At 46.3% G+C, this 72,089-nt stretch overlaps 5 non-coding genes across 5 annotated transcripts; all 5 read left to right on the forward strand.

Moving 5' to 3' along the window:
* Nucleotides 1-18,951: 18,951 nt before the first annotated feature.
* On the forward strand, nucleotides 18,952-19,023 carry TRNAH-GUG (transfer RNA histidin (anticodon GUG)). Its single transcript has one exon. It is a non-coding gene; the product is annotated as a tRNA-His (tRNA).
* A 9,904-nt stretch (nucleotides 19,024-28,927) lies between these two features.
* On the forward strand, nucleotides 28,928-28,999 carry TRNAH-GUG (transfer RNA histidin (anticodon GUG)). Its single transcript has one exon. It is a non-coding gene; the product is annotated as a tRNA-His (tRNA).
* A 2,517-nt stretch (nucleotides 29,000-31,516) lies between these two features.
* On the forward strand, nucleotides 31,517-31,588 carry TRNAH-GUG (transfer RNA histidin (anticodon GUG)). Its single transcript has one exon. It is a non-coding gene; the product is annotated as a tRNA-His (tRNA).
* Nucleotides 31,589-36,577: 4,989 nt separating this feature from the next.
* TRNAH-GUG (transfer RNA histidin (anticodon GUG)) lies at nucleotides 36,578-36,664 on the forward strand. The gene is given in 2 exon segments: nucleotides 36,578-36,614; nucleotides 36,630-36,664. It is a non-coding gene; the product is annotated as a tRNA-His (tRNA).
* Nucleotides 36,665-56,212: 19,548 nt separating this feature from the next.
* Nucleotides 56,213-56,284, forward strand: TRNAH-GUG (transfer RNA histidin (anticodon GUG)). The gene has a single exon. It is a non-coding gene; the product is annotated as a tRNA-His (tRNA).
* The last annotated feature ends 15,805 nt before the right edge of the window (nucleotides 56,285-72,089 follow it).

Genomic DNA, 72,089 nt, shown 5'->3' on the forward strand with positions numbered 1-72,089 from the left:
TAGGCACTGGCGTATCTTTTAGTGGAATGAGAGGCATTCTGTAGTCGCGTGAAAGGACCTTTCAAGTCAATCTGATCTGTATTGTCCTGTGAAAAAAAGCGTTCTTAGACACAGTGAGGAGTTTTTGGGGATAATGGGAAAATCATTTCCAACTAAATGACAGGAATTTCTTAGTCCAATCATGAGGTGTGCTAGGCTTTTTTATACTGTGGCGGAAAGAGAGAGAGTATAACAGTCATTATAAATAAAGGGCCAAGGAAGTGACAGTTTATGGAAGGAACAATTTGCACATAGTTTTAGAATGTGGTCAGGAGGAGGACAATGTGCTTACACATATGAAACATTAGAAGGTAGACATTATGGAAGCACATATATTTCTTTATTTTTATTGTATTTGTGGAGAGGGGGTTAATATAGCACGTCCAATGTGGAAAAGTGCTTTCCATAGCACCTTGCAGGTGGGCGACATCTAGAGCTGTGCAGTAGCCACCCATGTCCCAGACGTCAAAGAGATCAAGAAGTTACACATGTTGGAAGTGAGGGTGAGACATTGAGGAGATATGATCCCCGTATGAAGCCGAGAGAAGGAGGAGGCGTGAACGTGCATCCATGTTTGCAGGCGAGAAGGGAAGGAGCATTGGTCATGCATCCCTGCATGAGGGTGAGACAGGGAGGAGATATGATCCCCGTATGAAGCCGAGAGAAGGAGGAGGCGTGAACGTGCATCCATGTATGCGGGCGAGACAGGAAAAGCATTGGTCATGCATCCCTGCATGAGGGTGAGACAGGGAGGAGATATGATCCCCGTATGAAGCCGAGAGAAGGAGGAGGCGTGAACGTGCATCCATGTATGCAGGCGAGAAGGGAAGGAGCATTGGTCATGCATCCCTGCATGAGGGTGAGACAGGGAGGAGATATGATCCCCGTATGAAGCCGAGAGAAGGAGGAGGCGTGAACGTGCATCCATGTATGCGGGCGAGACAGGAAGGAGCATTGGTCATGCATCCCTGCATGAGGGTGAGACAGGGAGGAGATATGATCCCCGTATGAAGCCGATAGAAGGAGGAGGCGTGAACGTGCATCCATGTATGCGGGCGAGACGGGAAGGAGCATTGGTCATGCATCCCTTCCTGAGGGTGAGACAGGGAGGAGATAAAATCCCCGTATGAAGCCGAGAGAACGAGGAGACATGAACGTGCATCCATGTATGCGGGCGAGAAGGGAAGGAGCATTGGTCATGCATCCCTGCATGAGGGTGAGACAGGGAGGAGATAAAATCCCTGTATGAAGCCAAGAGAACGAGGCGGCATGAACATGCATCCTTGTATGCAGGTGTGACATGGAGTCATCATGAACATGCATCCCTTTATAAGGACATAACATGGAGGACGCATGAACATGAATGCCTGAATTTTATGGTGGTGGCCTTCGGGTGATTTGGCACGTGCAATTGGTGAAGAGAACTTCTCCTGCGCAAAAAAATAAATTTACTATTAGCACCCCAGAGGCAGCCTCTGCACTTCTTATAGGGAGAAAACTCTGCAATGGAAGGGGACAGGGTCAATAACAGCTGTAAACTCTCACAAGACCATCACTGCTCTCACACTTTCCTGCTCTCAGGCTGGCGGGCCATTATCGGCCCTGGCTGCCGCACCATTGCCAGGTTTGTGTAACTATATTATTTCTAATTGGCTCCACTTTGATGACTTTCATTTGGATTCTGACTTGATTATTGAGATCTTAAATAAGTGACTGGGGATCAGGTGTCCACTTATTCTCATGGATAACATCACAACCAACCTTTAATTCAAATATGAGTCATGACATCACAGATGGAGTACAGCTTATGATAGAGGTGGAACGTCACATTGTAGCAGCCCAAGTAGCTCGCCGTGATCGTATAGGGGTTAGTACTCTGCGTTGTGGCCGCAGTAACCTCGGTTCAAATCCGAATCACGGCATTGCGGTGAGGCAATGTCACGGCAGTTGGGCAGATATTTTAGAATTTCCATTAATACATTGGCAATCTCTGTGGAGGCTGAAACAATTCGATATGTCCTGTTACTGTTATGAACCTTTTGTTTCTTTAATGCTCTCTGCACACTTTTTCATGGGTGACTGTAATGTATTTCAACCAAATCTAATTAAGAGCGCATTATGTGGTGACATTTGCAGTACATGAAACATTATAACACTGCCATTTACGTCAATAACCACTAGCTTGATTAAGACATATGTATTGCAGCGACAGTATTTCCCAGTTACAAATGGGAATAAAAACAACATCCGCGAGGGATTGAACCAACGAGATTTAACTGATGTTGCCAATGGAGCGCGTTACAGAGAGCGCGAGGTCCCGCCTTTACAGTCACACGCTGATGATAATACAGATGTTTAAATAAACAGGCATATCTGTGGACTTGTGGTCTTTCTACATTGGGACTCATAGTCTAGTCCTAGGCTATTGTAGGCACTGGCGTATCTTTTAGTGGAATGAGAGGCATTCTGTAGTCGCGTGAAAGGACCTTTCAAGTCAATCTGATCTGTATTGTCCTGTGAAAAAAAGCGTTCTTAGACACAGTGAGGAGTTTTTGGGGATAATGGGAAAATCATTTCCAACTAAATGACAGGAATTTCTTAGTCCAATCATGAGGTGTGCTAGGCTTTTTTATACTGTGGCGGAAAGAGAGAGAGTATAACAGTCATTATAAATAAAGGGCCAAGGAAGTGACAGTTTATGGAAGGAACAATTTGCACATAGTTTTAGAATGTGGTCAGGAGGAGGACAATGTGCTTACACATATGAAACATTAGAAGGTAGACATTATGGAAGCACATATATTTCTTTATTTTTATTGTATTTGGGGAGAGGGGGTTAATATAGCACGTCCAATGTGGAAAAGTGCTTTCCATAGCACCTTGCAGGTGGGCGACATCTAGAGCTGTGCAGTAGCCACCCATGCCCCAGACGTCAAAGAGAAAAAGAAGTTACACATGTTGGAAGTGAGGGTGAGACATTGAGGAGATATGATCCCCGCATGAAGCCGAGAGAAGGAGGAGGCGTGAACGTGCATCCATGTATGCGGGCGAGACAGGAAGGAGAATTGGTCATGCATCCCTGCATGAGGGTGAGACAGGGAGGAGATATGATCCCCGTATGAAGCCGAGAGAAGGAGGAGGCGTGAACGTGCATCCAACTATGCAGGCGAGAAGGGAAGGAGCATTGGTCATGCATCCCTGCATGAGGGTGAGACAGGGAGGAGATATGATCCCCGTATGAAGCCGAGAGAAGGAGGAGGCGTGAACGTGCATCCATGTATGCGGGCGAGACAGGAAGGAGCATTGGTCATGCATCCCTGCATGAGGGTGAGACAGGGAGGAGATATGATCCCCGTATGAAGCCGAGAGAAGGAGGAGGCGTGAACGTGCATCCATGTATGCGGGTGAGACGGGAAGGAGCATTGGTCATGCATCCCTTCCTGAGGGTGAGACAGGGAGGAGATAAAATCCCCGTATGAAGCCGAGAGAACGAGGAGACATGAACGTGCATCCATGTATGCAGGTGTGACATGGAGTCATCATGAACATGCATCCCTTTATAAGGACATAACATGGAGGACGCATGAACATGAATGCCTGAATTTTATGGTGGTGGCCTTCGGGTGATTTGGCACGTGCAATTGGTGAAGAGCACTTCTCCTGCGCAAAAAAATAAATTTACTATTAGCACCCCGGAGGCAGCCTCTGCACTTCTTATAGGGAGAAAACTCTGCAATGGAAGGGGACAGGGTCAATAACAGCTGTAAACTCTCACAAGACCATCACTGCTCTCACACTTTCCTGCTCTCAGGCTGGCGGGCCATTAATGGCCCTGGCTGCCGCACCATTGCCAGGTTTGTGTAACTATATTATTTCTAATTGGCTCCACTTTGATGACTTTCATTTGGATTCTGACTTGATTATTGAGATCTTAAATAAGTGACTGGGGATCAGGTGTCCACTTATTCTCATGGATAACATCACAACCAACCTTTAATTCAAACATGAGTCATGACATCACAGATGGAGTACAGCTTATGATAGAGGTGGAACGTCACATTGTAGCAGCCCAAGTAGCTCGCCGTGATCATATAGTGGTTAGTACTCTGCGTTGTGGCCGCAGCAACCTCGGTTCGAATCCGAGTCACGGCATTGCGGTGAGGCAATGTCACTGCAGTTGGGCAGATATTTTAGAATTTCCATTAATACATTGGCAATCTCTGTGGAGGACTGAAACAATTCGATATGTCCTGTTACTGTTATGAACCTTTTGTTTCTTTAATGCTCTTTGCACACTTTTTCATCGGGTGACTGTAATGTATTTCAACCAAATCTAATTAAGAGCGCATTATGTGGTGACATTTGCAGTACATGAAACATTATAACACTGCCATTTACGTCAATAACCACTAGCTTGATTAAGACATATGTATTGCAGCGACAGTATTTCCCAGTTACAAATGGGAATAAAAACAACATCCGGGAGGGATTGAACCAACGACATTTAACTGATGTTGCCAATGGAGCGCGTTACAGAGAGCGCGAGGTCCCGCCTTTACAGTCACACGCTGATGATAATACAGATGTTTAAATAAACAGGCATATCTGTGGACTTGTGGTCTTTCTACATTGAGACTCATAGTCTAGTCCTAGGCTATTGTAGGCACTGGCGTATCTTTTAGTGGAATGAGAGGCATTCTGTAGTCGCGTGAAAGGACCTTTCAAGTCAATCTGATCTGTATTGTCCTGTGAAAAAAAGCGTTCTTAGACACAGTGAGGAGTTTTTGGGGATAATGGGAAAATCATTTCCAACTAAATGACAGGAATTTCTTAGTCCAATCATGAGGTGTGCTAGGCTTTTTTATACTGTGGCGGAAAGAGAGACAGTATAACAGTCATTATAAATAAAGGGCCAAGGAAGTGACAGTTTATGGAAGGAACAATTTGCACATAGTTTTAGAATGTGGTCAGGAGGAGGACAATGTGCTTACACATATGAAACATTAGAAGGTAGACATTATGGAAGCACATATATTTCTTTATTTTTTATTGTATTTGGGGAGAGGGGGTTAATATAGCACGTCCAATGTGGAAAAGTGCTTTCCATAGCACCTTGCAGGTGGGCGACATCTAGAGCTGTGCAGTAGCCACCCATGCCCCAGACGTCAAAGAGAACAAGAAGTTACACATGTTGGAAGTGAGGGTGAGACATTGAGGAGATATGATCCCCGTATGAAGCCGAGAGACGGAGGAGGCGTGAACGTGCATCCATGTATGCAGGCGAGAAGGGAAGGAGCATTGGTCATGCATCCCTGCATGAGGGTGAGACAGAGAGGAGATATGATCCCCGTATGAAGCCGAGAGAAGGAGGAGGCGTGAACGTGCATCCATGTATGCGGGCGAGACAGGAAGGAGCGTTGGTCATGCATCCCTGCATGAGGGTGAGACAGGGAGGAGATATGATCCCCGTATGAAGCCGAGAGAAGGAGGAGGCGTGAACGTGCATCCATGTATGCAGGCAAGAAGGGAAGGAGCATTGGTCATGCATCCCTGCATGAGGGTGAGACAGGGAGGAGATATGATCCCCGTATGAAGCCGAGAGAAGGAGGAGGCGTGAACGTGCATCCATGTATGCGGGCGAGACAGGAAGGAGCATTGGTCATGCATCTCTGCATGAGGGTGAGACAGGGAGGAGATATGATACCCGTATGAAGCCGAGAGAAGGAGGAGGCGTGAACGTGCATCCATGTATGCGGGCGAGACGGGAAGGAGCATTGGTCATGCATCCCTTCCTGAGGGTGAGACAGGGAGGAGATAAAATCCCAGTATGAAGCCGAGAGAACGAGGAGACATGAACGTGCATCCATGTATGCGGGCGAGAAGGGAAGGAGCATTGGTCATGCATCCCTGCATGAGGGTGAGACAGGGAGGAGATAAAATCCCTGTATGAAGCCAAGAGAACGAGGTGGCATGAACATGCATCCTTGTATGCAGGTGTGACATGGAGTCATCATGAACATGCATCCCTTTATAAGGACATAACATGGAGGACGCATGAACATGAATGCCTGAATTTTATGGTGGTGGCCTTCGAGTGATTTGGCACGTGCAATTGGTGAAGAGCACTTCTCCTGCGCAAAAAAATAAATGTACTATTAGCACCCCGGAGGGAGCCTCTGCACTTCTTATAGGGAGAAAACTCTGCAATGGAAGGGGACAGGGTCAATAACAGCTGTAAACTCTCACAAGACCATCACTGCTCTCACACTTTCCTGCTCTCAGGCTGGCGGGCCATTATCGGCCCTGGCTGCCGCACCATTTCCAGGTTTGTGTAACTATTTTATTTCTAATTGGCTCCACTTTGATGACTTTCATTTGGATTCTGACTTGATTATTGAGATCTTAAATAAGTGACTGGGGATCAGGTGTCCACTTATTCTCATGGATAAAATCACAACCAACCTTTAATTCAAACATGAGTCATGGACATCACAGATGGAGTACAGCTTATGATAGAGGTGGAACGTCACATTGTAGCAGCCCAAGTAGCTCGCCGTGATCGTATAGTGGTTAGTATTCTGCGTTGTGGCCGCAGCAACCTCGGTTCGAATCCGAGTCACCGCATTGCGGTGAGGCAATGTCACGGCAGTTGGGCAGATATTTTAGAATTTCCATTAATACATTGGCAATCTCTGTGGAGGACTGAAACAATTCGATATGTCCTGTTACTGTTATGAACCTTTTGTTTCTTTAATGCTCTTTGCACACTTTTTCATCGGGTGACTGTAATGTATTTCAACCAAATCTAATTAAGAGCGCATTATGTGGTGACATTTTCAGTACATGAAACATTATAACACTGCCATTTACGTCAATAACCACTAGCTTGATTAAGACATATGTATTGCAGCGACAGTATTTCCCAGTTACAAATGAGAATAAAAACAACATCCGCGAGGGATTGAACCAACGACATTTAACTGATGTTGCCAATGGAGCGCGTTACAGAGAGCGCGAGGTCCCGCCTTTACAGTCACACGCTGATGATAATACAGATGTTTAAATAAACAGGCAAATCTGTGGACTTGTGGTCTTTCTACATTGGGACTCATAGTCTAGTCCTGGGGTGCACAACATACGGCCCGCGGGCCATATGCGGCCCGCGGTATTGTGCTTTGCGGCCCCCTGAAGAACAGGACTTTCATAATGAAGTGCGGCCCACTTCAAGCAAAAGAAAACAAAGCTGGCCGCACTTCATTATGAAAGTCTTTGAATCCTGACATGTTGCTGGCATAGGCGAGGCGTCCCAGGAGGGGGGTAATTGCCTTTCTAATTGATGGCCTGTTCCCCTCCTCCCAGACCTCCGGCAAAGTTCTCTTTGCAAGGGCCTTAAAGGTGCTCCTTAGTCCAGCCATCATTCGCGCCAAGCAGGCTCCATTTGCACTGCCTGTGTTCTTTCATCTGGCCTGAAAGGGACACCACGGGAAGCAATGGGCCATGAATATCACTGGGGTGGGGGCTATCACTGATAAAAGCAGGCTATATACATGGTGGGCACACTTTAGTTTACCAAATGTGCAACTTACACTGGTAAAAAAAAAACAACAAAAGACATTTCCAAACTGAAACATGCTTCTGGAATTTACATTCATTTGTGTCCTTTGAAATGTGTTTCTTTTTTTTTGTCTGTCACAAATACCCTGTTGTTTTTTGTCCTTTCCTTTGTGTTTTTTCACAGGATACATTTCTAAAGCTGCTTGTCAAGCTGCGTAATCCCAAATAAATGCTTCTTTTGCACTGACAGCAGTTATCAGGAAATGAAACTGTGGGTTCATGGGTGCCAATTTTTGATTTTCACTGCGTGAGCAAAAATTCCCCCACCCTCACCCTGAATATAAGCAAGCTAGCAGCCCAACATATCCCCTGGCCACATATATTTTATAGCACTTATTTTTATAAGGAATTGCAAAGTCATAGGATTTGCAGCCAGTTTTAAATATATAACATATTAGCAACAGTCACTCAACCTGCTGAGCTACCCTGGTAGCTTTCTTCTGTAGCACCTGTCTATGAGTCATTAATGTATTCAAAAATCACTATTACCAACAGTGCAGTTCATGTCCATGACTTCAAAGTCAACAGTATTTCATCTCCATCCACACCGACTCTGTGCATACATTCTTTGACGGTGCACCAGTGGCACTTCTCCATAATGGGCAAGGTTGCACCAACACACGGTTCTAGACAGAGAGGAAGGGAGAGGCTGTTCCAGAGTAGGGAGCCAGCCGAGGAAAGAGATCGGCCACCAGCTTGCTGTTTAGAGAAGCGCTTGACACGCAGAGAGTTGGCACTGGAGCAGCATAGAGATCTGGAGGGAGAGTATTTGGTGAGAGCCTATTGTAGATACCGTGGTCCCCAGCCCCAGAAAGCCTTATGGATGATGCAGAGGGATTTGAATGTAATCCTTGCAGCAACCAGGAGCCAGTGGAGACATTTTAGGGCTGGAGAGATTTGGTCCCCGGGGTTGAGGCCAAGGATAAGTCTTGCAGCTCATTGGATTTTATCCAGTGAGCCATGTAAAAAAAGGGGCATTTTGCTTCCCCAACCTTGCATGGCCCATTGGGGATGCTGGCTGATGAACTGCATGTGTGTATGTATGAGGGAGGGGCTCCTGCGCCTACTACCACATACAAAGGGAGATGGGCTCTTAGTTATCAGCGCTCCAGCTCTTGGGTTCATGTGCACGAACCAGGAAGCGCTCTTTGCTTCTTTTTTATGCTACGCAGGAGCTGTAGCACTGGGAGTAAACATCAGGACCAGGGCAGAAGGTACTTTAATTTAAATGATGTATGTCATTGTGTGTGCTTGCATTTTAAAATTATTCCCGGGGTGGTGGTGGGGGAAGACCCCCTGCTACCCACAACACCTCTTGATTGGTTTGGGCTTCCTTGCCACGCTCCATCACACTGGCATATTTGGAGGAAATATTTACACCCCTCCAATTTAGTACACGATTTTATCAACACTAGTGCTATAAAGCATGGTAATAAGCAGTATAGAAAAAAAACTATATTGGTAATATTTTCTTTCCATGACCTGTACACACCACCTTTGTATGATGCTTCAAATAAAAGTATTGTAAAGAGAACATTCATTTACTGCCCCTGTGACAAAGCAATGTTGATAGTGGGTATTGAAGTCTTTTGTGGCAGTACTTCTGAAAGCAGAGGTGTTTTGTGGTGGCGGGTGGAGTCATGTAGTCAACGTGGGCAGATCACTCATCAGCCACATCTGCACATCTCTTTATCACCTGCAGGACAGCCAGTTCTGTTAGGTTATTGCTGCTGGGCGTGCGGGGATGATTTTGTTCTCACACTATTGATAACATGTTGAAGCCCAGGGCCAATTCAGTTTTTCTTCTGGCTTGTTAATAACGTGTACTACAGAATTGAAAGCACAAATAGAAATAAAGACAAGAAGTACACCTCAAAATGCCCATTTGTTCCCCCACATACTTACTATAAATGTCTGAGGGGGGGTTGTAAATTCACCACATGCCCCGCCCGGCTACCCCACACAAACAATCAGGCCCCGGGTAGATAGCTTGTAAGGTACATTTGGCCCTCTGGCAAAACTAGTTGTGCACCCCTGGTCTAGTCCTAGGCTATTGTAGGCACTGGCATATCTTTTAGTGGAATGAGAGGCATTCTGAAGTCGCGTGAAAGGACCTTTCAAGTCAATCTGATCTGTATTGTCCTGTGAAAAAAAGCGTTCTTAGACACAGTGAGGAGTTTTTGGGGATAATGGGAAAATCATTTCCAACTAAATGACAGGAATTTCTTAGTCCAATCATGAGGTGTGCTAGGCTTTTTTATACTGTGGCGGAAAGAGAGAGAGTATAACAGTCATTATAAATAAAGGGCCAAGGAAGTGACAGTTTATGGAAGGAACAATTTGCACATAGTTTTAGAATGTGGTCAGGAGGAGGACAATGTGCTTACACATATGAAACATTAGAAGGTAGACATTATGGAAGCACATATATTTCTTTATTTTTATTGTATTTGGGGAGAGGGGGTTAATATAGCACGTCCAATGTGGAAAAGTGCTTTCCATAGCACCTTGCAGGTGGGCGACATCTAGAGCTGTGCAGTAGCCACCCATGCCCCAGACGTCAAAGAGAACAAGAAGTTACACATGTTGGAAGTGAGGGTGAGACATTGAGGAGATATGATCCCCGTATGAAGCCGAGAGAAGGAGGAGGCGTGAACGTGCATCCATGTATGCAGGCGAGAAGGGAAGGAGCGTTGGTCATGCATCCCTGCATGAGGGTGAGACAGGGAGGAGATATGATCCCCGAATGAAGCCGAGAGAAGGAGGAGGCGTGAACGTGCATCCATGTTTGCAGGCGAGAAGGGAAGGAGCATTGGTCATGCATCCCTGCATGAGGGTGAGACAGGGAGGAGATATGATCCCCGTATGAAGCCGAGAGAAGGAGGAGGCGTGAACGTGCATCCATGTATGCGGGCGAGACAGGAAGGAGCATTGGTCATGCATCCCTGCATGAGGGTGAGACAGGGAGGAGATATGATCCCCGTATGAAGCCGAGAGAAGGAGGAGGCGTGAACGTGCATCCATGTATGCAGGCGAGAAGGGAAGGAGCATTGGTCATGCATCCCTGCATGAGGGTGAGACAGGGAGGAGATATGATCCCTGTATGAAGCCGAGAGAAGGAGGAGGCTTGAACGTGCATCCATGTATGCGGGCGAGACAGGAAGGAGCATTGGTCATGCATCCCTGCATGAGGGTGAGACAGGGAGGAGATATGATCCCCGTATGAAGCCGAGAGAAGGAGGAGGCGTGAACGTGCATCCATGTATGCGGGCGAGACGGGAAGGAGCATTGGTCATGCATCCCTTCCTGAGGGTGAGACAGGGAGGAGATAAAATCCCCGTATGAAGCCGAGAGAACGAGGAGACATGAACGTGCATCCATGTATGCGGGCGAGAAGGGAAGGAGCATTGGTCATGCATCCCTGCATGAGGGTGAGACAGGGAGGAGATAAAATCCCTGTATGAAGCCAAGAGAACGAGGCGGCATGAACATGCATCCTTGTATGCAGGTGTGACATGGAGTCATCATGAACATGCATCCCTTTATAAGGACATAACATGGAGGACGCATGAACATGAATGCCTGAATTTTATGGTGGTGTCCTTCGGGTGATTTGGCACGTGCAATTGGTGAAGAGCACTTCTCCTGCGCAAAAAAATAAATGTACTATTAGCACCCCGGAGGGAGCCTCTGCACTTCTTATAGGGAGAAAACTCTGCAATGGAAGGGGACAGGGTCAATAACAGCTGTAAACTCTCACAAGACCATCACTGCTCTCACACTTTCCTGCTCTCAGGCTGGCGGGCCATTATCGGCCCTGGCTGCCGCACCATTTCCAGGTTTGTGTAACTATTTTATTTCTAATTGGCTCCACTTTGATGACTTTCATTTGGATTCTGACTTGATTATTGAGATCTTAAATAAGTGACTGGGGATCAGGTGTCCACTTATTCTCATGGATAACATCACAACCAACCTTTAATTCAAACATGAGTCATGACATCACAGATGGAGTACAGCTTATGATAGAGGTGGAACGTCACATTGTAGCAGCCCAAGTAGCTCGCCGTGATCGGATAGTGGTTAGTACTCTGCGTTGTGGCCGCAGCAACCTCGGTTTGAATCCGAGTCACCGCATTGCGGTGAGGCAATGTCACGGCAGTTGGGCAGATATTTTAGAATTTCCATTAATACATTGGCAATCTCTGTGGAGGACTGAAACAATTCGATATGTCCTGTTACTGTTATGAACCTTTTGTTTCTTTAATGCTCTTTGCACACTTTTTCATCGGGTGACTGTAATGTATTTCTAATTAAGAGCGCATTATGTGGTGACATTTGCAGTACATGAAACATTATAACACTGCCATTTACGTCAATAACCACTAGCTTCATTAAGACATATGTATTGCAGCGACAGTATTTCCCAGTTACAAATGGGAATAAAAACAACATCCGCGAGGGATTGAACCAACGACATTTAACTGATGTTGCCAATGGAGCGCGTTACAGAGAGCGCGAGGTCCCGCCTTTACAGTCACACGCTGATGATAATACAGATGTTTAAATAAACAGGCATATCTGTGGACTTGTGGTCTTTCTACATTGGGACTCATAGTCTAGTCCTAGGCTATTGTAGGCACTGGCGTATCTTTTAGTGGAATGAGAGGCATTCTGTAGTCGCGTGAAAGGACCTTCCAAGTCAATCTGATCTGTATTGTCCTGTGAAAAAAAGCGTTCTTAGACACAGTGAGGAGTTTTTGGGGATAATGGGAAAATCATTTCCAACTAAATGACAGGAATTTCTTAGTCCAATCATGAGGTGTGCTAGGCTTTTTTATACTGTGGCGGAAAGAGAGAGAGTATAACAGTCATTATAAATAAAGGGCCAAGGAAGTGACAGCTTATGGAAGGAACAATTTGCACATAGTTTTAGAATGTGGTCAGGAGGAGGACAATGTGCTTACACATATGAAACATTAGAAGGTAGACATTATGGAAGCACATATATTTCTTTATTTTTTATTGTATTTGGGGAGAGGGGGTTAATATAGCACGTCCAATGTGGAAAAGTGCTTTCCATAGCACCTTGCAGGTGGGCGACATCTAGAGCTGTGCAGTAGCCACCCATGCCCCAGACGTCAAAGAGAACAAGAAGTTACACATGTTGGAAGTGAGGGTGAGACATTGAGGAGATATGATCCCCGTATGAAGCCGAGAGACGGAGGAGGCGTGAACGTGCATCCATGTATGCAGGCGAGAAGGGAAGGAGCATTGGTCATGCATCCCTGCATGAGGGTGAGACAGAGAGGAGATATGATCCCCGTATGAAGCCGAGAGAAGGAGGAGGCGTGAACGTGCATCCATGTATGCGGGCGAGACAGGAAGGAGCGTTGGTCATGCATCCCTGCATGAGGGTGAGACAGGGAGGAGATATGATCCCCGTATGAAGCCGAGAGAAGGAGGAGGCGTGAACGTGCATCCATGTATGCAGGCAAGAAGGGAAGGAGCATTGGTCATGCATCCCTGCATGAGGGTGAGACAGGGAGGAGATATGATCCCCGTATGAAGCCGAGAGAAGGAGGAGGCGTGAACGTGCATCCATGTATGCGGGCGAGACAGGAAGGAGCATTGGTCATGCATCCCTGCATGAGGGTGAGACAGGGAGGAGATATGATACCCGTATGAAGCCGAGAGAAGGAGGAGGCGTGAACGTGCATCCATGTATGCGGGCGAGACGGGAAGGAGCATTGGTCATGCATCCCTTCCTGAGGGTGAGACAGGGAGGAGATAAAATCCCAGTATGAAGCCGAGAGAACGAGGAGACATGAACGTGCATCCATGTATGCGGGCGAGAAGGGAAGGAGCATTGGTCATGCATCCCTGCATGAGGGTGAGACAGGGAGGAGATAAAATCCCTGTATGAAGCCAAGAGAACGAGGTGGCATGAACATGCATCCTTGTATGCAGGTGTGACATGGAGTCATCATGAACATGCATCCCTTTATAAGGACATAACATGGAGGACGCATGAACATGAATGCCTGAATTTTATGGTGGTGGCCTTCGAGTGATTTGGCACGTGCAATTGGTGAAGAGCACTTCTCCTGCGCAAAAAAATAAATGTACTATTAGCACCCCGGAGGGAGCCTCTGCACTTCTTATAGGGAGAAAACTCTGCAATGGAAGGGGACAGGGTCAATAACAGCTGTAAACTCTCACAAGACCATCACTGCTCTCACACTTTCCTGCTCTCAGGCTGGCGGGCCATTATCGGCCCTGGCTGCCGCACCATTTCCAGGTTTGTGTAACTATTTTATTTCTAATTGGCTCCACTTTGATGACTTTCATTTGGATTCTGACTTGATTATTGAGATCTTAAATAAGTGACTGGGGATCAGGTGTCCACTTATTCTCATGGATAAAATCACAACCAACCTTTAATTCAAACATGAGTCATGGACATCACAGATGGAGTACAGCTTATGATAGAGGTGGAACGTCACATTGTAGCAGCCCAAGTAGCTCGCCGTGATCGTATAGTGGTTAGTATTCTGCGTTGTGGCCGCAGCAACCTCGGTTCGAATCCGAGTCACCGCATTGCGGTGAGGCAATGTCACGGCAGCTGGGCAGATATTTTAGAATTTCCATTAATACATTGGCAATCTCTGTGGAGGACTGAAACAATTCGATATGTCCTGTTACTGTTATGAACCTTTTGTTTCTTTAATGCTCTTTGCACACTTTTTCATCGGGTGACTGTAATGTATTTCAACCAAATCTAATTAAGAGCGCATTATGTGGTGACATTTGCAGTACATGAAACATTATAACACTGCCATTTACGTCAATAACCACTAGCTTGATTAAGACATATGTATTGCAGCGACAGTATTTCCCAGTTACAAATGAGAATAAAAACAACATCCGCGAGGGATTGAACCAACGACATTTAACTGATGTTGCCAATGGAGCGCGTTACAGAGAGCGCGAGGTCCCGCCTTTACAGTCACACGCTGATGATAATACAGATGTTTAAATAAACAGGCATATCTGTGGACTTGTGGTCTTTCTACATTGGGACTCATAGTCTAGTCCTGGGGTGCACAACATACGGCCCGCGGGCCATATGCGGCCCGCGGTATTGTGCTTTGCGGCCCCCTGAAGAACAGGACTTTCATAATGAAGTGCGGCCCACTTCAAGCAAAAGAAAACAAAGCTGGCCGCACTTCATTATGAAAGTCTTTGAATCCTGACATGTTGCTGGCATAGGCGAGGCGTCCCAGGAGGGGGGTAATTGCCTTTCTAATTGATGGCCTGTTCCCCTCCTCCCAGACCTCCGGCAAAGTTCTCTTTGCAAGGGCCTTAAAGGTGCTCCTTAGTCCAGCCATCATTCGCGCCAAGCAGGCTCCATTTGCACTGCCTGTGTTCTTTCATCTGGCCTGAAAGGGACACCACGGGAAGCAATGGGCCATGAATATCACTGGGGTGGGGGCTATCACTGATAAAAGCAGGCTATGTACATGGTGGGCACACTTTAGTTTACCAAATGTGCAACTTACACTGGTAAAAAAAAAACAACAAAAGACATTTCCAAACTGAAACATGCTTCTGGAATTTACATTCATTTGTGTCCTTTGAAATGTGTTTCTTTTTTTTTGTCTGTCACAAATACCCTGTTGTTTTTTGTCCTTTCCTTTGTGTTTTTTCACAGGATACATTTCTAAAGCTGCTTGTCAAGCTGCGTAATCCCAAATAAATGCTTCTTTTGCACTGACAGCAGTTATCAGGAAATGAAACTGTGGGTTCATGGGTGCCAATTTTTGATTTTCACTGCGTGAGCAAAAATTCCCCCACCCTCACCCTGAATATAAGCAAGCTAGCAGCCCAACATATCCCCTGGCCACATATATTTTATAGCACTTATTTTTATAAGGAATTGCAAAGTCATAGGATTTGCAGCCAGTTTTAAATATATAACATATTAGCAACAGTCACTCAACCTGCTGAGCTACCCTGGTAGCTTTCTTCTGTAGCACCTGTCTATGAGTCATTAATGTATTCAAAAATCACTATTACCAACAGTGCAGTTCATGTCCATGACTTCAAAGTCAACAGTATTTCATCTCCATCCACACCGACTCTGTGCATACATTCTTTGACGGTGCACCAGTGGCACTTCTCCATAATGGGCAAGGTTGCACCAACACACGGTTCTAGACAGAGAGGAAGGGAGAGGCTGTTCCAGAGTAGGGAGCCAGCCGAGGAAAGAGATCGGCCACCAGCTTGCTGTTTAGAGAAGCGCTTGACACGCAGAGAGTTGGCACTGGAGCAGCATAGAGATCTGGAGGGAGAGTATTTGGTGAGAGCCTATTGTAAATACCGTGGTCCCCAGCCCCAGAAAGCCTTATGGATGATGCAGAGGGATTTGAATGTAATCCTTGCAGCAACCAGGAGCCAGTGGAGACATTTTAGGGCTGGAGAGATTTGGTCCCCGGGGTTGAGGCCAAGGATAAGTCTTGCAGCTCATTGGATTTTATCCAGTGAGCCATGTAAAAAAAGGGGCATTTTGCTTCCCCAACCTTGCATGGCCCATTGGGGATGCTGGCTGATGAACTGCATGTGTGTATGTATGAGGGAGGGGCTCCTGCGCCTACTACCACATACAAAGGGAGATGGGCTCTTAGTTATCAGCGCTCCAGCTCTTGGGTTCATGTGCACGAACCAGGAAGCGCTCTTTGCTTCTTTTTTATGCTACGCAGGAGCTGTAGCACTGGGAGGAAACATCAGGACCAGGGCAGAAGGTACTTTAATTTAAATGATGTATGTCATTGTGTGTGCTTGCATTTTAAAATTATTCCCGGGGTGGTGGTGGGGGAAGACCCCCTGCTACCCCCAACACCTCTTGATTGGTTTGGGCTTCCTTGCCACGCTCCATCACACTGGCATATTTGGAGGAAATATTTACACCCCTCCAATTTAGTACACGATTTTATCAACACTAGTGCTATAAAGCATGGTAATAAGCAGTATAGAAAAAAAACTATATTGGTAATATTTTCTTTCCATGACCTGTACACACCACCTTTGTATGATGCTTCAAATAAAAGTATTGTAATGAGAACATTCATTTACTGCCCCTGTGACAAAGCAATGTTGATAGTGGGTATTGAAGTCTTTTGTGGCAGTACTTCTGAAAGCAGAGGTGTTTTGTGGTGGCGGGTGGAGTCATGTAGTCAACGTGGGCAGATCACTCATCAGCCACATCTGCACATCTCTTTTTCACCTGCAGGACAGCCAGTTCTGTTAGGTTATTGCTGCTGGGCGTGCGGGGATGATTTTGTTCTCACACTATTGATAACATGTTGAAGCCCAGGGCCAATTCAGTTTTTCTTCTGGCTTGTTAATAACGTGTACTACAGAATTGAAAGCACAAATAGAAATAAAGACAAGAAGTACACCTCAAAATGCCCATTTGTTCCCCCACATACTTACTATAAATGTCTGAGGGGGGGTCGTAAATTCACCACATGCCCCGCCCGGCTACCCCACACAAACAATCAGGCCCCGGGTAGATAGCTTGTAAGGTACATTTGGCCCTCTGGCAAAACTAGTTGTGCACCCCTGGTCTAGTCCTAGGCTATTGTAGGCACTGGCATATCTTTTAGTGGAATGAGAGGCATTCTGAAGTCGCGTGAAAGGACCTTTCAAGTCAATCTGATCTGTATTGTCCTGTGAAAAAAAGCGTTCTTAGACACAGTGAGGAGTTTTTGGGGATAATGGGAAAATCATTTCCAACTAAATGACAGGAATTTCTTAGTCCAATCATGAGGTGTGCTAGGCTTTTTTATACTGTGGCGGAAAGAGAGAGAGTATAACAGTCATTATAAATAAAGGGCCAAGGAAGTGACAGTTTATGGAAGGAACAATTTGCACATAGTTTTAGAATGTGGTCAGGAGGAGGACAATGTGCTTACACATATGAAACATTAGAAGGTAGACATTATGGAAGCACATATATTTCTTTATTTTTATTGTATTTGGGGAGAGGCGGTTAATATAGCACGTCCAATGTGGAAAAGTGCTTTCCATAGCACCTTGCAGGTGGGCGACATCTAGAGCTGTGCAGTAGCCACCCATGGTCCAGATGTCAAAGAGAACAAGAAGTTACACATGTTGGAAGTGAGGGTGAGACATTGAGGAGATATGATCCCCGTATGAAGCCGAGAGAAGGAGGAGGCGTGAACGTGCATCCATGTATGCAGGCGAGAAGGGAAGGAGCATTGGTCATGCATCCCTGCATGAGGGTGAGACAGGGAGGAGATATGATCCCCGTATGAAGCCGAGAGAAGGAGGAGGCGTGAACGTGCATCCATGTATGCGGGCGAGACAGGAAGGAGCATTGGTCATGCATCCCTGCATGAGGGTGAGACAGGGAGGAGATATGATCCCCGTATGAAGCCGAGAGAAGGAGGAGGCGTGAACGTGCATCCATGTACGCGGACGAGACGGGAAGGAGCATTGGTCATGCATCCCTTCCTGAGGGTGAGACAGGGAGGAGATAAAATGCCCGTATGAAGCCGAGAGAACGAGGAGACATGAACGTGCATCCATGTATGCGGGCGAGAAGGGAAGGAGCATTGGTCATGCATCCATGCATGAGGGTGAGACAGGGAGGAGATAAAATCCCTGTATGAAGCCAAGAGAACGAGGCGGCATGAACATGCATCCTTGTATGCAGGTGTGACATGGAGTCATCATGAACATGCATCCCTTTATAAGGACATAACATGGAGGACGCATGAACATGAATGCCTGAATTTTATGGTGGTGGCCTTCGGGTGATTTGGCACGTGCAATTGGTGAAGAGCACTTCTCCTGCGCAAAAAAATAAATGTACTATTAGCACCCCGGAGGGAGCCTCTGCACTTCTTATAGGGAGAAAACTCTGCAATGGAAGGGGACAGGGTCAATAACAGCTGTAAACTCTCACAAGACCATCACTGCTCTCACACTTTCCTGCTCTCAGGCTGGCGGGCCATTATCGGCCCTGGCTGCCGCACCATTGCCAGGTTTGTGTAACTATATTATTTCTAATTGGCTCCACTTTGATGACTTTCATTTGGATTCTGACTTGATTATTGAGATCTTAAACAAGTGACTGGGGATCAGGTGTCCACTTATTCTCATGGATAACATCACAACCAACCTTTAATTCAAACATGAGTCATGACATCACAGATGGAGTACAGCTTATGATAGAGGTGGAACGTCACATTGTAGCAGCCCAAGTAGCTCGCCGTGATCGTATAGTGGTTAGTACTCTGCGTTGTGGCCGCAGCAACCTCGGTTCGAATCCGAGTCACGGCATTGCGGTGAGGCAATGTCACGGCAGTTGGGCAGATATTTTAGAATTTCCATTAATACATTGGCAATCTCTGTGGAGGACTGAAACAATTCGATATGTCCTGTTACTGTTATGAACCTTTTGTTTCTTTAATGCTATTTGCACACTTTTTCATCGGGTGACTGTAATGTATTTCAACCAAATCTAATTAAGAGCGCATTATGTGGTGACATTTGCAGTACATGAAATATTATAACACTGCCATTTACGTCAATAACCACTAGCTTGATTAAGACATATGTATTGCAGCGACAGTATTTCCCAGTTGCAAATGGGAATAAAAACAACATCCGCGAGGGATTGAACCAACGACATTTAACTGATGTTGCCAATGGAGCGCGTTACAGAGAGCGCGAGGTCCCGCCTTTACAGTCACACGCTGATGATAATACAGATGTTTAAATAAACAGGCATATCTGTGGACTTGTGGTCTTTCTACATTGGGACTCATAGTCTAGTCCTAGGCTATTGTAGGCACTGGCGTATCTTTTAGTGGAATGAGAGGCATTCTGTAGTCGCGTGAAAGGACCTTTCAAGTCAATCTGATCTGTATTGTCCTGTGAAAAAAAGCGTTCTTAGACACAGTGAGGAGTTTTTGGGGATAATGGGAAAATCATTTCCAACTAAATGACAGGAATTTCTTAGTCCAATCATGAGGTGTGCTAGGCTTTTTTATACTGTGGCGGAAAGAGAGAGAGTATAACAGTCATTATAAATAAAGGGCCAAGGAAGTGACAGTTTATGGAAGGAACAATTTGCACATAGTTTTAGAATGTGGTCAGGAGGAGGACAATGTGCTTACACATATGAAACATTAGAAGGTAGACATTATGGAAGCACATATATTTCTTTATTTTTATTGTATTTGGGGAGAGGGGGTTAATATAGCACGTCCAATGTGGAAAATTGCTTTCCATAGCACCTTCCAGGTGGGCGACATCTAGAGCTGTGCAGTAGCCACCCATGCCCCAGACGTCAAAGAGAACAAGAAGTTACACATGTTGGAAGTGAGGGTGAGACATTGAGGAGATATGATCCCCGTATGAAGCCGAGAGAAGGAGGAGGCGTGAACGTGCATCCATGTATGCAGGCGAGAAGGGAAGGAGCATTGGTCATGCATCCCTGCATGAGGGTGAGACAGGGAGGAGATATGATCCCCGTATGAAGCCGAGAGAAGGAGGAGGCGTGAACGTGCATCCATGTATGCGGGCGAGACAGGAAGGAGCATTGGTCATGCATCCCTGCATGAGGGTGAGACAGGGAGGAGATATGATCCCCGTATGAAGCCGAGAGAAGGAGGAGGCGTGAACGTGCATCCATGTATGCAGGCGAGAAGGGAAGGAGCATTGGTCATGCATCCCTGCATGAGGGTGAGACAGGGAGGAGATATGATCCCCGTATGAAGCCGAGAGAAGGAGGAGGCGTGAACGTGCATCCATGTATGCAGGCGAGAAGGGAAGGAGCATTGGTCATGCATCCCTGCATGAGGGTGAGACAGGGAGGAGATATGATCCCCGTATGAAGCCGAGAGAAGGAGGAGGCGTGAACGTGCATCCATGTATGCAGGCGAGAAGGGAAGGAGCATTGGTCATGCATCCCTGCATGAGGGTGAGACAGGGAGGAGATATGATCCCCATATGAAGCCGAGAGAAGGAGGAGGCGTGAATGTGCATCCATGTATGCGGGCGAGACGGGAAGGAGCATTGGTCATGCATCCCTTCCTGAGGGTGAGACAGGGAGGAGATAAAATCCCCGTATGAAGCAGAGAGAACGAGGAGACATGAACGTGCATCCATGTATGCGGGCGAGAAGGGAAGGAGCATTGGTCATGCATCCCTGCATGAGGGTGAGACAGGGAGGAGATAAAATCCCTGTATGAAGCCAAGAGAACGAGGCGGCATGAACATGCATCCTTGTATGCAGGTGTGACATGGAGTCATCATGAACATGCATCCCTTTATAAGGACATAACATGGAGGACGCATGAACATGAATGCCTGAATTTTATGGTGGTGGCCTTCGGGTGATTTGGCACGTGCAATTGGTGAAGAGCACTTCTCCTGTGCAACAAAAATAAATGTACTATTAGCACCCCGGAGGGAGCCTCTGCACTTCTTATAGGGAGAAAACTCTGCAATGGAAGGGGACAGGGTCAATAACAGCTGTAAACTCTCACAAGACCATCACTGCTCTCACACTTTCCTGCTCCCAGGCTGGTGGGCCATTATCGGCCCTGGCTGCCGCACCATTGCCAGGTTTGTGTAACTATATTATTTCTAATTGGCTCCACTTTGATGACTTTCATTTGGATTCTGACTTGATTATTGAGATCTTAAATAAGTGACTGGGGATCAGGTGTCCACTTATTCTCATGGATAACATCACAACCAACCTTTAATTCAAACATGAGTCATGACATCACAGATGGAGTACAGCTTATGATAGAGGTGGAACGTCGCATTGTAGCAGCCCAAGTAGCTCGCTGTGATCGTATAGTGGTTAGTACTCTGCGTTGTGGCCGCAGCAACCTCTGTTCGAATCCGAGTCACAGCATTGCGGTGAGGCAATGTCACGGCAGTTGGGCAGATATTTTAGAATTTCCATTAATACATTGGCAATCTCTGTGGAGGACTGAAACAATTCGATATGTCCTGTTACTGTTATGAACCGTTTGTTTCTTTAATGCTCTTTGCACACTTTTTCATCGGGTGACTGTAATGTATTTCAACCAAATCTAATTAAGAGCGCATTATGTGGTGACATTTGCAGTACATGAAACATTATAACACTGCCATTTACGTCAATAACCACTAGCTTGATTAAGACATATGTATTGCAGCGACAGTATTTCCCAGTTACAAATGGGAACAAAAACAACATCCGCGAGGGATTGAACCAACGACATTTAACTGATGTTGCCAATGGAGCGCGTTACAGAGAGCGCGAGGTCCCGCCTTTACAGTCACACGCTGATGATAATACAGATGTTTAAATAAACAGGCATATCTGTGGACTTGTGGTCTTTCTACATTGGGACTCATAGTCTAGTCCTAGGCTATTGTAGGCACTGACGTATCTTTTAGTGGAATGAGAGGCATTCTGTAGTCGCGTGAAAGGACCTTTCAAGTCAATCTGATCTGTATTGTCCTGTGAAAAAAAGCGTTCTTAGACACAGTGAGGAGTTTTTGGGGATAATGGGAAAATCATTTCCAACTAAATGACAGGAATTTCTTAGTCCAATCATGAGGTGTGCTAGGCTTTTTTATACTGTGGCGGAAAGAGAGAGAGTATAACAGTCATTATAAATAAAAGGCCAAGGAAGTGACAGTTTATGGAAGGAACAATTTGCACATAGTTTTAGAATGTGGTCAGGAGGAGGACAATGTGCTTACACATATGAAACATTAGAAGGTAGACATTATGGAAGCACATATATTTCTTTATTTTTATTGTATTTGGGGAGAGGGGGTTAATATAGCACGTCCAATGTGGAAAAGTGCTTTCCATAGCACCTTGCAGGTGGGCGACATCTAGAGCTGTGCAGTAGCCACCCATGCCCCAGACGTCAAAGAGAACAAGAAGTTACACATGTTGGAAGTGAGGGTGAGACATTGAGGAGATATGATCCCCGTATGAAGCCGAGAGAAGGAGGAGGCGTGAACGTGCATCCATGTATGCACGCGAGAAGGGAAGGAGCATTGGTCATGCATCCCTGCATGAGGGTGAGACAGGGAGGAGATATGATCCCCGTATGAAGCCGAGAGAAGGAGGAGGCGTGAACGTGCATCCATGTATGCGGGCGAGACAGGAAGGAGCATTGGTCATGCATCCCTGCATGAGGGTGAGACGGGGAGGAGATATGATCCCCGTATGAAGCCGAGAGAAGGAGGAGGCGTGAACGTGCATCCATGTATGCAGGCGAGAAGGGAAGGAGCATTGGTCATGCATCCCTGCATGAGGGTGAGACAGGGAGGAGATATGATCCCCGTATGAAGCCGAGAGAAGGAGGAGGCGTGAACGTGCATCTTTGTATGTGGGCGAGACAGGAAGGAGCATTGGTCATGCATCCCTGCATGAGGGTGAGACAGGGAGGAGATATGATCCCCGTATGAAGCCGAGAGAAGGAGGAGGCGTGAACGTGCATCCATGTATGCGGACGAGACGGGAAGGAGCATTGGTCATGCATCCCTTCCTGAGGGTGAGACAGGGAGGAGATAAAATCCCCGTATGAAGCCGAGAGAACGAGGAGACATGAACGTGCATCCATGTATGCGGGCGAGAAGGGAAGGAGCATTGGTCATGCATCCCTGCATGAGGGTGAGACAGGGAGGAGATAAAATCCCTGTATGAAGCCAAGAGAACGAGGCGGCATGAACATGCATCCTTGTATGCAGGTGTGACATGGAGTCATCATGAACATGCATCCCTTTATAAGGACATAACATGGAGGACGCATGAACATGAATGCCTGAATTTTATGGTGGTGGCCTTCGGGTGATTTGGCACGTGCAATTGGTGAAGAGCACTTCTCCTGGGCAAAAAAATAAATGTACTATTAGCACCCCGGAGGGAGCCTCTGCACTTCTTATAGGGAGAAAACTCTGCAATGGAAGGGGACAGGGTCAATAACAGCTGTGAACTCTCACAAGACCATCACTGCTCTCACACTTTCCTGCTCTCAGGCTGGCGGGCCATTATCGGCCCTGGCTGCCGCACCATTGCCAGGTTTGTGTAACTATATTATTTCTAATTGGCTCCACTTTGATGACTTTCATTTGGATTCTGACTTGATTATTGAGATCTTAAATAAGTGACTGGGGATCAGGTGTCCACTTATTCTCATGGATAACATCACAACCAACCTTTAATTCAAACATGAGTCATGACATCACAGATGGAGTACAGCTTATGATAGAGGTGGAACGTCACAATGTAGCAGCCCAAGTAGCTCGCTGTGATCGTATAGTGGTTAGTACTCTGCGTTGTGGCCGCAGCAACCTCGGTTCGAATCTGAGTCACGGCATTGCGGTGAGGCAATGTCACGGCAGTTGGGCAGATATTTTAGAATTTCCATTAATACATTGGCAATCTCTGTGGAGGACTGATACAATTCGATATGTCCTGTTACTGTTATGAACCTTTTGTTTCTTTAATGCTCTTTGCACACTTTTTCATCGGGTGACTGTAATGTATTTCAACCAAATCTAATTAAGAGCGTATTATGTGGTGACATTTGCAGTACATGAAACATTATAACACTGCCATTTACGTCAATAACCACTAGCTTGATTAAGACATATGTATTGCAGCGACAGTATTTCCCAGTTACAAATGGGAATAAAAACAACATCCGCGAGGGATTGAACCAACGACATTGAACTGATGTTGCCAATGGAGCGCGAGGTCCCGCCTTTACAGTCACACGCTGATGATAATACAGATATTTAAATAAACAGGCATATCTGTGGACTTGTGGTCTTTCTACATTGGGACTTATAGTCTAGTCCTAGGCTATTGTAGGCACTGGCGTATCTTTTAGTGGAATGAGAGGCATTCTGTAGTCGCGTGAAAGGACCTTTCAAGTCAATCTGATCTGTATTGTCCTGTGAAAAAAAGCGTTCTTAGACACAGTGAGGAGTTTTTGGGGATAATGGGAAAATCATTTCCAACTAAATGACAGGAATTTCTTAGTCCAATCATGAGGTGTGCTAGGCTTTTTTATACTGTGGCGGAAAGAGAGAGAGTATAACAGTCATTATAAATAAAGGGCCAAGGAAGTGACAGTTTATGGAAGGAACAATTTGCACATAGTTTTAGAATGTGGTCAGGAGGAGGACAATGTGCTTACACATATGAAACATTAGAAGGTAGACATTATGGAAGCACATATATTTCTTTATTTTTATTGTATTTGGGGAGAGGGGGTTAATATAGCACGTCCAATGTGGAAAAGTGCTTTCCATAGCACCTTGCAGGTGGGCGACATCTAGAGCTGTGCAGTAGCCACCCATGCCCCAGACGTCAAAGAGAACAAGAAGTTACACATGTTGGAAGTGAGGGTGAGACATTGAGGAGATATGATCCCCGTATGAAGCCGAGAGAAGGAGGAGGCGTGAACGTGCATCCATGTATGCAGGCGAGAAGGGAAGGAGCATTGGTCATGCATCCCTGCATGAGGGTGAGACAGGGAGGAGATATGATCCCCGTATGAAGCCGAGAGAAGGAGGAGGCGTGAACGTGCATCCATGTATGCGGGCGAGACAGGAAGGAGCATTGGTCATGCATCCCTGCATGAGGGTGAGACAGGGAGGAGATATGATCCCCGTATGAAGCCGAGAAGGGAGGAGGCGTGAACGTGCATCGATGTATGCAGGCGAGAAGGGAAGGAGCATTGGTCATGCATCCCTGCATGAGGGTGAGACAGGGAGGAGATATGATCCCCGTATGAAGCCGAGAGAAGGAGGAGGCTTGAACGTGCATCCATGTATGCGGGCGAGACAGGAAGGAGCATTGGTCATGCATCCCTGCATGAGGGTGAGACAGGGAGGAGATATGATCCCCGTATGAAGCCGAGAGAAGGAGGAGGCGTGAACGTGCATCCATGTATGCGGGCGAGACGGGAAGGAGCATTGGTCATGCATCCCTTCCTGAGGGTGAGACAGGGAGGAGATAAAATCCCCGTATGAAGCCGAGAGAACGAGGAGACATGAACGTGCATCCATGTATGCGGGCGAGAAGGGAAGGAGCATTGGTCATGCATCCCTGCATGAGGGTGAGACAGGGAGGAGATAAAATCCCTGTATGAAGCCAAGAGAACGAGGCGGCATGAACATGCATCCTTGTATGCAGGTGTGACATGGAGTCATCATGAACATGCATCCCTTTATAAGGACATAACATGGAGGACGCATGAACATGAATGCCTGAATTTTATGGTGGTGTCCTTCGGGTGATTTGGCACGTGCAATTGGTGAAGAGCACTTCTCCTGCGCAAAAAAATAAATGTACTATTAGCACCCCGGAGGGAGCCTCTGCACTTCTTATAGGGAGAAAACTCTGCAATGGAAGGGGACAGGGTCAATAACAGCTGTAAACTCTCACAAGACCATCACTGCTCTCACACTTTCCTGCTCTCAGGCTGGCGGGCCATTATCGGCCCTGGCTGCCGCACCATTGCCAGGTTTGTGTAACTATATTATTTCTAATTGGCTCCACTTTGATGACTTTCATTTGGATTCTGACTTGATTATTGAGATCTTAAATAAGTGACTGGGGATCAGGTGTCCACTTATTCTCATGGATAACATCACAACCAACCTTTAATTCAAACATGAGTCATGACATCACAGATGGAGTACAGCTTATGATAGAGGTGGAACGTCACATTGTAGCAGCCCAAGTAGTTTGCCGTGATCGTATAGTGGTTAGTACTCTGCGTTGTGGCCGCAGCAACCTCGGTTTGAATCCGAGTCACGGCATTGCGGTGAGGCAATGTCACGGCAGTTGGGCAGATATTTTAGAATTTCCATTAATACATTGGCAATCTCTGTGGAGGACTGAAACAATTCGATATGTCCTGTTACTGTTATGAACCTTTTGTTTCTTTAATGCTCTTTGCACACTTTTTCATCGGGTGACTGTAATGTATTTCTAATTAAGAGCGCATTATGTGGTGACATTTGCAGTACATGAAACATTATAACACTGCCATTTACGTCAATAACCACTAGCTTCATTAAGACATATGTATTGCAGCGACAGTATTTCCCAGTTACAAATGGGAATAAAAACAACATCCGCGAGGGATTGAACCAACGACATTTAACTGATGTTGCCAATGGAGCGCGTTACAGAGAGCGCGAGGTCCCGCCTTTACAGTCACACGCTGATGATAATACAGATGTTTAAATAAACAGGCATATCTGTGGACTTGTGGTCTTTCTACATTGGGACTCATAGTCTAGTCCTAGGCTATTGTAGGCACTGGCGTATCTTTTAGTGGAATGAGAGGCATTCTGTAGTCGCGTGAAAGGACCTTCCAAGTCAATCTGATCTGTATTGTCCTGTGAAAAAAAGCGTTCTTAGACACAGTGAGGAGTTTTTGGGGATAATGGGAAAATCATTTCCAACTAAATGACAGGAATTTCTTAGTCCAATCATGAGGTGTGCTAGGCTTTTTTATACTGTGGCGGAAAGAGAGAGAGTATAACAGTCATTATAAATAAAGGGCCAAGGAAGTGACAGTTTATGGAAGGAACAATTTGCACATAGTTTTAAAATGTGGTCAGGAGGAGGACAATGTGCTTACACATATGAAACATTAGAAGGTAGACATTATGGAAGCACATATATTTCTTTATTTTTATTGTATTTGGGGAGAGGCGGTTAATATAGCACGTCCAATGTGGAAAAGTGCTTTCCATAGCACCTTGCAGGTGGGCGACATCTAGAGCTGTGCAGTAGCCACCCATGGTCCAGATGTCAAAGAGAACAAGAAGTTACACATGTTGGAAGTGAGGGTGAGACATTGAGGAGATATGATCCCCGTATGAAGCCGAGAGAAGGAGGAGGCGTGAACGTGCATCCATGTATGCAGGCGAGAAGGGAAGGAGCATTGGTCATGCATCCCTGCATGAGGGTGAGACAGGGAGGAGATATGATCCCCGTATGAAGCCGAGAGAAGGAGGAGGCGTGAACGTGCATCCATGTATGCGGGCGAGACAGGAAGGAGCGTTGGTCATGCATCCCTGCATGAGGGTGAGACAGGGAGGAGATATGATCCCCGTATGAAGCCGAGAGAAGGAGGAGGCGTGAACGTGCATCCATGTATGCAGGCGAGAAGGGAAGGAGCATTGGTCATGCATCCCTGCATGAGGGTGAGACAGGGAGGAGATATGATCCCCGTATGAAGCCGAGAGAAGGAGGAGGCGTGAACGTGCATCCATGTATGCGGGCGAGACAGGAAGGAGCATTGGTCATGCATCCCTGCATGAGGGTGAGACAGGGAGGAGATATGATCCCCGTATGAAGCCGAGAGAAGGAGGAGGCGTGAACGTGCATCCATGTACGCGGACGAGACGGGAAGGAGCATTGGTCATGCATCCCTTCCTGAGGGTGAGACAGGGAGGAGATAAAATGCCCGTATGAAGCCGAGAGAACGAGGAGACATGAACGTGCATCCATGTATGCGGGCGAGAAGGGAAGGAGCATTGGTCATGCATCCATGCATGAGGGTGAGACAGGGAGGAGATAAAATCCCTGTATGAAGCCAAGAGAACGAGGCGGCATGAACATGCATCCTTGTATGCAGGTGTGACATGGAGTCATCATGAACATGCATCCCTTTATAAGGACATAACATGGAGGACGCATGAACATGAATGCCTGAATTTTATGGTGGTGGCCTTCGGGTGATTTGGCACGTGCAATTGGTGAAGAGCACTTCTCCTGTGCAAAAAAATAAATGTACTATTAGCACCCCGGAGGGAGCCTCTGCACTTCTTATAGGGAGAAAACTCTGCAATGGAAGGGGACAGGGTCAATAACAGCTGTAAACTCTCACAAGACCATCACTGCTCTCACACTTTCCTGCTCTCAGGCTGGCGGGCCATTATCGGCCCTGGCTGCCGCACCATTGCCAGGTTTGTGTAACTATATTATTTCTAATTGGCTCCACTTTGATGACTTTCATTTGGATTCTGACTTGATTATTGAGATCTTAAACAAGTGACTGGGGATCAGGTGTCCACTTATTCTCATGGATAACATCACAACCAACCTTTAATTCAAACATGAGTCATGACATCACAGATGGAGTACAGCTTATGATAGAGGTGGAACGTCACATTGTAGCAGCCCAAGTAGCTCGCCGTGATCGTATAGTGGTTAGTACTCTGCGTTGTGGCCGCAGCAACCTCGGTTCGAATCCGAGTCACGGCATTGCGGTGAGGCAATGTCACGGCAGTTGGGCAGATATTTTAGAATTTCCATTTATACATTGGCAATCTCTGTGGAGGACTGAAACAATTCGATATGTCCTGTTACTGTTATGAACCTTTTGTTTCTTTAATGCTATTTGCACACTTTTTCATCGGGTGACTGTAATGTATTTCAACCAAATCTAATTAAGAGCGCATTATGTGGTGACATTTGCAGTACATGAAATATTATAACACTGCCATTTACGTCAATAACCACTAGCTTGATTAAGACATATGTATTGCAGCGACAGTATTTCCCAGTTACAAATGGGAATAAAAACAACATCCGCGAGGGATTGAACCAACGACATTTAACTGATGTTGCCAATGGAGCGCGTTACAGAGAGCGCGAGGTCCCGCCTTTACAGTCACACGCTGATGATAATACAGATGTTTAAATAAACAGGCATATCTGTGGACTTGTGGTCTTTGTACATTGGGACTCATAGTCTAGTCCTAGGCTATTGTAGGCACTGGCGTATCTTTTAGTGGAATGAGAGGCATTCTGTAGTCGCGTGAAAGGACCTTTCAAGTCAATCTGATCTGTATTGTCCTGTGAAAAAAAGCGTTCTTAGACACAGTGAGGAGTTTTTGGGGATAATGGGAAAATCATTTCCAACTAAATGACAGGAATTTCTTAGTCCAATCATGAGGTTTGCTAGGCTTTTTTATACTGTGGCGGAAAGAGAGAGAGTATAACAGTCATTATAAATAAAGGGCCAAGGAAGTGACAGTTTATGGAAGGAACAATTTGCACATAGTTTTAGAATGTGGTCAGGAGGAGGACAATGTGCTTACACATATGAAACATTAGAAGGTAGACATTATGGAAGCACATATATTTCCTTATTTTTATTGTATTTGGGGAGAGGGGGTTAATATAGCACGTCCAATGTGGAAAATTGCTTTCCATAGCACCTTCCAGGTGGGCGACATCTAGAGCTGTGCAGTAGCCACCCATGCCCCAGACGTCAAAGAGAACAAGAAGTTACACATGTTGGAAGTGAGGGTGAGACATTGAGGAGATATGATCCCCGTATGAAGCCGAGAGAAGGAGGAGGCGTGAACGTGCATCCATGTATGCAGGCGAGAAGGGAAGGAGCATTGGTCATGCATCCCTGCATGAGGGTGAGACAGGGAGGAGATATGATCCCCGTATGAAGCCGAGAGAAGGAGGAGGCGTGAACGTGCATCCATGTATGCGGGCGAGACAGGAAGGAGCATTGGTCATGCATCCCTGCATGAGGGTGAGACAGGGAGGAGATATGATCCCCGTATGAAGCCGAGAGAAGGAGGAGGCGTGAACGTGCATCCATGTATGCAGGCGAGAAGGGAAGGAGCATTGGTCATGCATCCCTGCATGAGGGTGAGACAGGGAGGAGATATGATCCCCGTATGAAGCCGAGAGAAGGAGGAGGCGTGAACGTGCATCCATGTATGCAGGCGAGAAGGGAAGGAGCATTGGTCATGCATCCCTGCATGAGGGTGAGACAGGGAGGAGATATGATCCCCGTATGAAGCCGAGAGAAGGAGGAGGCGTGAACGTGCATCCATGTATGCAGGCGAGAAGGGAAGGAGCATTGGTCATGCATCCCTGCATGAGGGTGAGACAGGGAGGAGATATGATCCCCGTATGAAGCCGAGAGAAGGAGGAGGCGTGAATGTGCATCCATGTATGCGGGCGAGACGGGAAGGAGCATTGGTCATGCATCCCTTCCTGAGGGTGAGACAGGGAGGAGATAAAATCCCCGTATGAAGCAGAGAGAACGAGGAGACATGAACGTGCATCCATGTATGCGGGCGAGAAGGGAAGGAGCATTGGTCATGCATCCCTGCATGAGGGTGAGACAGGGAGGAGATAAAATCCCTGTATGAAGCCAAGAGAACGAGGCGGCATGAACATGCATCCTTGTATGCAGGTGTGACATGGAGTCATCATGAACATGCATCCCTTTATAAGGACATAACATGGAGGACGCATGAACATGAATGCCTGAATTTTATGGTGGTGGCCTTCGGGTGATTTGGCACGTGCAATTGGTGAAGAGCACTTCTCCTGCGCAAAAAAATAAATGTACTATTAGCACCCCGGAGGGAGCCTCTGCACTTCTTATAGGGAGAAAACTCTGCAATGGAAGGGGACAGGGTCAATAACAGCTGTAAACTCTCACAAGACCATCACTGCTCTCACACTTTCCTGCTCTCAGGCTGGCGGGCCATTATCGGCCCTGGCTGCCGCACCATTGCCAGGTTTGTGTAACTATATTATTTCTAATTGGCTCCACTTTGATGACTTTCATTTGGATTCTGACTTGATTATTGAGATCTTAAACAAGTGACTGGGGATCAGGTGTCCACTTATTCTCATGGATAACATCACAACCAACCTTTAATTCAAACATGAGTCATGACATCACAGATGGAGTACAGCTTATGATAGAGGTGGAACGTCACATTGTAGCAGCCCAAGTAGCTCGCCGTGATCGTATAGTGGTTAGTACTCTGCGTTGTGGCCGCAGCAACCTCGGTTCGAATCCGAGTCACGGCATTGCGGTGAGGCAATGTCACGGCAGTTGGGCAGATATTTTAGAATTTCCATTAATACATTGGCAATCTCTGTGGAGGACTGAAACAATTCGATATGTCCTGTTACTGTTATGAACCTTTTGTTTCTTTAATGCTATTTGCACACTTTTTCATCGGGTGACTGTAATGTATTTCAACCAAATCTAATTAAGAGCGCATTATGTGGTGACATTTGCAGTACATGAAATATTATAACACTGCCATTTACGTCAATAACCACTAGCTTGATTAAGACATATGTATTGCAGCGACAGTATTTCCCAGTTGCAAATGGGAATAAAAACAACATCCGCGAGGGATTGAACCAACGACATTTAACTGATGTTGCCAATGGAGCGCGTTACAGAGAGCGCGAGGTCCCGCCTTTACAGTCACACGCTGATGATAATACAGATGTTTAAATAAACAGGCATATCTGTGGACTTGTGGTCTTTGTACATTGGGACTCATAGTCTAGTCCTAGGCTATTGTAGGCACTGGCGTATCTTTTAGTGGAATGAGAGGCATTCTGTAGTCGCGTGAAAGGACCTTTCAAGTCAATCTGATCTGTATTGTCCTGTGAAAAAAAGCGTTCTTAGACACAGTGAGGAGTTTTTGGGGATAATGGGAAAATCATTTCCAACTAAATGACAGGAATTTCTTAGTCCAATAATGAGGTTTGCTAGGCTTTTTTATACTGTGGCGGAAAGAGAGAGAGTATAACAGTCATTATAAATAAAGGGCCAAGGAAGTGACAGTTTATGGAAGGAACAATTTGCACATAGTTTTAGAATGTGGTCAGGAGGAGGACAATGTGCTTACACATATGAAACATTAGAAGGTAGACATTATGGAAGCACATATATTTCCTTATTTTTATTGTATTTGGGGAGAGGGGGTTAATATAGCACGTCCAATGTGGAAAATTGCTTTCCATAGCACCTTCCAGGTGGGCGACATCTAGAGCTGTGCAGTAGCCACCCATGCCCCAGACGTCAAAGAGAACAAGAAGTTACACATGTTGGAAGTGAGGGTGAGACATTGAGGAGATATGATCCCCGTATGAAGCCGAGAGAAGGAGGAGGCGTGAACGTGCATCCATGTATGCAGGCGAGAAGGGAAGGAGCATTGGTCATGCATCCCTGCATGAGGGTGAGACAGGGAGGAGATATGATCCCCGTATGAAGCCGAGAGAAGGAGGAGGCGTGAACGTGCATCCATGTATGCGGGCGAGACAGGAAGGAGCATTGGTCATGCATCCCTGCATGAGGGTGAGACAGGGAGGAGATATGATCCCCGTATGAAGCCGAGAGAAGGAGGAGGCGTGAACGTGCATCCATGTATGCAGGCGAGAAGGGAAGGAGCATTGGTCATGCATCCCTGCATGAGGGTGAGACAGGGAGGAGATATGATCCCCGTATGAAGCCGAGAGAAGGAGGAGGCGTGAACGTGCATCCATGTATGCAGGCGAGAAGGGAAGGAGCATTGGTCATGCATCCCTGCATGAGGGTGAGACAGGGAGGAGATATGATCCCCGTATGAAGCCGAGAGAAGGAGGAGGCGTGAACGTGCATCCATGTATGCAGGCGAGAAGGGAAGGAGCATTGGTCATGCATCCCTGCATGAGGGTGAGACAGGGAGGAGATATGATCCCCGTATGAAGCCGAGAGAAGGAGGAGGCGTGAATGTGCATCCATGTATGCGGGCGAGACGGGAAGGAGCATTGGTCATGCATCCCTTCCTGAGGGTGAGACAGGGAGGAGATAAAATCCCCGTATGAAGCAGAGAGAACGAGGAGACATGAACGTGCATCCATGTATGCGGGCGAGAAGGGAAGGAGCATTGGTCATGCATCCCTGCATGAGGGTGAGACAGGGAGGAGATAAAATCCCTGTATGAAGCCAAGAGAACGAGGCGGCATGAACATGCATCCTTGTATGCAGGTGTGACATGGAGTCATCATGAACATGCATCCCTTTATAAGGACATAACATGGAGGACGCATGAACATGAATGCCTGAATTTTATGGTGGTGGCCTTCGGGTGATTTGGCACGTGCAATTGGTGAAGAGCACTTCTCCTGTGCAACAAAAATAAATGTACTATTAGCACCCCGGAGGGAGCCTCTGCACTTCTTATAGGGAGAAAACTCTGCAATGGAAGGGGACAGGGTCAATAACAGCTGTAAACTCTCACAAGACCATCACTGCTCTCACACTTTCCTGCTCCCAGGCTGGCGGGCCATTATCGGCCCTGGCTGCCGCACCATTGCCAGGTTTGTGTAACTATATTATTTCTAATTGGCTCCACTTTGATGACTTTCATTTGGATTCTGACTTGATTATTGAGATCTTAAATAAGTGACTGGGGATCAGGTGTCCACTTATTCTCATGGATAACATCACAACCAACCTTTAATTCAAACATGAGTCATGACATCACAGATGGAGTACAGCTTATGATAGAGGTGGAACGTCGCATTGTAGCAGCCCAAGTAGCTCGCTGTGATCGTATAGTGGTTAGTACTCTGCGTTGTGGCCGCAGCAACCTCTGTTCGATTCCGAGTCACAGGATTGCGGTGAGGCAATGTCACGGCAGTTGGGCAGATATTTTAGAATTTCCATTAATACATTGGCAATCTCTGTGGAGGACTGAAACAATTCGATATGTCCTGTTACTGTTATGAACCGTTTGTTTCTTTAATGCTCTTTGCACACTTTTTCATCGGGTGACTGTAATGTATTTCAACCAAATCTAATTAAGAGCGCATTATGTGGTGACATTTGCAGTACATGAAACATTATAACACTGCCATTTACGTCAATAACCACTAGCTTGATTAAGACATATGTATTGCAGCGACAGTATTTCCCAGTTACAAATGGGAATAAAAACAACATCCGCGAGGGATTGAACCAACGACATTTAACTGATGTTGCCAATGGAGCGCGTTACAGAGAGCGCGAGGTCCCGCCTTTACAGTCACACGCTGATGATAATACAGATGTTTAAATAAACAGACATATCTGTGGACTTGTGGTCTTTCTACATTGGGACTCATAGTCTAGTCCTAGGCTATTGTAGGCACTGGCGTATCTTTTAGTGGAATGAGAGGCATTCTGTAGTCGCGTGAAAGGACCTTTCAAGTCAATCTGATCTGTATTGTCCTGTGAAAAAAAGCGTTCTTAGACACAGTGAGGAGTTTTTGGGGATAATGGGAAAATCATTTCCAACTAAATGACAGGAATTTCTTAGTCCAATCATGAGGTGTGCTAGGCTTTTTTATACTGTGGCGGAAAGAGAGAGAGTATAACAGTCATTATAAATAAAGGGCCAAGGAAGTGACAGTTTATGGAAGGAACAATTTGCACATAGTTTTAGAATGTGGTCAGGAGGAGGACAATGTGCTTACACATATGAAACATTAGAAGGTAGACATTATGGAAGCACATATATTTCTTTATTTTTATTGTATTTGGGGAGAGGGGGTTAATATAGCACGTCCAATGTGGAAAAGTGCTTTCCATAGCACCTTGCAGGTGGGCGACATCTAGAGCTGTGCAGTAGCCACCCATGCCCCAGACGTCAAAGAGAACAAGAAGTTACACATGTTGGAAGTGAGGGTGAGACATTGAGGAGATATGATCCCCGTATGAAGCCGAGAGAAGGAGGAGGCGTGAACGTGCATCCATGTATGCAGGCGAGAAGGGAAGGAGCATTGGTCATGCATCCCTGCATGAGGGTGAGACAGGGAGGAGATATGATCCCCGTATGAAGCCGAGAGAAGGAGGAGGCGTGAACGTGCATCCATGTATGCGGGCGAGACAGGAAGGAGCGTTGGTCATGCATCCCTGCATGAGGGTGAGACGGGGAGGAGATATGATCCCCGTATGAAGCCGAGAGAAGGAGGAGGCGTGAACGTGCATCCATGTATGCAGGCGAGAAGGGAAGGAGCATTGGTCATGCATCCCTGCATGAGGGTGAGACAGGGAGGAGATATGATCCCCGTATGAAGCCGAGAGAAGGAGGAGGCGTGAACGTGCATCCATGTATGCGGGCGAGACAGGAAGGAGCATTGGTCATGCATCCCTGCATGAGGGTGAGACAGGGAGGAGATATGATCCCCGTATGAAGCCGAGAGAAGGAGGAGGCGTGAATGTGCATCCATGTATGCGGGCGAGACGGGAAGGAGCATTGGTCATGCATCCCTTCCTGAGGGTGAGACAGGGAGGAGATAAAATCCCCGTATGAAGCCGAGAGAACGAGGAGACATGAACGTGCATCCATGTATGCGGGCGAGAAGGGAAGGAGCATTGGTCATGCATCCCTGCATGAGGGTGAGACAGGGAGGAGATAAAATCCCTGTATGAAGCCAAGAGAACGAGGCGGCATGAACATGCATCCTTGTATGCAGGTGTGACATGGAGTCATCATGAACATGCATCCCTTTATAAGGACATAACATGGAGGACGCATGAACATGAATGCCTGAATTTTATGGTGGTGGCCTTCGGGTGATTTGGCACGTGCAATTGGTGAAGAGCACTTCTCCTGTGCAACAAAAATAAATGTACTATTAGCACCCCGGAGGGAGCCTCTGCACTTCTTATAGGGAGAAAACTCTGCAATGGAAGGGGACAGGGTCAATAACAGCTGTAAACTCTCACAAGACCATCACTGCTCTCACACTTTCCTGCTCTCAGGCTGGCGGGCCATTATCGGCCCTGGCTGCCGCACCATTGCCAGGTTTGTGTAACTATATTATTTCTAATTGGCTCCACTTTGATGACTTTCATTTGGATTCTGACTTGATTATTGAGATCTTAAATAAGTGACTGGGGATCAGGTGTCCACTTATTCTCATGGATAACATCACAACCAACCTTTAATTCAAACATGAGTCATGACATCACAGATGGAGTACAGCTTATGATAGAGGTGGAACGTCGCATTGTAGCAGCCCAAGTAGCTCGCCGTGATCGTATAGTGGTTAGTACTCTGCGTTGTGGCCGCAGCCGTTGTGGCCGCAGAAACCTCGGTTCGAATCCGAGTCACGGCATTGCGGTGAGGCAATGTCATGGCAGTTGGGCAGATATTTTAGAATTTCCATTAATACATTGGCAATCTCTGTGGAGGACTGAAACAATTCGATATGTCCTGTTACTGTTATGAACCGTTTGTTTCTTTAATGCTCTTTGCACACTTTTTCATCGGGTGACTGTAATGTATTTCAACCAAATCTAATTAAGAGCGCATTATGTGGTGACATTTGCAGTACATGAAACATTATAACACTGCCATTTACGTCAATAACCACTAGCTTGATTAAGACATATGTATTGCAGCGACAGTATTTCCCAGTTACAAATGGGAATAAAAACAACATCCGCGAGGGATTGAACCAACGACATTTAACTGATGTTGCCAATGGAGCGCGTTACAGAGAGCGCGAGGTCCCGCCTTTACAGTCACACGCTGATGATAATACAGATGTTTAAATAAACAGGCATATCTGTGGACTTGTGGTCTTTCTACATTGGGACTCATAGTCTAGTCCTAGGCTATTGTAGGCACTGGCGTATCTTTTAGTGGAATGAGAGGCATTCTGTAGTCGCGTGAAAGGACCTTTCAAGTCAATCTGATCTGTATTGTCCTGTGAAAAAAAGCGTTCTTAGACACAGTGAGGAGTTTTTGGGGATAATGGGAAAATCATTTCCAACTAAATGACAGGAATTTCTTAGTCCAATCATGAGGTGTGCTAGGCTTTTTTATACTGTGGCGGAAAGAGAGAGAGTATAACAGTCATTATAAATAAAGGGCCAAGGAAGTGACAGTTTATGGAAGGAACAATTTGCACATAGTTTTAGAATGTGGTCAGGAGGAGGACAATGTGCTTACACATATGAAACATTAGAAGGTAGACATTATGGAAGCACATATATTTCTTTATTTTTATTGTATTTGGGGAGAGGGGGTTAATATAGCACGTCCAATGTGGAAAAGTGCTTTCCATAGCACCTTGCAGGTGGGCGACATCTAGAGCTGTGCAGTAGCCACCCATGCCCCAGACGTCAAAGAGAACAAGAAGTTACACATGTTGGAAGTGAGGGTGAGACATTGAGGAGATATGATCCCCGTATGAAGCCGAGAGAAGGAGGAGGTGTGAACGTGCATCCATGTATGCAGGCGAGAAGGGAAGGAGCATTGGTCATGCATCCCTGCATGAGGGTGAGACAGGGAGGAGATATGATCCCCGTATGAAGCCGAGAGAAGGAGGAGGCGTGAACGTGCATCCATGTATGCGGGCGAGACAGGAAGGAGCATTGGTCATGCATCCCTGCATGAGGGTGAGACGGGGAGGAGATATGATCCCCGTATGAAGCCGAGAGAAGGAGGAGGCGTGAAAGTGCATCCATGTATGCAGGCGAGAAGGGAAGGAGCATTGGTCATGCATCCCTGCATGAGGGTGAGACAGGGAGGAGATATGATCCCTGTATGAAGCCGAGAGAAGGAGGAGGCGTGAACGTGCATCCATGTATGCGGGCGAGACAGGAAGGAGCATTGGTCATGCATCCCTGCATGAGGGTGAGACAGGGAGGAGATATGATCCCCGTATGAAGCCGAGAGAAGGAGGAGGCGTGAACGTGCATCCATGTATGCGGACGAGACGGGAAGGAGCATTGGTCATGCATCCCTTCCTGAGGGTGAGACAGGGAGGAGATAAAATCCCCGTATGAATCCGAGAGAACGAGGAGACATGAACGTGCATCCATGTATGCGGGCGAGAAGGGAAGGAGCATTGGTCATGCATCCCTGCATGAGGGTGAGACAGGGAGGAGATAAAATCCCTGTATGAAGCCAAGAGAACGAGGCGGCATGAACATGCATCCTTGTATGCAGGTGTGACATGGAGTCATCATGAACATGCATCCCTTTATAAGGACATAACATGGAGGACGCATGAACATGAATGCCTGAATTTTATGGTGGTGGCCTTCGGGTGATTTGGCACGTGCAATTGGTGAAGAGCACTTCTCCTGCGCAAAAAAATAGATGTACTATTAGCACCCCGGAGGGAGCCTCTGCACTTCTTATAGGGAGAAAACTCTGCAATGGAAGGGGACAGGGTCAATAACAGCTGTGAACTCTCACAAGACCATCACTGCTCTCACACTTTCCTGCTCTCAGGCTGGCGGGCCATTATCGGCCCTGGCTGCCGCACCATTGCCAGGTTCGTGTAACTATATTATTTCTAATTGGCTCCACTTTGATGACTTTCATTTGGATTCTGACTTGATTATTGAGATCTTAAATAAGTGACTGGGGATCAGGTGTCCACTTATTCTCATGGATAACATCACAACCAACCTTTAATTCAAACATGAGTCATGACATCACAGATGGAGTACAGCTTATGATAGAGGTGGAACGTCACATTGTAGCAGCCCAAGTAGCTCGCCGTGATCTTATAGTGGTTAGTACTCTGCGTTGTGGCCGCAGCAACCTCGGTTCGAATCCGAGTCACGGCATTGCGGTGAGGCAATGTCACGGCAGTTGGGCAGATATTTTAGAATTTCCATTAATACATTGGCAATCTCTGTGGAGGACTGAAACAATTCGATATGTCCTGTTACTGTTATGAACCGTTTGTTTCTTTAATGCTCTTTGCACACTTTTTCATCGGGTGACTGTAATGTATTTCAACCAAATCTAATTAAGAGCGCATTATGTGGTGACATTTGCAGTACATGAAACATTATAACACTGCCATTTACGTCAATAACCACTAGCTTGATTAAGACATATGTATTGCAGCGACAGTATTTCCCAGTTACAAATGGGAACAAAAACAACATCCGCGAGGGATTGAACCAACGACATTTAACTGATGTTGCCAATGGAGCGCGTTACAGAGAGCGCGAGGTCCCGCCTTTACAGTCACACGCTGATGATAATACAGATGTTTAAATAAACAGGCATATCTGTGGACTTGTGGTCTTTCTACATTGGGACTCATAGTCTAGTCCTAGGCTATTGTAGGCACTGGCGTATCTTTTAGTGGAATGAGAGGCATTCTGTAGTCGCGTGAAAGGACCTTTCAAGTCAATCTGATCTGTATTGTCCTGTGAAAAAAAGCGTTCTTAGACACAGTGAGGAGTTTTTGGGGATAATGGGAAAATCATTTCCAACTAAATGACAGGAATTTCTTAGTCCAATCATGAGGTGTGCTAGGCTTTTTTATACTGTGGCGGAAAGAGAGAGAGTATAACAGTCATTATAAATAAAAGGCCAAGGAAGTGACAGTTTATGGAAGGAACAATTTGCACATAGTTTTAGAATGTGGTCAGGAGGAGGACAATGTGCTTACACATATGAAACATTAGAAGGTAGACATTATGGAAGCACATATATTTCTTTATTTTTATTGTATTTGGGGAGAGGGGGTTAATATAGCACGTCCAATGTGGAAAAGTGCTTTCCATAGCACCTTGCAGGTGGGCGACATCTAGAGCTGTGCAGTAGCCACCCATGCCCCAGACGTCAAAGAGAACAAGAAGTTACACATGTTGGAAGTGAGGGTGAGACATTGAGGAGATATGATCCCCGTATGAAGCCGAGAGAAGGAGGAGGCGTGAACGTGCATCCATGTATGCAGGCGAGAAGGGAAGGAGCATTGGTCATGCATCCCTGCATGAGGGTGAGACAGGGAGGAGATATGATCCCCGTATGAAGCCGAGAGAAGGAGGAGGCGTGAACGTGCATCCATGTATGCGGGCGAGACAGGAAGGAGCATTGGTCATGCATCCCTGCATGAGGGTGAGACGGGGAGGAGATATGATCCCCGTATGAAGCCGAGAGAAGGAGGAGGCGTGAACGTGCATCCATGTATGCGGGCGAGACAGGAAGGAGCATTGGTCATGCATCCCTGCATGAGGGTGAGACAGGGAGGAGATATGATCCCCGTATGAAGCCGAGAGAAGGAGGAGGCGTGAATGTGCATCCATGTATGCGGGCGAGACGGGAAGGAGCATTGGTCATGCATCCCTTCCTGAGGGTGAGACAGGGAGGAGATAAAATCCCCGTATGAAGCCGAGAGAACGAGGAGACATGAACGTGCATCCATGTATGCGGGCGAGAAGGGAAGGAGCATTGGTCATGCATCCCTGCATGAGGGTGAGACAGGGAGGAGATAAAATCCCTGTATGAAGCCAAGAGAACGAGGCGGCATGAACATGCATCCTTGTATGCAGGTGTGACATGGAGTCATCATGAACATGCATCCCTTTATAAGGATATAACATGGAGGACGCATGAACATGAATGCCTGAATTTTATGGTGGTGGCCTTCGGGTGATTTGGCACGTGCAATTGGTGAAGAGCACTTCTCCTGCGCAAAAAAATAAATGTACTATTAGCACCCCGGAGGGAGCCTCTGCACTTCTTATAGGGAGAAAACTCTGCAATGGAAGGGGACAGGGTCAATAACAGCTGTAAACTCTCACAAGACCATCACTGCTCTCACACTTTCCTGCTCTCAGGCTGGCGGGCCATTATCGGCCCTGGTTGCCGCACCATTGCCAGTTTTGTGTAACTATATTATTTCTAATTGCCTCCACTTTGATGACTTTCATTTGGATTATGACTTGATTATTGAGATCTTAAATAAGTGACTGGGGATCAGGTGTCCACTTATTCTCATGGATAACATCACAACCAACCTTTAATTCAAACATGAGTCATGACATCACAGATGGAGTACAGCTTATGATAGAGGTGGAACTTCACATTGCAGCAGCCCAAGTAGCTCGCCGTGATGTATAGTGGTTAGTACTCTGCGTTGTGGCCGCAGCAACCTCGTTTCGAATCCGAGTCACGGCATTGCGGTGAGGCAATGTCACGGCAGTTGGGCAGATATTTTAGAATTTCCATTAATACATTGGCAATCTCTGTGGAGGACTGAAACAATTCGATATGTCCTGTTACTGTTATGAACCTTTTGTTTCTTTAATGCTCTTTGCACACTTTTTCATCGGGTGACTGTAATGTATTTCAACCAAATCTAATTAAGAGCGCATTATGTGGTGACATTTGCAGTACATGAAACATTATAACACTGCCATTTACGTCAATAACCACTAGCTTGATTAAGACATATATATTGCAGCGACAGTATTTCCCAGTTACAAATGGGAATAAAAACAACATCCGCGAGGGATTGAACCAACGACATTTAACTGATGTTGCCAATGGAGCGCGTTACAGAGAGCGCGAGGTCCCGCCTTTACAGTCACACGCTGATGATAATACAGATGTTTAAATAAACAGGCATATCTGTGGACTTGTGGTCTTTCTACATTGGGACTCATAGTCTAGTCCTAGGCTATTGTAGGCACTGGCGTATCTTTTAGTGGAATGAGAGGCATTCTGTAGTCGCGTGAAAGGACCTTTCAAGTCAATCTGATCTGTATTGTCCTGTGAAAAAAACCGTTCTTAGACACAGTGAGGAGTTTTTGGGGATAATGGGAAAATCATTTCCAACTAAATGATAGGAATTTCTTAGTCCAATCATGAGGTGTGCTAGGCTTTTTTATACTGTGGCGGAAAGAGAGAGAGTATAACAGTCATTATAAATAAAGGGCCAAGGAAGTGACAGTTTATGGAAGGAACAATTTGCACATAGTTTTAGAATGTGGTCAGGAGGAGGACAATGTGCTTACACATATGAAACATTAGAAGGTAGACATTATGGAAGCACATATATTTCTTTATTTTTATTGTATTTGGGGAGAGGGGGTTAATATAGCACGTCCAATGTGGAAAAGTGCTTTCCATAACACCTTGCAGGTGGGCGACATCTAGAGCTGTGCAGTAGCCACCCATGCCCCAGACGTCAAAGAGAACAAGAAGTTACACATGTTGGAAGTGAGGGTGAGACATTGAGGAGATATGATCCCCGTATGAAGCCGAGAGAAGGAGGAGGCGTGAACGTGCATCCATGTATGCAGGCGAGAAGGGAAGGAGCATTGGTCATGCATCCCTGCATGAGGGTGAGACAGGGAGGAGATATGATCCCCGTATGAAGCCGAGAGAAGGAGGAGGCGTCAACGTGCATCCATGTATGCGGGCGAGACAGGAAGGAGCGTTGGTCATGCATCCCTGCATGAGGGTGAGACGGGGAGGAGATATGATCCCCGTATGAAGCCGAGAGAACGAGGAGACATGAACGTGCATCCATGTATGCAGGCGAGAAGGGAAGGAGCATTGGTCATGCATCCCTGCATGAGGGTGAGACAGGGAGGAGATATGATCCCCGTATGAAGCCGAGAGAAGGAGGAGGCGTGAACGTGCATCCATGTATGCAGGCGAGAAGGGAAGGAGCATTGGTCATGCATCCCTGCATGAGGGTGAGACAGGGAGGAGATATGATCCCCGTATGAAGCCGAGAGAAGGAGGAGGCGTGAATGTGCATCCATGTATGCGGGCGAGACGGGAAGGAGCATTGGTCATGCATCCCTTCCTGAGGGTGAGACAGGGAGGAGATAAAATCCCCGTATGAAGCAGAGAGAACGAGGAGACATGAACGTGCATCCATGTATGCGGGCGAGAAGGGAAGGAGCATTGGTCATGCATCCCTGCATGAGGGTGAGACAGGGAGGAGATAAAATCCCTGTATGAAGCCAAGAGAACGAGGCGGCATGAACATGCATCCTTGTATGCAGGTGTGACATGGAGTCATCATGAACATGCATCCCTTTATAAGGACATAACATGGAGGACGCATGAACATGAATGCCTGAATTTTATGGTGGTGGCCTTCGGGTGATTTGGCACGTGCAATTGGTGAAGAGCACTTCTCCTGTGCAACAAAAATAAATGTACTATTAGCACCCCGGAGGGAGCCTCTGCACTTCTTATAGGGAGAAAACTCTGCAATGGAAGGGGACAGGGTCAATAACAGCTGTAAACTCTCACAAGACCATCACTGCTCTCACACTTTCCTGCTCCCAGGCTGGCGGGCCATTATCGGCCCTGGCTGCCGCACCATTGCCAGGTTTGTGTAACTATATTATTTCTAATTGGCTCCACTTTGATGACTTTCATTTGGATTCTGACTTGATTATTGAGATCTTAAATAAGTGACTGGGGATCAGGTGTCCACTTATTCTCATGGATAACATCACAACCAACCTTTAATTCAAACATGAGTCATGACATCACAGATGGAGTACAGCTTATGATAGAGGTGGAACGTCACAATGTAGCAGCACAAGTAGCTCGCTGTGATCGTATAGTGGTTAGTACTCTGCGTTGTGGCCGCAGCAACCTCGGTTCGAATCTGAGTCACGGCATTGCGGTGAGGCAATGTCACGGCAGTTGGGCAGATATTTTAGAATTTCCATTAATACATTGGCAATCTCTGTGGAGGACTGATACAATTCGATATGTCCTGTTACTGTTATGAACCTTTTGTTTCTTTAATGCTCTTTGCACACTTTTTCATCGGGTGACTGTAATGTATTTCAACCAAATCTAATTAAGAGCGTATTATGTGGTGACATTTGCAGTACATGAAACATTATAACACTGCCATTTATGTCAATACCCACTAGCTTGATTAAGACATATGTATTGCAGCGACAGTATTTCCCAGTTACAAATGGGAATAAAAACAACATCCGCGAGGGATTGAACCAACGACATTTAACTGATGTTGCCAATGGAGCGCGTTACAGAGAGCGCGAGGTCCCGCCTTTACAGTCACACGCTGATGATAATACAGATGTTTAAATAAACAGGCATATCTGTGGACTTGTGGTCTTTCTACATTGGGACTCATAGTCTAGTCCTAGGCTATTGTAGGCACTGGCGTATCTTTTACTGGAATGAGAGGCATTCTGTAGTCGCGTGAAAGGACCTTTCAAGTCAATCTGATCTGTTTTGTCCTGTGAAAAAAAGCGTTCTTAGACACAGTGAGGAGTTTTTGGGGATAATGGGAAAATCATTTCCAACTAAATGACAGGAATTTCTTAGTCCAATCATGAGGTGTGCTAGGCTTTTTTATACTGTGGCGGAAAGAGAGAGAGTATAACAGTCATTATAAATAAAGGGCCAAGGAAGTGACAGTTTATGGAAGGAACAATTTGCACATAGTTTTAGAATGTGGTCAGGAGGAGGACAATGTGCTTACACATATGAAACATTAGAAGGTAGACATTATGGAAGCACATATATTTCTTTATTTTTATTGTATTTGGGGAGAGGGGGTTAATATAGCACGTCCAATGTGGAAAAGTGCTTTCCATAGCACCTTGCAGGTGGGCGACATCTAGAGCTGTGCAGTAGCCACCCATGCCCCAGACGTCAAAGAGAACAAGAAGTTACACATGTTGGAAGTGAGGGTGAGACATTGAGGAGATATGATCCCCGTATGAAGCCGAGAGAAGGAGGAGGCGTGAACGTGCATCCATGTATGCAGGCGAGAAGGGAAGGAGCATTGGTCATGCATCCCTGCATGAGGGTGAGACAGGGAGGAGATATGATCCCCGTATGAAGCCGAGAGAAGGAGGAGGCGTGAACGTGCATCCATGTATGCGGGCAAGACAGGAAGGAGCGTTGGTCATGCATCCCTGCATGAGGGTGAGACAGGGAGGAGATATGATCCCCGTATGAAGCCGAGAGAAGGAGGAGGCGTGAACGTGCATCCATGTATGCAGGCGAGAAGGGAAGGAGCATTGGTCATGCATCCCTGCATGAGGGTAAGACAGGGAGGAGATATGATCCCCGTATGAAGCCGAGAGAAGGAGGAGGCGTGAACGTGCATCCATGTATGCGGGCGAGACAGGAAGGAGCATTGGTCATGCATCCCTGCATGAGGATGAGACAGGGAGGAGATATGATCCCCGTATGAAGCCGAGAGAAGGAGGAGGCGTGAATGTGCATCCATGTATGCGGGCGAGACGGGAAGGAGCATTGGTCATGCATCCCTTCCTGAGGGTGAGACAGGAAGGAGATAAAATCCCCGTATGAAGCCGAGAGAACGAGGAGACATGAACGTGCATCCATGTATGCGGGCGAGAAGGGAAGGAGCATTGGTCATGCATCCCTGCATGAGGGTGAGACAGGGAGGAGATAAAATCCCTGTATGAAGCCAAGAGAACGAGGCGGCATGAACATGCATCCTTGTATGCAGGTGTGACATGGAGTCATCATGAACATGCATCCCTTTATAAGGACATAACATGGAGGACGCATGAACATGAATGCCTGAATTTTATGGTGGTGGCCTTCGGGTGATTTGGCACGTGCAATTGGTGAAGAGCACTTCTCCTGCGCAAAAAAATAAATGTACTATTAGCACCCCGGAGGGAGCCTCTGCACTTCTTATAGGGAGAAAACTCTGCAATGGAAGGGGACAGGGTCAATAACAGCTGTAAACTCTCACAAGACCATCACTGCTCTCACACTTTCCTGCTCTCAGGCTGGCGGGCCATTATCGGCCCTGGCTGCCGCACCATTGCCAGTTTTGTGTAACTATATTATTTCTAATTGCCTCCACTTTGATGACTTTCATTTGGATTATGACTTGATTATTGAGATCTTAAATAAGTGACTGGGGATCAGGTGTCCACTTATTCTCATGGATAACATCACAACCAACCTTTAATTCAAACATGAGCCATGACATCACAGATGGAGTACAGCTTATGATAGAGGTGGAACGTCACATTGCAGCAGCCCAAGTAGCTCGCCGTGATGTATAGTGGTTAGTACTCTGCGTTGTGGCCGCAGCAACCTCGGTTTGAATCCGAGTCACGGCATTGCGGTGAGGCAATGTCACGGCAGTTGGGCAGATATTTTAGAATTTCCATTAATACATTGGCAATCTCTGTGGAGGACTGAAACAATTCGATATGTCCTGTTACTGTTATGAACCTTTTGTTTCTTTAATGCTCTTTGCACACTTTTTCATCGGGTGACTGTAATGTATTTCAACCAAATCTAATTAAGAGCGCATTATGTGGTGACATTTGCAGTACATGAAACATTATAACACTGCCATTTACGTCAATAACCACTAGCTTGATTAAGACATATGTATTGCAGCGACAGTATTTCCCAGTTACAAATGGGAATAAAAACAACATCCGCGAGGGATTGAACCAACGACATTGAACTGATGTTGCCAATGGAGCGCGTTACAGAGAGCGCGAGGTCCCGCCTTTACAGTCACACGCTGATGATAATACAGATGTTTAAATAAACAGGCATATCTGTGGACTTGTGGTCTTTCTACATTGGGACTCATAGTCTATTCCTAGGCTATTGTAGGCACTGGCGTATCTTTTAGTGGAATGAGAGGCATTCTGTAGTCGCGTGAAAGGACCTTTCAAGTCAATCTGATCTGTATTGTCCTGTGAAAAAAAGCGTTCTTAGACACAGTGAGGAGTTTTTGGGGATAATGGGAAAATCATTTCCAACTAAATGACAGGAATTTCTTAGTCCAATCATGAGGTGTGCTAGGCTTTTTTATACTGTGGCGGAAAGAGAGAGAGTATAACAGTCATTATAAATAAAGGGCCAAGGAAGTGACAGTTTATGGAAGGAACAATTTGCACATAGTTTTAGAATGTGGTCAGGAGGAGGACAATGTGCTTACACATATGAAACATTAGAAGGTAGACATTATGGAAGCACATATATTTCTTTATTTTTATTGTATTTGGGGAGAGGGGGTTAATGTAGCACGTCCAATGTGGAAAAGTGCTTTCCATAGCACCTTGCAGGTGGGCGACATCTAGAGCTGTGCAGTAGCCACCCATGCCCCAGACGTCAAAGAGAACAAGAAGTTACACATGTTGGAAGTGAGGGTGAGACATTGAGGAGATATGATCCCCGTATGAAGCCGAGAGAAGGAGGAGGCGTGAACGTGCATCCATGTATGCAGGCGAGAAGGGAAGGAGCATTGGTCATGCATCCCTGCATGAGGGTGAGACAGGGAGGAGATATGATCCCCGTATGAAGCCGAGAGAAGGAGGAGGCGTGAACGTGCATCCATGTATGCGGGCGAGACAGGAAGGAGCATTGGTCATGCATCCCTGCATGAGGGTGAGACAGGGAGGAGATATGATCCCCGTATGAAGCCGAGAGAAGGAGGAGGCGTGAACGTGCATCCATGTATGCAGGCGAGAAGGGAAGGAGCATTGGTCATGCATCCCTGCATGAGGGTGAGACAGGAAGGAGATATGATCCCCGTATGAAGCCGAGAGAAGGAGGAGGCGTGAACGTGCATCCATGTATGCGGGCCAGACAGGAAGGAGCATTGGTCATGCATCCCTGCATGAGGGTGAGACAGGGAGGAGATAGTATCCCCGTATGAAGCCGAGAGAAGGAGGAGGCGTGAACGTGCATCCATGTATGCGGGCGAGACGGGAAGGAGCATTGGTCATGCATCCCTTCCTGAGGGTGAGACAGGGAGGAGATAAAATCCCCGTATGAAGCCGAGAGAACGAGGAGACATGAACGTGCATCCATGTATGCGGGCGAGAAGGGAAGGAGCATTGGTCATGCATCCCTGCATGAGGGTGAGACAGGGAGGAGATAAAATCCCTGTATGAAGCCTAGAGAACGAGGCGGCATGAACATGCATCCTTGTATGCAGGTGTGACATGGAGTCATCATGAACATGCATCCCTTTATAAGGACATAACATGGAGGACGCATGAACATGAATGCCTGAATTTTATGGTGGTGGCCTTCGGGTGATTTGGCACGTGCAATTGGTGAAGAGCACTTCTCCTGCGCAAAAAAATAAATGTACTATTAGCACCCCGGAGGGAGCCTCTGCACTTCTTATAGGGAGAAAACTCTGCAATGGAAGGGGACAGGGTCAATAACAGCTGTAAACTCTCACAAGACCATCACTGCTCTCACACTTTCCTGCTCTCAGGCTGGCGGGCCATTATCGGCCCTGGCTGCCGCACCATTGCCAGGTTTGTGTAACTATATTATTTCTAATTGGCTCCACTTTGATGACTTTCATTTGGATTCTGACTTGATTATTGAGATCTTAAATAAGTGACTGGGGATCAGGTGTCCACTTATTCTCATGGATAACATCACAACCAACCTTTAATTCAAACATGAGTCATGACATCACAGATGGAGTACAGCTTATGATAGAGGTGGAACGTCACATTGTAGCAGCCCAAGTAGCTCGCCGTAATGGTATAGTGGTTAGTACTCTGCGTTGTGGCTGCAGCAACCTCGGTCCGAGTCACCGCATTGCGGTGAGGCAATGTCACGGCAGTTGGGCAGATATTTTAGAATTTCCATTAATACATTGGCAATCTCTGTGGAGGACTGAAACAATTCGATATGTCCTGTTACTGTTATGAACCTTTTGTTTCTTTAATGCTCTTTGCACACTTTTTCATCGGGTGACTGTAATGTATTTCAACCAAATCTAATTAAGAGCGCATTATGTGGTGACATTTGCAGTACATGAAACATTATAACACTGCCATTTACGTCAATAACCACTAGCTTGATTAAGACATATGTATTGCAGCGACAGTATTTCCCAGTTACAAATGGGAATAAAAACAACATCCGCGAGGGATTGAACCAACGACATTTAACTGATGTTGCCAATGGAGCGCGTTACAGAGAGCGCGAGGTCCCGCCTTTACAGTCACACGCTGATGATAATACAGATGTTTAAATAAACAGGCATATCTGTGGACTTGTGGTCTTTCTACATTGGGACTCATAGTCTAGTCCTAGGCTATTGTAGGCACTGGCGTATCTTTTAGTGGAATGAGAGGCATTCTGTAGTCGCGTGAAAGGACCTTTCAAGTCAATCTGATCTGTATTGTCCTGTGAAAAAAAGCGTTCTTAGACACAGTGAGGAGTTTTTGGGGATAATGGGAAAATCATTTCCAACTAAATGACAGGAATTTCTTAGTCCAATCATGAGGTGTGCTAGGCTTTTTTATACTGTGGCGGAAAGAGAGAGAGTATAACAGTCATTATAAATAAAGGGCCAAGGAAGTGACAGTTTATGGAAGGAACAATTTGCACATAGTTTTAGAATGTGGTCAGGAGGAGGACAATGTGCTTACACATATGAAACATTAGAAGGTAGACATTATGGAAGCACATATATTTCTTTATTTTTATTGTATTTGGGGAGAGGGGGTTAATATAGCACGTCCAATTTGGAAAAGTGCTTTCCATAGCACCTTGCAGGTGGGCGACATCTAGAGCTGTGCAGTAGCCACCCATGCCCCAGACGTCAAAGAGAACAAGAAGTTACACATGTTGGAAGTGAGGGTGAGACATTGAGGAGATATGATCCCCGTATGAAGCCGAGAGAAGGAGGAGGCGTGAACGTGCATCCATGTATGCAGGCGAGAAGGGAAGGAGCATTGGTCATGCATCCCTGCATGAGGGTGAGACAGGGAGGAGATATGATCACCGTATGAAGCCGAGAGAAGGAGGAGGCGTGAACGTGCATCCATGTATGCGGGCGAGACAGGAAGGAGCATTGGACATGCATCCCTGCATGAGGGTGAGACGGGGAGGAGATATGATCCCCGTATGAAGCCGAGAGAAGGAGGAGGCGTGAACGTGCATCCATGTATGCAGGCGAGAAGGGAAGGAGCATTGGTCATGCATCCCTGCATGAGGGTGAGACAGGGAGGAGATATGATCCCCGTATGAAGCCGAGAGAAGGAGGAGGCGTGAACGTGCATCTTTGTATGTGGGCGAGACAGGAAGGAGCATTGGTCATGCATCCCTGCATGAGGGTGAGACAGGGAGGAGATATGATCCCCGTATGAAGCCGAGAGAAGGAGGAGGCGTGAACGTGCATCCATGTATGCGGACGAGACGGGAAGGAGCATTGGTCATGCATCCCTTCCTGAGGGTGAGACAGGGAGGAGATAAAATCCCCGTATGAAGCCGAGAGAACGAGGAGACATGAACGTGCATCCATGTATGCGGGCGAGAAGGGAAGGAGCATTGGTCATGCATCCCTGCATGAGGGTGAGACAGGGAGGAGATAAAATCCCTGTATGAAGCCAAGAGAACGAGGCGGCATGAACATGCATCCTTGTATGCAGGTGTGACATGGAGTCATCATGAACATGCATCCCTTTATAAGGACATAACATGGAGGACGCATGAACATGAATGCCTGAATTTTATGGTGGTGGCCTTCGGGTGATTTGGCACGTGCAATTGGTGAAGAGCACTTCTCCTGCGCAACAAAAATAAATGTACTATTAGCACCCCGGAGGGAGCCTCTGCACTTCTTATAGGGAGAAAACTCTGCAATGGAAGGGGACAGGGTCAATAACAGCTGTAAACTCTCACAAGACCATCACTGCTCTCACACTTTCCTGCTCTCAGGCTGGCGGGCCATTATCGGCCCTGGCTGCCGCACCATTGCCAGGTTTGTGTAACTATATTATTTCTAATTGGCTCCACTTTGATGACTTTCATTTGGATTCTGACTTGATTATTGAGATCTTAAATAAGTGACTGGGGATCAGGTGTCCACTTATTCTCATGGATAACATCACAACCAACCTTTAATTCAAACATGAGTCATGACATCACAGATGGAGTACAGCTTATGATAGAGGTGGAACGTCACAATGTAGCAGCCCAAGTAGCTCGCTGTGATCGTATAGTGGTTAGTACTCTGCGTTGTGGCCGCAGCAACCTCGGTTCGAATCTGAGTCACGCATTGCGGTGAGGCAATGTCACGGCAGTTGGGCAGATATTTTAGAATTTCCATTAATACATTGGCAATCTCTGTGGAGGACTGATACAATTCGATATGTCCTGTTACTGTTATGAACCTTTTGTTTCTTTAATGCTCTTTGCACACTTTTTCATCGGGTGACTGTAATGTATTTCAACCAAATCTAATTAAGAGCGTATTATGTGGTGACATTTGCAGTACATGAAACATTATAACACTGCCATTTACGTCAATAACCACTAGCTTGATTAAGACATATGTATTGCAGCGACAGTATTTCCCAGTTACAAATGGGAATAAAAACAACATCCGCGAGGGATTGAACCAACGACATTTAACTGATGTTGCCAATGGAGCGCGTTACAGAGAGCGCGAGGTCCCGCCTTTACAGTCACACGCTGATGATAATACAGATGTTTAAATAAACAGGCATATCTGTGGACTTGTGGTCTTTCTACATTGGGACTCATAGTCTAGTCCTAGGCTATTGTAGGCACTGGCGTATCTTTTAGTGGAATGAGAGGCATTCTGTAGTCGCGTGAAAGGACCTTTCAAGTCAATCTGATCTGTTTTGTCCTGTGAAAAAAAGCGTTCTTAGACACAGTGAGGAGTTTTTGGGGATAATGGGAAAATCATTTCCAACTAAATGACAGGAATTTCTTAGTCCAATCATGAGGTGTGCTAGGCTTTTTTATACTGTGGCGGAAAGAGAGAGAGTATAACAGTCATTATAAATAAAGGGCCAAGGAAGTGACAGTTTATGGAAGGAACAATTTGCACATAGTTTTAGAATGTGGTCAGGAGGAGGACAATGTGCTTACACATATGAAACATTAGAAGGTAGACATTATGGAAGCACATATATTTCTTTATTTTTATTGTATTTGGGGAGAGGGGGTTAATATAGCACGTCCAATGTGGAAAAGTGCTTTCCATAGCACCTTGCAGGTGGGCGACATCTAGAGCTGTGCAGTAGCCACCCATGCCCCAGACGTCAAAGAGAACAAGAAGTTACACATGTTGGAAGTGAGGGTGAGACATTGAGGAGATATGATCCCCGTATGAAGCCGAGAGAAGGAGGAGGCGTGAACGTGCATCCATGTATGCAGGCGAGAAGGGAAGGAGCATTGGTCATGCATCCCTGCATGAGGGTGAGACAGGGAGGAGATATGATCCCTGTATGAAGCCGAGAGAAGGAGGAGGCGTGAACGTGCATCCATGTATGCGGGCAAGACAGGAAGGAGCGTTGGTCATGCATCCCTGCATGAGGGTGAGACAGGGAGGAGATATGATCCCTGTATGAAGCCGAGAGAAGGAGGAGGCGTGAACGTGCATCCATGTATGCAGGCGAGAAGGGAAGGAGCATTGGTCATGCATCCCTGCACGAGGGTAAGACAGGGAGGAGATATGATCCCCGTATGAAGCCGAGAGAAGGAGGAGGCGTGAACGTGCATCCATGTATGCGGGCGAGACAGGAAGGAGCATTGGTCATGCATCCCTGCATGAGGGTGAGACATGGAGGAGATATGATCCCCGTATGAAGCCGAGAGAAGGAGGAGGCGTGAATGTGCATCCATGTATGCGGGCGAGACGGGAAGGAGCATTGGTCATGCATCCCTTCCTGAGGGTGAGACAGGGAGGAGATAAAATCCCCGTATGAAGCCGAGAGAACGAGGAGACATGAACGTGCATCCATGTATGCGGGCGAGAAGGGAAGGAGCATTGGTCATGCATCCCTGCATGAGGGTGAGACAGGGAGGAGATAAAATCCCTGTATGAAGCCAAGAGAACGAGGCGGCATGAACATGCATCCTTGTATGCAGGTGTGACATGGAGTCATCATGAACATGCATCCCTTTATAAGGATATAACATGGAGGACGCATGAACATGAATGCCTGAATTTTATGGTGGTGGCCTTCGGGTGATTTGGCACGTGCAATTGGTGAAGAGCACTTCTCCTGCGCAAAAAAATAAATGTACTATTAGCACCCCGGAGGGAGCCTCTGCACTTCTTATAGGGAGAAAACTCTGCAATGGAAGGGGACAGGGTCAATAACAGCTGTAAACTCTCACAAGACCATCACTGCTCTCACACTTTCCTGCTCTCAGGCTGGCGGGCCATTATCGGCCCTGGCTGCCGCACCATTGCCAGTTTTGTGTAACTATATTATTTCTAATTGCCTCCACTTTGATGACTTTCATTTGGATTATGACTTGATTATTGAGATCTTAAATAAGTGACTGGGGATCAGGTGTCCACTTATTCTCATGGATAACATCACAACCAACCTTTAATTCAAACATGAGTCATGACATCACAGATGGAGTACAGCTTATGACAGAGGTGGAACGTCACATTGTAGCAGCCCAAGTAGCTCGCTGTGATCATATAGTGGTTAGTACTCTGCATTGTGGCTGCAGCAACATCGGTTGGAATCCGAGTCACGGCATTGCGGTGAGGCAATGTCACGGCAGTTGGGCAGATATTTTAGAATTTCCATTAATACATTGGCAATCTCTGTGGAGGACTGAAACAATTCGATATGTCCTGTTACTGTTATGAACCTTTTGTTTCTTTAATGCTCTTTGCACACTTTTTCATCGGGTGACTGTAATGTATTTCAACCAAATCTAATTAAGAGCGCATTATGTGGTGACATTTGCAGTACATGAAACATTATAACACTGCCATTTACGTCAATAACCACTAGCTTGATTAAGACATATATATTGCAGCGACAGTATTTCCCAGTTACAAATGGGAATAAAAACAACATCCGCGAGGGATTGAACCAACGACATTGAACTGATGTTGCCAATGGAGCGCGAGGTCCCGCCTTTACAGTCACACGCTGATGATAATACAGATGTTTAAATAAACAGGCATATCTGTGGACTTGTGGTCTTTCTACATCGGGACTCATAGTCTATTCCTAGGCTATTGTAGGCACTGGCGTATCTTTTAGTGGAATGAGAGGCATTCTGTAGTCGCGTGAAAGGACCTTTCAAGTCAATCTGATCTGTATTGTCCTGTGAAAAAAAGCGTTCTTAGACACAGTGAGGAGTTTTTGGGGATAATGGGAAAATCATTTCCAACTAAATGACAGGAATTTCTTAGTCCAATCATGAGGTGTGCTAGGCTTTTTTATACTGTGGCGGAAAGAGAGAGAGTATAACAGTCATTATAAATAAAGGGCCAAGGAAGTGACAGTTTATGGAAGGAACAATTTGCACATAGTTTTAGAATGTGGTCAGGAGGAGGACAATGTGCTTACACATATGAAACATTAGAAGGTAGACATTATGGAAGCACATATATTTCTTTATTTTTATTGTATTTGGGGAGAGGGGGTTAATATAGCACGTCCAATGTGGAAAAGTGCTTTCCATAGCACCTTGCAGGTGGGCGACATCTAGAGCTGTGCAGTAGCCACCCATGCCCCAGGCGTCAAAGAGAACAAGAAGTTACACATGTTGGAAGTGAGGGTGAGACATTGAGGAGATATGATCCCCGTATGAAGCCGAGAGAAGGAGGAGGCGTGAACGTGCATCCATGTATGCAGGCGAGAAGGGAAGGAGCATTGGTCATGCATCCCTGCATGAGGGTGAGACAGGGAGGAGATATGATCCCCGTATGAAGCCGAGAGAAGGAGGAGGCGTGAACGTGCATCCATGTATGCGGGCGAGACAGGAAGGAGCATTGGTCATGCATCCCTGCATGAGGGTGAGACAGGGAGGAGATATCATCCCAGTATGAAGCCGAGAGAAGGAGGAGGCGTGAACGTGCATCCATGTATGCAGGCGAGAAGGGAAGGAGCATTGGTCATGCATCCCTGCATGAGGGTGAGACAGGGAGGAGATATGATCCCCGTATGAAGCCGAGAGAAGGAGGAGGCGTGAACGTGCATCCATGTATGCGGGCGAGACAGGAAGGAGCATTGGTCATGCATCCCTGCATGAGGGTGAGACAGGGAGGAGATATGATCCCTGTATGAAGCCGAGAGAAGGAGGAGGCGTGAACGTGCATCCATGTATGCGGGCGAGACGGGAAGGAGCATTGGTCATGCATCCCTGCATGAGGGTGAGACAGGGAGGAGATAAAATCCGCGTATGAAGCCGAGAGAACGAGGAGACATGAACGTGCATCCATGTATGCGGGCGAGAAGGGAAGGAGCATTGGTCATGCATCCCTGCATGAGGGTGAGACAGGGAGGAGATAAAATCCCTGTATGAAGCCAAGAGAACGAGGCGGCATGAACATGCATCCTTGTATGCAGGTGTGACATGGAGTCATCATGAACATGCATCGCTTTATAAGGACATAACATGGAGGACGCATGAACATGAATGCCTGAATTTTATGGTGGTGGCCTTCGGCTGATTTGGCACGTGCAATTGGTGAAGAGCACTTCTCCTGCGCAAAAAAATAAATGTACTATTAGCACCCCGGAGGGAGCCTCTGCACTTCTTATAGGGAGAAAACTCTGCAATGGAAGGGGACAGGGTCAATAACAGCTGTAAACTCTCACAAGACCATCACTGCTCTCACACTTTCCTGCTCTCAGGCTGGCGGGCCATTATCGGCCCTGGCTGCCGCACCATTGCCAGGTTTGTGTAACTATATTATTTCTAATTGGCTCCACTTTGATGACTTTCATTTGGATTCTGACTTGATTATTGAGATCTTAAATAAGTGACTGGGGATCAGGTGTCCATTTATTCTCATGGATAACATCACAACCAACCTTTAATTCAAACATGAGTCATGACATCACAGATGGAGTACAGCTTATGATAGAGGTGGAACGTCACATTGTAGCAGCCCAAGTAGCTCGCCGTGATCGTATAGTGGTTAGTACTCTGCGTTGTGGCCGCAGCAACCTCGGTTCGAACCCGAGTCACGGCATTGCGGTGAGGCAATGTCACGGCAGTTGGGCAGATATTTTAGAATTTCCATTAATACATTGGCAATCTCTGTGGAGGACTGAAACAATTCGATATGTCCTGTTACTGTTATGAACCTTTTGTTTCTTTAATGCTCTTTGCACACTTTTTCATCGGGTGACTGTAATGTATTTCAACCAAATCTAATTAAGAGCGCATTATGTGGTGACATTTGCAGTACATGAAACATTATAACACTGCCATTTACGTCAATAATCACTAGCTTGATTAAGACATATGTATTGCAGCGACAGTATTTCCCAGTTACAAATGGGAATAAAAACAACATCCGCGTGAGATTGAACGAACGACATTTAACTGATGTTGCCAATGGAGCGCGTTACAGAGAGCGCGAGGTCCCGCCTTTACAGTCCACGCTGATGATAATACAGATGTTTAAATAAACAGGCATATCTGTGGACTTGTGGTCTTTCTACATTGGGACTCATAGTCTAGTCCTAGGCTATTGTAGGCACTGGCGTATCTTTTAGTGGAATGAGAGGCATTCTGTAGTCGCGTGAAAGGACCTTTCAAGTCAATCTGATCTGTATTGTCCTGTGAAAAAAAGCGTTCTTAGACACAGTGAGGAGTTTTTGGGGATAATGGGAAAATCATTTCCAACTAAATGACAGGAATTTCTTAGTCCAATCATGAGGTGTGCTAGGCTTTTTTATACTGTGGCGGAAAGAGAGAGAGTATAATTGTCATTATAAATTAAGGGCCAAGGAAGTGACAGTTTATGGAAGGAACAATTTGCACATAGTTTTAGAATGTGGTCAGGAGGAGGACAATGTGCTTACACATATGAAACATTAAAAGGTAGACATTATGGAAGCACATATATTTCTTTATTTTTATTGTATTTGGGGAGAGGGGGTTAATTTAGCACGTCCAATGTGGAAAAGTGCTTTCCATAGCACCTTGCAGGTGGGCGACATCTAGAGCTGTGCAGTAGCCACCCATGCCCCAGACGTCAAAGAGAACAAGTTGGAAGTGAGGGTGAGACATTGAGGAGATATGATCCCCGTATGAAGCCGAGAGAAGGAGGAGGCGTGAACGTGCATCCATGTATGCAGGCGAGAAGGGAAGGAGCATTGGTCATGCATCCCTGCATGAGGGTGAGACAGGGAGGAGATATGATCCCCGTATGAAGCCGAGAGAAGGAAGAGGCGTGAACGTGCATCCATGTATGCAGGCGAGAAGGGAAGGAGCATTGGTCATGCATCCCTGCATGAGGGTGAGACAGGGAGGAGATATGATCCCCGTATGAAGCCGAGAGAAGGAGGAGGCTTGAACGTGCATCCATGTATGCTGGCAAGACAGGAAGGAGCATTGGTCATGCATCCCTGCATGAGGGTGAGACAGGGAGGAGATATGATCCTCGTATGAAGCAGAGAGAAGGAGGAGGCGTGAACGTGCATCCATGTATGCGGGCGAGACGGGAAGGAGCATTGGTCATGCATCCCTTCCTGAGGGTGAGACAGGGAGGAGATAAAATCCCCGTATGAAGCCGAGAGAACGAGGAGACATGAACGTGCATCCATGTATGCGGGCGAGAAGGGAAGGAGCATTGGTCATGCATCCCTGCATGAGGGTGAGACAGGGAGGAGATAAAATCCCTGTATGAAGCCAAGAGAACGAGGCGGCATGAACATGCATCCTTGTATTCAGGTGTGACATGGAGTCATCATGAACATGCATCCCTTTATAAGGACATAACATGGAGGACGCATGAACATGAATGCCTGAATTTTATGGTGGTGGCCTTCGGGTGATTTGGCACGTGCAATCGGTGAAGAGCACTTCTCCTGCGCAAAAAAATAAATGTACTATTAGCACCCCGGAGGGAGCCTCTGCACTTCTTATAGGGAGAAAACTCTGCAATGGAAGGGGACAGGGTCAATAACAGCTGTAAACTCTCACAAGACCATCACTGCTCTCACACTTTCCTGCTCTCAGGCTGGCAGGCCATTATCGGCCGTGGCTGCCACACCATTGCCAGGTTTGTGTAACTATATTATTTCTAATTGGCTCCACTTTGATGACTTTCATTTGGATTCTGACTTGATTATTGAGATCTGAAATAAGTGACTGGGGATCAGGTGTCCACTTATTCTCATGGATAACATCCCAACCAACCTTTAATTCAAACATGAGTCATGACAACACAGATGGAGTACAGCTTATGATAGAGGTGGAACGTCACATTGTAGCAGCCCAAGTAGCTCGCCGTGATCGTATAGTGGTTAGTACTCTGCGTTGTGGCCTCAACAACCTCGGTTCAAATCCGAGTCATGGCATTGCGGTGAGGCAATGTCACGGCAGTTGGGCAGATATTTTAGAATTTCCATTAATACATTGGCAATCTCTGTGGAGGACTGAAACAATTCGATATGTCCTGTTACTGTTATGAACCTTTTGTTTCTTTAATGCTCTTTGCACACTTTTTCATCGGGTGACTGTAATGTATTTCAACCAAATCTAATTAAGAGCGCATTATGTGGTGACATTTGCAGTACATGAAACATTATAACACTGCCATTTACGTCAATAACCACTAGCTTGATTAAGACATATGTATTGCAGCGACAGTATTTCCCAGTTACAAACGGGAATAAAAACAACATCCGCGAGGGATTGAACCAACGACATTTAACTGATGTTGCCAATGGAGCGCGTTACAGAGAGCGCGAGGTCCCGCCTTTACAGTCACACGCTGATGATAATACAGATGTTTAAATAAACAGGCATATCTGTGGACTTGTGGTCTTTCTACATTGGGACTCATAGTCTAGTCCTAGGCTATTGTAGGCACTGGCGTATCTTTAAGTGGAATGAGAGGCATTCTGTAGTCAGGTGAAAGGACCTTTCAAGTCAATCTGATCTGTATTGTCCTGTGAAAAAAAGCGTTCTTAGACACAGTGAGGAGTTTTTGGGGATAATGGGAAAATCATTTCCAACTAAATGACAGGAATTTCTTAGTCCAATCATGAGGTGTGCTAGGCTTTTTTATACTGTGGCGGAAAGAGAGAGAGTATAACAGTCATTATAAATAAAGGGCCAAGGAAGTGACAGTTTATGGAAGGAACAATTTGCACATAGTTTTAGAATGTGGTCAGGCGGAGGACAATGTGCTTACACATATGAAACATTAGAAGGTAGACATTATGGAAGCACATATATTTCTTTATTTTTATTGTATTTGGGGAGAGGGGGTTAATATAGCACGTCCAATGTGGAAAAGTGCTTTCCATAGCACTTTGCTGGTGGGCGACATCTAGAGCTGTGCAGTAGCCACCCATGCCCCAGACGTCAAAGAGAACAAGAAGTTACACATGTTGGAAGTGAGGGTGAGACATTGAGGAGATATGATCCCCGTATGAAGCCGAGAGAAGGAGGAGGCGTGAACGTGCATCCATGTATGCAGGCGAGAAGGGAAGGAGCATTGGTCATGCATCCCTGCATGAGGGTGAGACAGGGAGGAGATATGATCCCCGTATGAAGCTGAGAGAAGGTGGAGGCGTGAACGTGCATCCATGTATGCGGGCGAGACAGGAAGGAGCATTGGTCATGCATCCCTGCATGAGGGTGAGACAGGGAGGAGATATGATCCCCGTATGAAGCCGAGAGAAGGAGGGGGCGTGAACGTGCATCCATGTATGCAGGCGAGAAGGGAAGGAGCATTGGTCATGCATCCCTGCATGAGGGCGAGACAGGGAGGAGATATGATCCCCGTATGAAGCCGAGAGAAGGAGGAGGCGTGAACGTGCATCCATGTATGCGGGCGAGACAGGAAGGAGCCTTGGTCATGCATCCCTGCATGAGGGTGAGACAGGGAGGATATATGATCCCCGTATGAAGCCGAGAGAAGGAGGAGGCGTGAACGTGCATCCATGTATGCGGGCGAGACGGGAAGGAGCATTGGTCATGCATCCCTTCCTGAGGGTGAGACAGGGAGGAGATAAAATCCCCGTATGAAGCCGAGAGAACGAGGAGACATGAACGTGCATCCATGTATGCGGGCGAGAAGGGAAGGAGCATTGGTCATGCATCCCTGCATGAGGGTGAGACAGGGAGGAGATAAAATCCCTGTATGAAGCCAAGAGAACGAGGCGGCATGAACATGCATCCTTGTATGCAGGTGTGACATGGAGTCATCATGAACATGCATCCCTTTATAAGGACATAACATGGAGGACGCATGAACATGAATGCCTGAATTTTATGGTGGTGGCCTTCGGGTGATTTGGCACGTGCAATTGGTGAAGAGCACTTCTCGTGCGCAAAAAAATAAATGTACTATTAGCACCCCGGAGGGAGCCTCTGCACTTCTTATAGGGAGAAAACTCTGCAATGGAAGGGGACAGGGTCAATAACAGCTGTAAACTCTCACAAGACCATCACTGCTCTCACACTTTCCTGCTCTCAGGCTGGCGGGCCATTATCGGCCCTGGCTGCCGCACCATTGCCAGGTTTGTGTAACTATATTATTTCTAATTGGCTCCACTTTGATGACTTTCATTTGGATTCTGACTTGATTATTGAGATCTTAAATAAGTGACTGGGGATCAGGTGTCCACTTATTCTCATGGATAACATCACAACCAACCTTTAATTCAAACATGAGTCATGACATCACAGATGGAGTACAGCTTATGATAGAGGTGGAACGTCACATTGTAGCAGCCCAAGTAGCCGCCGTGATGTATAGTGGTTAGTACTCTGCGTTGTGGCCGCAGCAACCTCGGTTCGAATCTGAGTCACGGCATTGCGGTGAGGCAATGTCACGGCAGTTGGGCAGATATTTTAGAATTTCCATTAATACATTGGCAATCTCTGTGGAGGACTGAAACAATTCGATATGTCCTGTTACTGTTATGAACCTTTTGTTTCTTTAATGCTCTTTGCACACTTTTTCATCGGGTGACTGTAATGTATTTCAACCAAATCTAATTAAGAGCGCATTATGTGGTGACATTTGCAGTACATGAAACATTATAACACTGCCATTTACGTCAATAACCACTAGCTTGATTAAGACATATGTATTGCAGCGACAGTATTTCCCAGTTACAAATGGGAATAAAAACAACATCCGCGAGGGATTGAACCAACGACATTTAACTGATGTTGCCAATGGAGCGCGTTACAGAGAGCGCGAGGTCCCGCCTTTACAGTCACACGCTGATGATAATACAGATGTTTAAATAAACAGGCATATCTGTGGACTTGTGGTCTTTCTACATTGGGACTCATAGTCTAGTCCTAGGCTATTGTAGGCACTGGCATATCTTTTAGTGGAATGAGAGGCATTCTGTAGTCGCGTGAAAGGACCTTTCAAGTCAATCTGATCTGTATTGTCCTGTGAAAAAAAAGCGTTCTTAGACACAGTGAGGAGTTTTTGGGGATAATGGTAAAATCATTTCCAACTAAATGACAGGAATTTCTTAGTCCAATCATGAGGTGTGCTAGGCTTTTTTATACTGTGGCGGAAAGAGAGAGAGTATAACAGTCATTATAAATAAAGGGCCAAGGAAGTGACAGTTTATGGAAGGAACAATTTGCACATAGTTTTAGAATGTGGTCAGGAGGAGGACAATGTGCTTACACATATGAAACATTAGAAGGTAGACATTATGGAAGCACATATATTTCTTTATTTTTATTGTATTTGGGGAGAGGGGGTTAATACAGCACGTCCAATGTGGAAAAGTGCTTTCCATAGCACCTTGCAGGTGGGCGACATCTAGAGCTGTGCAGTAGCCACCCATGCCCCAGACGTCAAAGAGAAACAAGAAGTTACACATGTTGGAAGTGAGGGTGAGACATTGAGGAGATATGATCCCCGTATGAAGCCGAGAGAAGGAGGAGGCGTGAACGTGCATCCATGTATGCAGGCGAGAAGGGAAGGAGCATTGGTCATGCATCCCTTCATGAGGGTGAGACAGGGAGGAGATATGATCCCCGTATGAAGCCGAGAGAAGGAGGAGGCGTGAACGTGCATCCATGTATGCGGGCGAGACAGGAAGGAGCATTGGTCATGCATCCCTGCATGAGGGTGAGACAGGGAGGAGATATGATCCCCGTATGAAGCCGAGAGAAGGAGGAGGCGTGTACGTGCATCCATGTATGCGGGCGAGACAGGAAGGAGCATTGGTCATGCATCCCTGCTTGAGGGTGAGACAGGGAGGAGATATGATCCCCGTATGAAGCCGAGAGAAGGAGGAGGCGTGAACGTGCATCCATGTATGCGGGCGAGAAGGGAATGAGCATTGGTCATGCATCCCTGCATGAGGGTGAGACAGGGAGGAGATAAAATCCCAGTATGAAGCCGAGAGAACGAGGAGACATGAACGTGCATCCATGTATGCGGGCGAGAAGGGAATGAGCATTGGTCATGCATCCCTGCATGAGGGTGAGACATGGAGGAGATAAAATCCCTGTATGAAGCCAAGAGAACGAGGTGGCATGAACATGCATCCTTGTATGCAGGTGTGACATGGAGTCATCATGAACATGCATCCCTTTATAAGGACATAACATGGAGGACGCATGAACATGAATGCCTGAATTTTATGGTGGTGGCCTTTGGGTGATTTGGCACGTGCAGTTGGTGAAGAGCACTTCTCGTGCGCAAAAAAATAAATGTACTATTAGCACCCCGGAGGGAGCCTCTGCACTTCTTATAGGGAGAAAACTCTGCAATGGAAGGGGACAGGGTCAATAACAGCTGTAAACTCTCACAAGACCATCACTGCTCTCACACTTTCCTGCTCTCAGGCTGGCGGGCCATTATCGGCCCTGGCTGCCGCACCATTGCCAGGTTTGTGTAACTATATTATTTCTAATTGGCTCCACTTTGATGACTTTCATTTGGATTCTGACTTGATTATTGAGATCTTAAATAAGTGACTGGGGATCAGGTGTCCACTTATTCTCATGGATAACATCACAACCAACCTTTAATTCAAACATGAGTCATGACATCACAGATGGAGTACAGCTTATGATAGAGGTGGAACGTCACATTGTAGCAGCCCAAGTAGCTCGCCGTGATGTATAGTGGTTAGTACTCTGTGTTGTGGCCGCAGCAACCTCGGTTCGAATCCGAGTCACGGCATTGCGGTGAGGCAATGTCACGGCAATTGGGCAGATATTTTAGAATTTCCATTAATACATTGGCAATCTCTGTGGAGGACTGAAACAATTCGATATGTCCTGTTACTGTTATGAACCTTTTGTTTCTTTAATGCTCTTTGCACACTTTTTCATCGGGTGACTGTAATGTATTTCAACCAAATCTAATTAAGAGCGCATTATGTGGTGACATTTGCAGTACATGAAACATTATAACACTGCCATTTACGTCAATAACCACTAGCTTGATTAAGACATATGTATTGCAGCGACAGTATTTCCCAGTTACAAATGGGAATAAAAACAACATCCGCGAGGGATTGAACGAACGACATTTAACTGATTTTGCCAATGGAGCGCGTTACAGAGAGCGCGAGGTCCCGCCTTTACAGTCACACGCTGATGATAATACAGATGTTTAAATAAAGAGGCATATCTGTGGACTTGTGGTCTTTCTACATTGGGACTCATAGTCTAGTCCTAGGCTATTGTAGGCACTGGCGTATCTTTTAGTGGAATGAGAGGCATTCTGTAGTCGCGTGAAAGGACCTTTCAAGTCAATCTGATCTGTATTGTCCTGTGAAAAAAAGCGTTCTTAGACACAGTGAGGAGTTTTTGGGCATAATGGGAAAATCATTTCCAACTAAATGAAAGGAATTTCTTAGTCCAATCATGAGGTGTGCTAGGCTTTTTTATACTGTGGCGGAAAGAGAGAGAGTATAACAGTCATTATAAATAAAGGGCCAAGGAAGTGACAGTTTATGGAAGGAACAATTTTCACATAGTTTTAGAATGTGGTCAGGAGGATGACAATGTGCTTACACATATGAAACATTAGAAGGTAGACATTATGGAAGCACATATATTTCTTTATTTTTATTGTATTTGGGGAGAGGGGGTTAATATAGCACGTCCAATGTGGAAAATTGCTTTCCATAGCACCTTGCAGGTGGGCGACATCTAGAGCTGTGCAGTAGCCACCCATGCCCCAGACGTCAAAGAGAACAAGAAGTTACACATGTTGGAAGTGAGGGTGAGACATTGAGGAGATATGATCCCCGTATGAAGCCGAGAGAAGGAGGAGGCGTGAACGTGCATCCATGTATGCAGGCGAGAAGGGAAGGAGCATTGGTCATGTATCCCTGCATGAGGGTGAGACAGGGAGGAGATATGATCCCCGTATGAAGCCGAGAGAAGGAGGAGGCGTGAACGTGCATCCATGTATGCGGGCGAGACAGGAAGGAGCGTTGGTCATGCATCCCTGCATGAGGGTGAGACAGGGAGGAGATATGATCCCCGTATGAAGCCGAGAGAAGGAGGAGGCGTGAACGTGCATCCATGTATGCAGGCGAGAAGGGAAGGAGCATTGGTCATGCATCCCTGCATGAGGGTGAGACAGGGAGGAGATATGATCCCCGTATGAAGCCGAGAGAAGGAGGAGGCGTGAACGTGCATCCATGTATGCGGGCGAGACAGGAAGGAGCATTGGTCATGCATCCCTGCATGAGGGTGAGACAGGGAGGAGATATGATCCCCGTATGAAGCCAAGAGAAGGAGGAGGCGTGAACGTGCATCCATGTATGCGGGCGAGACGGGAAGGAGCATTGGTCATGCATCCCTTCCTGAGGGTGAGACAGGGAGGAGATAAAATCTCAGTATGAAGCCGAGAGAACGAGGAGACATGAACGTGCATCCATGTATGCGGGCGAGAAGGGAAGGAGCATTGGTCATGCATCCCTGCATGAGGGTGAGACAGGGAGGAGATAAAATCCCTGTATGAAGCCAAGAGAACGAGGTGGCATGAACATGCATCCTTGTATGCAGGTGTGACATGGAGTCATCATGAACATGCATCCCTTTATAAGGACATAACATGGAGGACGCATGAACATGAATGCCTGAATTTTATGGTGGTGGCCTTTGGGTGATTTGGCACGTGCAGTTGGTGAAGAGCACTTCTCCTGCGCAAAAAAATAAATGTACTATTAGCACCCGGAGGGAGCCTCTGCACTTCTTATAGGGAGAAAACTCTGCAATGGAAGGGGACAGGGTCAATAACAGCTGTAAACTCTCACAAGACCATCACTGCTCTCACACTTTCCTGCTCTCAGGCTGGCGGGCCATTATCGGCCCTGGCTGCCGCACCATTGCCAGGTTTGTGTAACTATATTATTTCTAATTGGCTCCACTTTGATGACTTTCATTTGGATTCTGACTTGATTATTGAGATCTTAAATAAGTGACTGGGGATCAGGTGTCCACTTATTCTCATGGATAACATCACAACCAACCTTTAATTCAAACATGAGTCATGACATCACAGATGGAGTGCAGCTTATGATAGAGGTGGAACGTCACATTGTAGCAGCCCAAGTAGCTCGCCGTGATCGTATAGTGGTTAGTACTCTGAGTTGTGGCTGCAGCAACCTCGGTTCGAATCCGAGTCACGGCATTGTGGTGAGGCAATGTCACGGCAGTTGGGCAGATATTTTAGAATTTCCATTAATACATTGGCAATCTCTGTGGAGGACTGAAAGAATTCGATATGTCCTGTTACTGTTATGAACCTTTGGTTTCTTTAATGCTCTTTGCACACTTTTTCATCGGGTGACTGTAATGTATTTCAACCAAATCTAATTAAGAGCGCATTATGTGGTGACATTTGCAGTACATGAAACATTATAACACTGCCATTTACGTCAATAACCACTAGCTTGATTAAGACATATGTATTGCAGCGACAGTATTTCCCAGTTACAAATGGGAATAAAAACAACATCCGCGAGGGATTGAACCAACGACATTTAACTGATTTTGCCAATGGAGCGCGTTACAGAGAGCGCGAGGTCCCGCCTTTACAGTCACACGCTGATGATAATACAGATGTTTAAATAAAGAGGCATATCTGTGGACTTGTGGTCTTTCTACATTGGGACTCATAGTCTAGTCCTAGGCTATTGTAGGCACTGGCGTATCTTTTAGTGGAATGAGAGGCATTCTGTAGTCGCGTGAAAGGACCTTTCAAGTCAATCTGATCTGTATTGTCCTGTGAAAAAAAGCGTTCTTAGACACAGTGAGGAGTTTTTGGGGATAATGGGAAAATCATTTCCAACTAAATGACAGGAATTTCTTAGTCCAATCATGAGGTGTGCTAGGCTTTTTTATACTGTGGCGGAAAGAGAGAGAGTATAACAGTCATTATAAATAAAGGGCCAAGGAAGTGACAGTTTATGGAAGGAACAATTTGCACATAGTTTTAGAATGTGGTCAGGAGGAGGACAATGTGCTTACACATATGAAACATTAGAAGGTAGACATTATGGAAGCACATATATTTCTTTATTTTTATTGTATTTGGCGAGAGGGGGTTAATACAGCACGTCCAATGTGGAAAAGTGCTTTCCATAGCACCTTGCAGGTGGGCGACATCTAGAGCTGTGCAGTAGACACCCATGCCCCAGACGTCAAAGAGAACAAGAAGTTACACATGTTGGAAGTGAGGGTGAGACATTGAGGAGATATGATCCCCGTATGAAGCCGAGAGAAGGAGGAGGCGTGAACGTGCATCCATGTATGCAGGCGAGAAGGGAAGGAGCATTGGTCATGCATCCCTTCATGAGGGTGAGACAGGGAGGAGATATGATCCCCGTATGAAGCCGAGAGAAGGAGGAGGCGTGAACGTGCATCCATGTATGCGGGCGAGACAGGAAGGAGCATTGGTCATGCATCCCTGCATGAGGGTGAGACAGGGAGGAGATATGATCCCCGTATGAAGCCGAGATAAGGAGGAGGCGTGAACGTGCATCCATGTATGCAGGCGAGAAGGGAAGGAGCATTGGTCATGCATCCCTGCATGAGGGTGAGACAGGGAGGAGATATGATCCCCGTATGAAGCCGAGAGAAGGAGGAGGCATGAAAGTGCATCCATGTATGCGGGCGAGACAGGAAGGAGCATTGGTCATGCATCCCTGCATGAGGGTGAGACAGGGAGGAGATATGATCCCCGTATGAAGCCGAGAGAAGGAGGAGGCGTGAACGTGCATCCATGTATGCGGGCGAGACGGGAAGGAGCATTTGTCCTGCATCCCTTCCTGAGGGTGAGACAGGGAGGAGATAAAATCCCAGTATGAAGCCGAGAGAACGAGGAGACATGAACGTGCATCCATGTATGCGGGCGAGAAGGGAATGAGCATTGGTCATGCATCCCTGCATGAGGGTGAGACATGGAGGAGATAAAATCCCTGTATGAAGCCAAGAGAACGAGGTGGCATGAACATGCATCCTTGTATGCAGGTGTGACATGGAGTCATCATGAACATGCATCCCTTTATAAGGACATAACATGGAGGACGCATGAACATGAATGCCTGAATTTTATGGTGGTGGCCTTTGGGTGATTTGGCACGTGCAGTTGGTGAAGAGCACTTCTCCTGCGCAAAAAAATAAATGTACTATTAGCACCCGGAGGGAGCCTCTGCACTTCTTATAGGGAGAAAACTCTGCAATGGAAGGGGACAGGGTCAATAACAGCTGTAAACTCTCACAAGACCATCACTGCTCTCACACTTTCCTGCTCTCAGGCTGGCGGGCCATTATCGGCCCTGGCTGCCGCACCATTGCCAGGTTTGTGTAACTATATTATTTCTAATTGGCTCCACTTTGATGACTTTCATTTGGATTCTGACTTGATTATTGAGATCTTAAATAAGTGACTGGGGATCAGGTGTCCACTTATTCTCATGGATAACATCACAACCAACCTTTAATTCAAACATGAGTCATGACATCACAGATGGAGTGCAGCTTATGATAGAGGTGGAACGTTACATTGTAGCAGCCCAAGTAGCTCGCCTTGATCGTATAGTGGTTAGTACTCTGCGTTGTGGCCGCAGCAACCTCGGTTCGAATCCGAGTCACGGCGTTGCGGTGAGGCAATGTCACGGCAGTTGGGCAGATATTTTAGAATTTCCATTAATACATTGGCAATCTCTGTGGAGGACTGAAACAATTCGATATGTCCTGTTACTGTTATGAACCTTTTGTTTCTTTAATGCTCTTTGCACACTTTTTCATCGGGTGACTGTAATGTATTTCAACCAAATCTAATTAAGAGCGCATTATGTGGTGACATTTGCAGTACATGAAACATTATAACACTGCCATTTACGTCAATATCCACTAGCTTGATTAAGACATATGTATTGCAGCGACAGTATTTCCCAGTTACAAATGGGAATAAAAACAACATCCGCGAGGGATTGAACGAACGACATTTAACTGATTTTGCCAATGGAGCGCGTTACAGAGAGCGCGAGGTCCCGCCTTTACAGTCACACGCTGATGATAATACAGATGTTTAAATAAAGAGGCATATCTGTGGACTTGTGGTCTTTCTACATTGGGACTCATAGTCTAGTCCTAGGCTATTGTAGGCACTGGCGTATCTTTTAGTGGAATGAGAGGCATTCTGTAGTCGCGTGAAAGGACCTTTCAAGTCAATCTGATCTGTATTGTCCTGTGAAAAAAAGCGTTCTTAGACACAGTGAGGAGTTTTTGGGGATAATGGGAAAATCATTTCCAACTAAATGAAAGGAATTTCTTAGTCCAATCATGAGGTGTGCTAGGCTTTTTTATACTGTGGCGGAAAGAGAGAGAGTATAACAGTCATTATAAATAAAGGGCCAAGGAAGTGACAGTTTATGGAAGGAACAATTTTCACATAGTTTTAGAATGTGGTCAGGAGGATGACAATGTGCTTACACATATGAAACATTAGAAGGTAGACATTATGGAAGCACATATATTTCTTTATTTTTATTGTATTTGGGGAGAGGGGGTTAATATAGCACGTCCAATGTGGAAAATTGCTTTCCATAGCACCTTGCAGGTGGGCGACATCTAGAGCTGTGCAGTAGCCACCCATGCCCCAGACGTCAAAGAGAACAAGAAGTTACACATGTTGGAAGTGAGGGTGAGACATTGAGGAGATATGATCCCCGTATGAAGCCGAGAGAAGGAGGAGGCGTGAACGTGCATCCATGTATGCAGGCGAGAAGGGAAGGAGCATTGGTCATGCATCCCTTCATGAGGGTGAGACAGGGAGGAGATATGATCCCCGTATGAAGCCGAGAGAAGGAGGAGGCGTGAACGTGCATCCATGTATGCGGGCGAGACAGGAAGGAGCATTGGTCATGCATCCCTGCATGAGGGTGAGACAGGGAGGAGATATGATCCCCGTATGAAGCCGAGATAAGGAGGAGGCGTGAACGTGCATCCATGTATGCAGGCGAGAAGGGAAGGAGCATTGGTCATGCATCCCTGCATGAGGGTGAGACAGGGAGGAGATATGATCCCCGTATGAAGCCGAGAGAAGGAGGAGGCGTGAACGTGCATCCATGTATGCGGGCGAGACAGGAAGGAGCATTGGTCATGCATCCCTGCATGAGGGTGAGACAGGGAGGAGATATGATCCCCGTATGAAGCCGAGAGAAGGAGGAGGCGTGAACGTGCATCCATGTATGCGGGCGAGACGGGAAGGAGCATTTGTCATGCATCCCTTCCTGAGGGTGAGACAGGGAGGAGATAAAATCCCAGTATGAAGCCGAGAGAACGAGGAGACATGAACGTGCATCCATGTATGCGGGCGAGAAGGGAATGAGCATTGGTCATGCATCCCTGCATGAGGGTGAGACATGGAGGAGATAAAATCCCTGTATGAAGCCAAGAGAACGAGGTGGCATGAACATGCATCCTTGTATGCAGGTGTGACATGGAGTCATCATGAACATGCATCCCTTTATAAGGACATAACATGGAGGACGCATGAACATGAATGCCTGAATTTTATGGTGGTGGCCTTTGGGTGATTTGGCACGTGCAGTTGGTGAAGAGCACTTCTCCTGCGCAAAAAAATAAATGTACTATTAGCACCCGGAGGGAGCCTCTGCACTTCTTATAGGGAGAAAACTCTGCAATGGAAGGGGACAGGGTCAATAACAGCTGTAAACTCTCACAAGACCATCACTGCTCTCACACTTTCCTGCTCTCAGGCTGGCGGGCCATTATCGGCCCTGGCTGCCGCACCATTGCCAGGTTTGTGTAACTATATTATTTCTAATTGGCTCCACTTTGATGACTTTCATTTGGATTCTGACTTGATTATTGAGATCTTAAATAAGTGACTGGGGATCAGGTGTCCACTTATTCTCATGGATAACATCACAACCAACCTTTAATTGAAACATGAGTCATGACATCACAGATGGAGTGCAGCTTATGATAGAGGTGGAACGTCACATTGTAGCAGCCCAAGTAGCTCGCCGTGATCGTATAGTGGTTAGTACTCTGCGTTGTGGCCGCAGCCGTTGTGGCCGCAGCAACCTCGGTTCGAATCCGAGTCACGGCATTGCGGTGAGGCAATGTCACGGCAGTTGGGCAGATATTTTAGAATTTCCATTAATACATTGGCAATCTCTGTGGAGGACTGAAACAATTCGATATGTCCTGTTACTGTTATGAACCTTTTGTTTCTTTAATGCTCTTTGCACACTTTTTCATCGGGTGACTGTAATGTATTTCAACCAAATCTAATTAAGAGCGCATTATGTGGTGACATTTGCAGTACATGAAACATTATAACACTGCCATTTACGTCAATAACCACTAGCTTGATTAAGACATATGTATTGCAGCGACAGTATTTCCCAGTTACAAATGGGAATAAAAACAACATCCGCGAGGGATTGAACCAACGACATTTAACTGATGTTGCCAATGGAGCGCGTTACAGAGAGCGCGAGGTCCCGCCTTTACAGTCACACGCTGATGATAATACAGATGTTTAAATAAACAGGCATATCTGTGGACTTGTGGTCTTTCTACATTGGGACTCATAGTCTAGTCCTAGGCTATTGTAGGCACTGGCATATCTTTTAGTGGAATGAGAGGCATTCTGTAGTCGCGTGAAAGGACCTTTCAAGTCAATCTGATCTGTATTGTCCTGTGAAAAAAAAGCGTTCTTAGACACAGTGAGGAGTTTTTGGGGATAATGGTAAAATCATTTCCAACTAAATGACAGGAATTTCTTAGTCCAATCATGAGGTGTGCTAGGCTTTTTTATACTGTGGCGGAAAGAGAGAGAGTATAACAGTCATTATAAATAAAGGGCCAAGGAAGTGACAGTTTATGGAAGGAACAATTTGCACATAGTTTTAGAATGTGGTCAGGAGGAGGACAATGTGCTTACACATATGAAACATTAGAAGGTAGACATTATGGAAGCACATATATTTCTTTATTTTTATTGTATTTGGGGAGAGGGGGTTAATATAGCACGTCCAATGTGGAAAATTGCTTTCCATAGCACCTTGCAGGTGGGCGACATCTAGAGCTGTGCAGTAGCCACCCATGCCCCAGACGTCAAAGAGAACAAGAAGTTACACATGTTGGAAGTGAGGGTGAGACATTGAGGAGATATGATCCCCGTATGAAGCCGAGAGAAGGAGGAGGCGTGAACGTGCATCCATGTATGCAGGCGAGAAGGGAAGGAGCATTGGTCATGTATCCCTGCATGAGGGTGAGACAGGGAGGAGATATGATCCCCGTATGAAGCCGAGAGAAGGAGGAGGCGT

The sequence above is a fragment of the Ambystoma mexicanum genome, assembly GCF_040938575.1.
Source record: "Ambystoma mexicanum isolate Mex_15411 chromosome 12 unlocalized genomic scaffold, UKY_AmexF1_1 Mex_chr12_unloc.1, whole genome shotgun sequence".
NCBI lineage: Eukaryota > Metazoa > Chordata > Amphibia > Caudata > Ambystomatidae > Ambystoma > Ambystoma mexicanum.